This window comes from Vitis riparia, chromosome 1, assembly GCF_004353265.1.
Source record: "Vitis riparia cultivar Riparia Gloire de Montpellier isolate 1030 chromosome 1, EGFV_Vit.rip_1.0, whole genome shotgun sequence".
Taxonomy (NCBI): Eukaryota; Viridiplantae; Streptophyta; class Magnoliopsida; order Vitales; family Vitaceae; genus Vitis; species Vitis riparia.
This window is the reverse complement of record NC_048431.1, coordinates 1,598,835-1,660,561: the sequence shown is the minus strand read 5'-3', so window position 1 is coordinate 1,660,561 and position 61,727 is coordinate 1,598,835. Positions and strand designations below refer to the sequence as shown.

General features: G+C 35.2%; 8 protein-coding genes across 11 annotated transcripts; 3 read left to right on the top strand and 5 right to left on the bottom strand.

The window, feature by feature from the left end:
* Positions 1 to 13,473: 13,473 nt before the first annotated feature.
* LOC117912674 lies at positions 13,474 to 14,820 on the bottom strand. The gene is made up of 2 exons (XM_034827362.1): positions 13,853 to 14,820; positions 13,474 to 13,745 (listed from the first exon to the last, which is right to left on the bottom strand). Exons 1-2 carry the CDS (start codon positions 14,607 to 14,609, stop codon positions 13,717 to 13,719), a joined length of 786 nt encoding a protein of 261 aa, XP_034683253.1. The 5' UTR covers positions 14,610 to 14,820; the 3' UTR covers positions 13,474 to 13,716.
* A 3,746-nt stretch (positions 14,821 to 18,566) lies between these two features.
* LOC117919256 (lecithin-cholesterol acyltransferase-like 4) lies at positions 18,567 to 26,884 on the top strand. Its single transcript, XM_034836393.1, has 11 exons — positions 18,567 to 19,060; positions 20,195 to 20,286; positions 21,797 to 21,915; positions 22,270 to 22,405; positions 22,561 to 22,612; positions 23,139 to 23,239; positions 23,988 to 24,170; positions 24,502 to 24,659; positions 24,825 to 24,879; positions 25,060 to 25,113; positions 26,259 to 26,884. The coding sequence occupies exons 1-11, from the start codon at positions 18,823 to 18,825 to the stop codon at positions 26,670 to 26,672; spliced, it is 1,602 nt and encodes a 533-aa protein (XP_034692284.1). The 5' UTR covers positions 18,567 to 18,822; the 3' UTR covers positions 26,673 to 26,884.
* Positions 26,885 to 27,581: 697 nt separating this feature from the next.
* Positions 27,582 to 28,251, top strand: LOC117924927 (60S ribosomal protein L27-3). The gene has a single exon (XM_034843670.1). The coding sequence runs from the start codon at positions 27,665 to 27,667 to the stop codon at positions 28,070 to 28,072; it is 408 nt and encodes a 135-aa protein (XP_034699561.1). The 5' UTR covers positions 27,582 to 27,664; the 3' UTR covers positions 28,073 to 28,251.
* A 3,571-nt stretch (positions 28,252 to 31,822) lies between these two features.
* On the bottom strand, positions 31,823 to 32,820 carry LOC117922167 (cysteine-rich and transmembrane domain-containing protein WIH2-like). The gene is made up of 3 exons (XM_034840205.1): positions 32,539 to 32,820; positions 32,166 to 32,415; positions 31,823 to 32,026 (listed from the first exon to the last, which is right to left on the bottom strand). Exons 1-3 carry the CDS (start codon positions 32,567 to 32,569, stop codon positions 31,981 to 31,983), a joined length of 327 nt encoding a protein of 108 aa, XP_034696096.1. The 5' UTR covers positions 32,570 to 32,820; the 3' UTR covers positions 31,823 to 31,980.
* A 358-nt stretch (positions 32,821 to 33,178) lies between these two features.
* Positions 33,179 to 52,913, top strand: LOC117915497 (phosphatase IMPL1, chloroplastic). 4 transcript variants are annotated; one of them, XM_034831087.1, is made up of 12 exons: positions 33,180 to 33,571; positions 33,656 to 33,723; positions 34,153 to 34,286; positions 36,414 to 36,502; positions 37,240 to 37,297; positions 37,400 to 37,452; positions 37,645 to 37,743; positions 37,885 to 37,998; positions 39,271 to 39,375; positions 42,587 to 42,744; positions 52,295 to 52,335; positions 52,764 to 52,913. In XM_034831087.1, the coding sequence occupies exons 1-10, from the start codon at positions 33,281 to 33,283 to the stop codon at positions 42,683 to 42,685; spliced, it is 1,110 nt and encodes a 369-aa protein (XP_034686978.1). In that variant the 5' UTR covers positions 33,180 to 33,280; the 3' UTR covers positions 42,686 to 42,744; positions 52,295 to 52,335; positions 52,764 to 52,913. The 4 variants fall into 4 exon arrangements, with proteins under 4 accessions (XP_034686979.1, XP_034686978.1, XP_034686977.1 ...); XM_034831088.1 differs by lacking the exons at positions 52,295 to 52,335; positions 52,764 to 52,913 and adding an exon at positions 42,950 to 43,343 and having other exon boundaries at positions 33,179 to 33,571; XM_034831086.1 differs by lacking the exon at positions 52,764 to 52,913 and having other exon boundaries at positions 52,295 to 52,655.
* On the bottom strand, positions 45,195 to 46,631 carry LOC117915534 (lectin-like). The gene is made up of 3 exons (XM_034831105.1): positions 46,129 to 46,631; positions 45,886 to 46,001; positions 45,195 to 45,721 (listed from the first exon to the last, which is right to left on the bottom strand). Exons 1-3 carry the CDS (start codon positions 46,360 to 46,362, stop codon positions 45,352 to 45,354), a joined length of 720 nt encoding a protein of 239 aa, XP_034686996.1. The 5' UTR covers positions 46,363 to 46,631; the 3' UTR covers positions 45,195 to 45,351.
* LOC117915543 (protein PHLOEM PROTEIN 2-LIKE A5-like) lies at positions 50,730 to 52,016 on the bottom strand. Its single transcript, XM_034831117.1, has 3 exons — positions 51,833 to 52,016; positions 51,485 to 51,609; positions 50,730 to 51,377 (listed from the first exon to the last, which is right to left on the bottom strand). The coding sequence occupies exons 1-3, from the start codon at positions 51,881 to 51,883 to the stop codon at positions 50,996 to 50,998; spliced, it is 558 nt and encodes a 185-aa protein (XP_034687008.1). The 5' UTR covers positions 51,884 to 52,016; the 3' UTR covers positions 50,730 to 50,995.
* Positions 52,914 to 53,850: 937 nt separating the features above from the next.
* On the bottom strand, positions 53,851 to 55,427 carry LOC117913944 (protein PHLOEM PROTEIN 2-LIKE A9-like). Its single transcript, XM_034829081.1, has 3 exons — positions 55,303 to 55,427; positions 55,122 to 55,213; positions 53,851 to 54,634 (listed from the first exon to the last, which is right to left on the bottom strand). The coding sequence occupies exons 1-3, from the start codon at positions 55,351 to 55,353 to the stop codon at positions 54,241 to 54,243; spliced, it is 537 nt and encodes a 178-aa protein (XP_034684972.1). The 5' UTR covers positions 55,354 to 55,427; the 3' UTR covers positions 53,851 to 54,240.
* Between the last annotated feature and the right edge of the window lie 6,300 nt (positions 55,428 to 61,727).

Below are 61,727 nucleotides of genomic sequence, written 5' to 3'. Positions count from 1 at the left end.
AAAGTGTTATACGTATTTATATGCAATGTAAAAATTTGCAACATATTTGATTTTGGTCAACTCAATTAAGGTATTAATATTTATTCTATTAGATCATAAAGATCGCATTTTTATTAAGAGTTGTACCCGTATGAAATTCTTCTGTTTATCAATACGATCTCTATCATCATCTCTATTCTCTTTATCAAATTTTCAATCCTACTTAGGTTTATGAATTTCTCTATCAATTCCATTACCTTATCATTACCCATGAGGTTCCAGCATTTGATCCTTAATTGACCTAGGAACCAAATAATTTTGAAAAGAGAAGCCGGCAAATTCTAGAGGGGTTGAAAACGAATTTTGAATTTTTTTGGAAGGCCATGATTTTTCATAATTTATGCTAGTTCCCCACATGGCTGTCAATTTACACTTTATCCACCTTATATAAATTTTAGGCTATAATGTTCTAACTCCTATTAACCCGAATTTGATTGGTGATAATTAACTAATTTTTATATATTTTTTATAATAATAATAATTTATTATTAAGGTTTAAGAAAGGTATAGCTAGCATTGTGATAATAATTTACATAATTTTATTTTTTTCAGTAATTTCTTTAGTTTTCTTTCGATTTTCCGCATAATGATTAGGATTAAAGAGAGGAAGAGACATGGAAGGAAGCAGTACTAGGGGATTACATATTTATATATACTATTCCTCATTTTCATGATGTTATATCATATACATATATGCATGCATCTTCATTTGGGATATTTTATATCCATTTTTTTTTTCTAATTTTATGGTATAACATTACATAGTATGGACATTATATATATATAATATGCATACACAAAAGTATATGCTACACACGGAGTCTAACTGATTCCTAATATTCAGCATCTATACATGGTAAGCCAATCTTTACAACTACCAATTTGTACAGCTAATATTAATAGAGTCCTAAATTATATAAATTCCTAAAATTGTATACTGTAACATCCCCCCTCAAATTGATGTTGGTAAGTCAACCAACAACAATTTGCCAACAAGAAATTGATGTTATTGTCGAGTCAAAGCTTTGGTGAAGACATTAGCCATTTGGAGATTAGAAGAGATGTGATGAAGATATATCACCCGACTTTCCAAGGTGTCTCGAATAGAATGACAAAAAACCTCAATGTGCTTGGTGCGTTCATGGAAAACGGGATTGGTGCCAATTTGAATAGCACTAGTGTTATCAGCATAAAGAGGGGTAGAAGTAGTATGTGGAAACCCAAGCTCCTCAAGATAACCGCATAGCCATACAATTTTAGAACAAGCAGTAGACATGGCACGATACTCGGCCTCAATAGCGGATTTAGAAACACGATCTTGTTTATTACATCTGCAAGAAATTAAGGCATCACCTAAAAACACACACCAACCTGTAGTAGATCGATGTGTATCTGGACACCACACCCAATCAACATCGCTATAGGCAACAAGTTGAAGAGAGAAGCCGGTAGGAAATAACAACCCACGAGTAGGTGAACCTCGAAGATAACAGATGATGTGTCAAACTGCAACAAGATGGAGATGTCGAGGAGAAGACATTATCCGACTGACCTGATGAACAACATAGGAGATATTAGGTTGAGTAGTGGTCAAGTAGATAAGACTCCCAACCAGGCGCAGATAGAGAGTAGGATAATCCAGAATGTCCCTTTCATTTTTTTTGTATTTGAAATTTACCTCCATAGGAGTATCAATAGAGGAAGTGTCCTCCAAACCAGCCAAAATGATAAGATCTTGAATATACTTATATTGGTTCACGAAAATACCATTGGCCCGATGATGAACTTCCAATCCTAAGAAGTATGTGAGTTGATCAAGATCTTTCATATGGAAAGTTGCATGTAACAGCCGCTAAAGCTTAGTAATCAAACCATAGTCAGTGCCAATAATGATAATACCATCCACATAAACTAAGAGAAGGACTATATAAAATTATGTCAATGTTTCCACAAGGGCTGATACTGAATCGGTTTATTAGTTGAAGGTTACTGTAAAAAAATACTTTACTACAAAGTCTACAACTAACTAGAGATAATTAGTCAAATTTCTTTTTATTTTTTTTATCATTTTTTGTTATTTTTTCTTCATGTTTTAGCAGTATCATCATCTTTCTCCCTTTTACTATTTTTTAGTAGTGCTACCGGTTCCCATTCTTGTTTGCTTTCGTGTTTTATTAATGGTGATGATTAGTAATGAAACAAACCTTGCAGAAAGGCCTACAAGAGGGAAAAATGACTCATTAGTGATAGCTTTAACTCAAGTTAACTCAGATTATGTTGTGTTTGGAAGGGTGGAAAATGGATGGTCAGATCCAGGAAAAGCAGCATGCAACAGCAATGGAGCATCAGCAGTAGCAGCTGGGAATTGAGCTGAAGCCAGTGGAGGAGCAGCAGGTGATGGAGCAGTTCCCATTAAATGGAGAAGAACGACCTAGCAGTCTCCTTCAATTGGCCACTCTCCCCCCTCATTTCTACCCCTACTGCTTCCAACCAACCCACCCCAACCTCTAGGATTTCACTCTCCAATACCTTGGATTTGGCTCCATAGGCACTACTGTCACAATAAGTTCAATCATCCTCACCATATCTAATAATCCAAGAAACATTTTTTTCACTTCAGTTTTCTTGGCCAGCTCATGATCATTGCATAATCATATCATGTCGTCCATAGTAAAAAGTTTCAATATTTTCCTTAGTTCATCATCTTTGAACAATGATGATTAGGGTTTAAAATAGGTCTAGTTAGCATTGTGATAATAATTTACATAATCTTATTTTTTCTAGTAATTTATTTGGTTTTCTTTTGATATTCTACAAAATGATTAGGGTTGAAGAGATGAGAAGACATGGAAGGAAGCAGTACTGGGGGATTACATATTTATATATAGTACTCCTCATTTTCATGATGTTATATCATATACATATATGCATGCATATTCATTTGGGATATTTTATATCCATGTTTTTTTTTTTTTCTAATTTTATGGTATAACACTACATAGTATGGACATTATACATATAATATGCATACACAGAAGTATATGTTATGCACAGAGTCTAATTGATTCATAATATTCAGCATCAATACATGGTAAGCCAATCTGTACAACTAATATTAATAGAGTCCTAAATTATATAAATTCCTAAAATTGTATACAGTAATAAGCCAATATGTACAACTACTATTAATAGAGTCCTAAATTATATAAATTCCTAAAATTGTATATGGTAACATTCCTCCTCAAATTGATGCTGGTAAGTCAACCAACAACAATTTGCCTACAAGAATTTGATGTCGTTGTCGAGTCAAAGCTTTGGTGAAGACATCAGCCATTTGGATATCAAAAGAGATGTGAGAAAGAGATATCACCCGATTTTCCAAAGTGTCTCGAATAGAATGACAAAAAACCTCAATGTGCTTGGTGCGTTCATGGAAAGCGGGATCAGTGCCAATCTGAATAGCACTAGTGTTATCAGCATGAAGAGAGATAAAAGTAGTATGAGGAAATCCAAACTCCTCAAGAAGATCGCATAGCCATACAATTTCAGAACAAGCAGTAGACATGACATGATACTTGGCCTCAATAGAGGATTTAGAAAACGATCTTGTTTCTTATATCTCCAAGAAATTCAGGCATCACCTAAAAACATACACGAAGTCGTAGTAAATCGACATGTATTTGGACACCCAACCCAATCAGCATCACTATAAGCAAGAAGTTGAAGAGAGGAGCGGGTAGAAAATAACAACCCAAGAGTAGGTGAACCTCAAAGATAGCGGATGATACATCAAACTGCAACAAGATGGAGATGCCGAGGAGAAGACATAAACTGACTGACCTGATGAACAACATATGAGATATCAGGTCGAGTAATGGTCAAGTAGATAAGACTCCTAACCAGGCACAGATAGAAAGTAGGATCATCCAGAAGGTCTCCTTCATCTTTCCTATATTTGACATTTATCTCCATAAGAGTATCAACAGAGGAAGTGTCCTCCAAACCAACCAAAGTGATAAGATCTTGAATATACTTATGTTGGTTCACGAAAATACCACTAGCCCGATGATGAACTTCCAATATTAAGAAGTATGTGAGCTGACTAAGATCTTTCATATGGAAAGTTGCATGTAACAGCCGCTGAAGCTTAGTAATCAAACCATAGTCAGTGCTCGTAATGATAATATCATCCACATAAACCAAGAGTATGACTATATAAAATTATGTCAACGTTTACACAAGGGCTGATACTGAATCAGTTTATTAGTTGAAGGTTACTGTCAAAAAATGCTTTACTATAAAGTCTACAACTAACTAGAGACAATTAGTCAAATTTCTATGAGGTCATTTTTAAATTTCTTCATTTTTTTAATCATTTTTTGTTATTTTTTCTTCATGTTTTAGCAGTATCATCATATCTCTCCATTTTACTATTTTTTTAGCAGTGCTACTAGTTCTCATCCTTGTTTCTTTCGTGTTTTATTAATGGTGATGATCAATAATGAAACAAGCCTTGCAGAGAGGTCTGCAAGGGGAAAAAAATAACTTTTTAGTAATAACTTTAACTCAAGTTAACTCACATTATGTTGTGTTTGGATGAGTGGAAAATGGATGGTCAGATCCAGAAAAAGCAGCAGGCAGCAGCAATGGAGCAACAACAACAGTAGCTGGGAATTGAGCTGAAGCCGGTAAAGGAACAATAGGTGATGGAGTAATTCTCATTCAGTGGAGAAGGATAACTTAGCAATGTTTTTCAGCTAGCCACTCTCTCCCCTCATTTCTACCCCTATCGCCTCCAGCCAACTCATCCTAACCTCTAGGACTTCACCATCCAATACCCTGGATTTGGCTCCATATGCACTATTGCCACAACAAGTTCAATCATCCTTACCATATATAATAATCCAATGAACATTTTTTCACTTTATTTTTCTTGGCCAACTCATGATCATTGCAAAATCATATCATGTTGTCCATAGAAAAAAGTTTCAGTATTTTCCTCAGTTCATCATCCTTGAAGAGTGATGATTAGGGTTTAAGAGAGGTCTAGCTAGCATTGTGATAGTAATTTACATAATCTTATTATTTTTAGTAATTTCATTGCTTTTATTTTGCTCTTCTGCATAATCATTAGGGTTTAAGAGAAGAAGAGACATGGATGGAAACAATACTGGGGGATTACATATTTATATATAGTACTCCTTATTTTCATGATGTTATATCATATACATATATGCATGCATCTTCATTTAGGAGATTTTATATCCATGTTTTTTTTTTTTTTTTCTAATTTTATGGTATAACACTACATAGTATGGACATTATATGTATAATATGCATGCACAGAAGTATACGCTTTACACAGAATCTAACTGATTCCTAATATTCAACATCTATACATAGTAAGCCAATCTGTACAACTACCAATCTGTACAAGCAATATTAATAGAGTCCTAAATTATATAAATTCCTAAAATTGTATACGGTAACATTCCCCCTTAAATTGATGCTAGTAAGTCAACCAACAACAATTTGCTAACAAGAAATTGATGTTGTTGTCGAGTCAAAGCTTTGGTGAAGACATCAACCCCTTGGAGATCAGAAAAGATGCGAGGAAGAGATATCACCCAACTTTTCAAGGTGTCTCGAATAGAATGACAATCAACCTCAATGTGCTTGGTGCGTTCATGGAAAACGGGATTGGTGGCAATCTCAATAACACTAGTATTATCAGCATGAAGAGAGGTACAAGCAGTCTGAGGAAACCAAAGCTCCTCAAGAATACCGCGTAGCCATACAATTTCAGAACAAGCAGTAGACATGACACAATACTCGACCTCAGTAGAGGATTTAGAAATACAATCTTGTTTTTTACATCTCCAAGCTAGGAAATCCAAGCAATGAAAATGGCATAATATATATCCATTTTTTTTACGTCTTTCACTAAGAAGAAAATGGACAACACCAGACTGTTGGATAAATGGGACGTGGAAAGATCGCGATAAGTGATTACTACTCAAAAAGAGCATATTTTAGATAATAATTCTCATGAGTTTCATGTCTTTTGAGTAATAATTATGCCTAAAACACTCAGCATGTTGTTGCCCTTGCAAGAGTTGCTAACAAGTTTTATGAAGTTTTGGAGTCATTTCAATGTATAATTTTGATAAATTGGTGACAAAAGAGATTAATCAAATTGAAGAAAACAAATAAAGTTGATGATGATCCAAATGCATAATGAAAGAAGCAATGCAATCAGTTTGGATTGGGATTTGGAGCTTAATTGAAGGTGGTGGAGATGGATTAAACATGAAAAAATGAGAGAAATTGCAAAGAGGAGTTGGAAAAGCATATTTCTCGATTTCGCATGACCATGCGAAATTTTCGCATAATCATGCGAAATGAAACAGCATGGGTATTGGCTGCAGCACATAAGGGAATTGTGAAAAACAATTTCGCACGACCATGCGAAATTTTCGCACAGTCATGCGAAACGCTCCAGAAGAACGAAAATGAAGCTGATGGACTCTCCACTTTGCATTATCATGCGAGATTGCTAGGGGCTCGTGCGAAAATGCATTTTCTCCAGATTCCTTGATGAAGAAGCATCCGGAAGACCTCTAAAATGTTGCCAAGTGTCCTTTTAACCTTGGCCTATAAATAGAAACAAGATTTTACTCATTTAGGGACTTTTGATACATTTTCTAATTGTAGAACTTTTCATACTTCTTCTCTCTATATAATTCTCTACTTTCCTTCATTTTCTCTCATTTTCTCGGTAGCCAAACATGTCTTGTGAGATCAAATCTCCAAGCATGAGTGGCTAAATCTCGTTTTTCTCGGAGTAGGGAGGATCTAGAGGCAAGATCTATGGTGAATTAGAGAATTGAGCTTGAATTGCAAAGGTAATTTGATCCAATTGATTGATTAATTGAAATTTGAGGATTTTTCTCTTCAAATTGTCTTGGATGATTACTACAATGCAAGCTAGGTAGATTCATCAAATCCTTAATGCTAGATTTGATGAGATTGAATAGTTGCATTGTGTGAATCATCGGAAGATAATTTAAGATGAATTGAATATATGATTCAAATTGATCTCTTGGATTAGATTACCTAATTTGGAGGGAATTAGATCTAGACCTAAAGCTAAATCAAAAATCGGTTTAGATGAGAATTTAGGTTTTCAATCTAACTTGATGAAAATTAGATCTTAACATCTATTCACCATGGAAATTGCTTTCTAGAAAATCCTAACTCCGAGAATCTCACATCTTATTAATTTTCTTATCTTTTACACTTCATTTTTCTCTCAATTTGAATACATTGTTATTTTGGAATTTTATCATGCAATTTCAAGTCAATTTCACTTGATCACAATCATTTCTTATCATCTCATTCAAGCCTTAATTACCAAGAATAATCCATCCTTGTGGACGATACCTAAAAAACCACTATACTACAGTAGTTTGTACTAAAACCACTTTTTGATCGGGTACAAATTGCTATAGAATGGTGAATTAGGTTATAAATTTTGTTTTGATCCAATAAACGACAAAATCCGAGCGATCAATAAGGAGGATTGAGAACAACACCAATAGGCAAGTCACCTTCTCAAAGCGTTGATGAGGGTTGTTAAAAAAGGCTCAATAACTTTATGTGCTTTGTGATGCCCAGATTGGGCTCATCATCTTCTCATGCACCGGCAAGTTGTTTGAATACTGCAGTCTACCTTCAAGGTGCAACTACTCATTTCTCTCTTTCAACTTTCATGCTTATTAATTGTCTTTTTTCCCCTTTAATTGTCACTGACTTCATTTTTTCTTGGTCATGACTAGGGTTTATAGAATTGATGAAGGCTTTCAATTGGTAGAGCTCAATCTTCATGTTCTTGATTTCATCTGCTGTGATTGATGCCTTGGGTTTCTTTCATTAATGGCTCCCAACCACTCACTGAGTATTAAACCAAAGCTTTATTATTCCATTAACCCCATTAGAATTTCATTTTTTTTTTTACCTACTTGAGTGTTTGTAGCTCTTCCATGATTCTAACAAACTAGCTAGGGTTTTCGTACCACGTAGCCATGGCTAGTTTTGTGATGATTGTTTATCAGTTTTGATCAATCTATATATAGAAAGCTCTGATGCAACATATTTACTTCTACTCGTTTTTAATTTGTAATCTAGAATGATAATTAAGGTGATGATTTAAGCATAATCTTCATGAAAACCCCAAATTTATGTTCAGATATTTTTCACTGAGATTTCATTAAGATTTTCTCGTGTATTTCACAAAAAATTACATGTGACAAAGGCATATAAAAAGAGAAATCAATTCATCATAATCTCTGACATCTCATCCCAATACTACGATTTTAAATAAACGGATTCATCGAGGAACTTTCAAGTAAACTCAACATTATATGCGAATTAGGAGAAACAATTCAAAAAACTCATCATTTTCTAAGGGGAAAAAAATGTTAAAGACTCAACTAATGTCTATATCCTGACATTTTTAGAAACACAATAGCATGATGATCTTCTTCTAATTTCATGTTCATCGGTAAGTACTCGCTTGATTGGACATATCTCATAGTTTGTTTTTTCCTTGAATTGCTGCAGCATGGAACAAATCATAAGAAGGTACCAAAGAGTCACTGGAACTCATATTTCCAAGCAGGATAACCGGGTAGGAGCCATCATCTCATCTTCTGCATAATTAGTCCAGTTATGGCTAATTAGTACAAGTTCTTAAATTTTGAGACTAATTTTCGTGTCTGCTTACTGAAAAATTGTAGAAACAACTGCACAATGAGCTAGCGAGGATGAGGAATGAGACGCACAATCTTCAACTGAATCTGCAGCGCTACACTGGCGATGACTTAAGCTCCATACAGTTCAAGGACTTTGATGAACTTGAACAACAACATGAACACTCAATTAAGAAGGTTCGAGTTCGAAATGTATTACTAATTAGTTTCCTTTATCTCATTTTTCAGACATATTTATTCATAATTAACCTTACCAATTAATGGTTTTAATCCATGCTGATAACTCTGAGATGTAATAACTTCTTCATTGAATATGAAAATATTTCAAATGCTGAAAAAAATTGAAGATGATACATTTAGTTAACAATATTTAAGCCTTGGAAATACATGGATGCAGTACCAGCTCCTCCAACAACAGATAGACAATCTTCAGAGGAAGGTAAAACCCTAACCCTAACCATCTCAACTTCATCTCACACCATGCACACAATTACCATCATCATCACATTGCTCGCTCGCCATTGAAATTAAACATTTCTTAGGTGTTGTTTGAATTTAGGTGAAAATGTTGGAAGAGGAAAACGAGCAGATATGCCACTGGGTGAGTGAAATTAAATTAATGCCATTCAATTCCAATTTTCCTAGGGTGGAAAATGGCTCATTAGTAATAGATTTAACTGAAGTTAACTCACATTATGTTGTGTTTGGATGGGTGGAAAATGTTATAAATCAACCAAGGTGAATACCCCAATTTCATATATACTGGAATATTTCTTGTTATAACTCAACCAAGGGTGAATACCCCAATTTCATATATACTGGAATATTTCTTGTTATAACTCAACCAAGATGAATACCCTAATTTCATATATACTGGAATATTCTTGTTAAAATCAACCAAGATGAATACCCTAATTTCATCTATACTGGAATCTCCTGATTAAAAAAAATGAGTAGAAAAATAATAGCGGAAACATACCTGAATCCATTGAAAGAGAAACCTTATAGGAAGAAAACCCTTTGAGATGGTCTTCCAATTCTGGCCACTAGATTCTGTTTCAATTTCTCTCTGAGAGGATTTTCGGAAATTGGAATGCGTAGTAGTAGAATGGGGACCATAACCCTATTTATAAACTGCTAGGGCAGTTTTAATTTTATCACAATTATATTTCTGCCCCTCATAGAAATAATAATTATCTAATGGTATCTACACAATAATCTCATGACAATTATACCCTTAAGCCAATTAATCAATTATTAATTAGATCACTATATTTAGGCTTAATTAAATGATAGCACACACATTTTAATTATTTACATGTGTGGCCCAAATTATAGATTAATTACAAAAATTAATCTAACAATCTCCCACTGGGCCACATGCATATGTAATCAAATAAATGTGCTTAACCTTATGAGCTCAAAATTTGCTATCATGTCCTTAGGGTATATCCGAACAATCTCGTCCATTAACTATACTGACATAGGATCAAGGTGGTCTTTGTTACATCAATCGTTACTAGACCAATCAATGGTCACATATATCTATACAGCTAAATGACATAGATCAATCATGAGTGCATAGCATGGAAATTACATGCAATGTGATCTGTTCATGCCTATTTCCAACTGGTCCTACTTAACTTTATTGAGATCAAATCTTTAGCATAATTTAACAGAGTGCAATAAAATGAATACTTTATTTCTGCAGAACACAATCCAAATTTATAGATAAAGTCTAAACATAACATAGAGCAATATACAATGAATAATATAAACTCCCACTAAATTTGGATATCCTCAAATGAGACAACACCCATATGAGCAGTGTGCTCATGAAAGACCTTGGGTGGTAATCCCTTTGTAAGCGGATCCGCTATCATGGAGTTTGTTCCAATATGCTCTATGGATATCTGTCCACTCTGTACTTTTTCTTTTACAACTAGGAACTTGATATCAATGTATTTTGATTTTGTAGAACTCCTGTTGTTATTGGAATATAAAACTGCTGATTTATTGTCACAAAATATCTTCAGTGGTCTTTCAATACCATCCAGAACACGCAGCCCAGTGACAAAATTTCGTAGCCATATTCCTTGATTGGATGCCTCATAACATGCTACAAACTCTGCTTCCATGGTGGATGAAGTTACGAGTGTCTGTTTGGCAGACCTCCATGAAATTGCTCCACCAGCCAACAGATAAATATAGCCTGATGTGGATCTTCTGCTGTCTTGGCATCCAGCAAAGTCAGAGTCGGAATACCCAATGAACTCTAACTGATCCAATCTCCTATATGTAAGCATGTACTCTTTTGTTCTCTGTAAATATCTCATAACCCTCTTGGCTGCTCTCCAATGATCCATTCCAGGGTTACTTAGATATCTGCCTAACATGCCAACAATGTACGCAATATCCGGACGTGTACATACCTGAGCATACATTAGACTCCCCACAGCCGAAGCGTAAGGAATCTTCTGCATTTCTTGACTTTCTAAACTATTTTTAGGGCATTGATTAAGACTGAATTTGTCTCCTTTAGCGACAGGGGTATCACCTGGTTTGCTATTTTGCATGCCATACCTTTGGAGGACTTTATCAATATAGGTCCTTTGTGACAATCCTAAAATACCCCTAGAACGATCTCGGTGTATCTGGATTCCTAAGACAAATGAGGCATCACCAAGATCTTTCATCTCAAAATGTTTTGATAAAAATCTCTTGGTGTCGTGCAATATGCTAATATCATTTGTGGCTAGCAATATGTCATCGACATATAAAACCAGGAAAATATACTTACTCCCACTGAATTTGTGATACACACATTCATCCATAAGATTTGCCTCAAAACCATATGAGACAATAATTTGATGAAACTTGAAGTACCACTGACGAGAAGCTTGCTTGAGCCCATAAATGGATTTAGTTAATTTACAAACCATATTCTTTGAGTCTTCGGACACAAAATTTTCTGGTTGTACCATATAAATTGTTTCATCAATGTCACCATTGAGAAACGCTGTTTTAACATCCATTTGATGTAACTCAAGATCATAATGTGCAACTAGTGCCATGATTATCCTGAAAGAGTCCTTCGTAGAAACTGGAGAGAAGGTCTCTTTGAAGTCAATTCCTTCTTTTTGAGTAAAGCCTTTAGCTACAAGACGTGCTTTATACCTTTCTACATTACCATTTGAATCCCGCTTGGTTTTAAATATCCATTTACAACCAATGGGCTTCGTACCAACTGGTAATGGGACAAGTTCCCAAACTTTATTGTCTTGCATAGATTTGTACTCTTCATTCATGGCTTCAATCCATTTCTGAGAGTTGGAACTTTTCATGGCTTGCTGGAAGTTGATTGGATCATCTTCCATCATTCCACTTTCTACCTCATGTTCCTGGAGATATACGATATAATCGTCCGAAATTGCATTTCTCCTCTCTCTCGTGGATCTCCTTAATGGCATATTTTCTTGAGGTTGTTGAGTTTGTTCTTCAGGAGCAATGTCCTCATTTGCAATTAAGGGTTGAACAATATTGTCTGTTGGTTGAGGATCCAAATTTACTTCTTGATCAATGATAGGTAGTGAAACCTGTACATTATCAAAAGCAATAGTAGATCCCTCTTCCTCCTCAAAGACAATATTCCTAACCTGATTTCTCCCCCTAACTCAACATCCTAAAAAATGTTGCAGTTCCCGTCTCAAAAATTGACCTAATAGCAGGATCATAAAATTTAAAACCCCTTGATCGCTCTGCATAGCCAATAAAGTAGCTGCTAACTGTTTTAGAGTCCAATTTCTTTTCATGAGGCTTATAAGGTCTCGCTTCAGCTGGACATCCCCAAATATGAAAATGCTTTAAACTGGGCTTTCGACCCGTCCAAAGCTCATAAGGCGTTTTAGCAGCCGCTTTAGTTGGCACCCGATTTAGGATATAAGCTGCCGTTTTGAGTGCTTCACCCCAGAGTTTTTCGGGTAAAGTAGAATGACTAATCATACTCCTTACCATGTCCTTAAGGGTTCGGTTTCGTCTTTCTGCTACACCATTCATGCTAGGTGATCCTGGCATGGTGTATTGAGGGACGATCCCACATTCCTCTAGGTATTTAGCAAATGGTCCTGGACATTGTTCACCTGATCCGTCATATCTACCATAGTATTCACCACCACGGTCAGATCTGACGCTCTTTATTCTTTTGTTGAGTTGTAACTCAACTTCTGCTTTAAATGTTTTGAACACGTCCAATGATTGTGATTTCTCATGTATAAGAAATAGGTAGCCATATCTTGAATAGTCATCTATGAATGTTATAAAGTACTGTTGACCATTCCAAGATGCCGTAGGGTATGGTCCACAGATATCTGTATGAATTAATTCTAAGACGTCTGTGGCTCTATTTGCACCTAATTTCTTTGTTTTGGTCTGTTTTCCTTTAATACACTCAACACAAATATCAAAATCTGAAAAGTCAAGTGAATCTAAAATCCCATCGGACACAAGTCGCTCAACTCTAGATTTAGAGATATGACCTAGGCGTTTGTGCCACAATGAGGCCGAATTATCTTTATTCAATTTACGTTTTGTACCTCGTGATTCCACATGCAAGGTTTCATTATAGGACGGAACAGTTTCCAACAAATATAGATTATCATAAACATTAAGTAAACCGGTTCCTACAATATTTGAATTAATAGATAATGCAAATCTATTGTTTCCAAATGAACAAGAATAACCTGATTTGTCCAAAACAGAAACTGAAATTAAATTCCGTCTGAAAGACGGTACAACGAAAGTATCTATTAAATCCAAAAAATAACCAGATTTCAATAATAATCTAAAGTGCCCTATTGCCTCCACTTCTACCGACTGACCGTCTCCGACATAGATGCATCTTTCAGCATCACTTGGTTTTCGGTAACTCAGGCAACCCTGCATAGAAACACAAATGTGAGTAGTAGCACCAGAATCTAACCACCATGTGTTTCTAGATACTGAAGCTAAATTAACTTCAGAACAGACCAAAGTAAGAATTATACCTTTCTTAACACGCCAAGCAGCATACTTGGTACATTCCTTCTTAGTATGTCCAGGCTTATTACAGAAGAAACATGTTACCTCAACTTTCTGTTTCTTTTGTTCTAGGCCATTAGAAGCAGCAACCTTATTATCCTTATTCCTTCGTTTGCCCTTATCCTTGGAAGTGCTAGCTAGATGAGCACTTTCGGTCTTGTCTTGCTTCAATCTCTCTTCCTCTTGCACACAGAATGAAATGAGCTCATTAAGAGTCCATTTATCCTTTTGACAGTTATAACTGACCTTGAATTGATTAAATTGTGCAGGAAGAGAGATGAGAACCAAATGCACGAGTAAATCATCAGATAACTCAAGTTTCAAAGCCTTAAGTTTTGAAGCAAGATGAGACATCTCCATGATGTACTCCCGAACATTACCCTTGCCTTTATACTTCATTGAAATCAAGCTTGCTAAAAGCGTGCTCGTTTCAGCCTTATCGTTTTTGGCAAAACGTTTCTGAATTTCCGCAAGGAAGTCACTGGCATTAGTAACCTCATCGGTTACCGCACCCCTGAAAGCTTCTGGAATTCCGCGCTTCATGATCATAAGACTTAGCCTATTTGAACGTTCCCACTTACCCCAATAAACCTCATCCTCTTGAGTACTTTGCTCATTGAGTTCATCGGGTTTGGGCATTCTCAAGGCTAAGTCTATATCCATGCAGCCTAAGAGAATCATCATATTCTCTTTCCAGTCCTTAAAATTAGTCCCATTTAACATAGGGACATTATTGATGTTGGCAGATATAGAAGTAGTTGATATAAAAGCTGAATCCAGAACAAAATAAAATGAATCAAATAAACCATCATGCTCACATAAAATAAGCAATTAAACACATAATCTTTAAATTTAAAAGCAAATTATGACATTTCAAGATACCTAGCACAACATTAATATCAAGTCTTTGGACAGTAATATTAACTGTAAGTGGTACTCTTGTTGTAGTAATCAAACATTGATGATAAGTTATGTCAAATAATAAATCTATCTTTGGATTGATTTATTATTCACATTAAGTTACCTTTATAATCATCACATATTTATCATCACAGGTATGTATGCAATTTGACCAAATATTAACTTTCCTTTGGGCCAGTCAATACCCGCATGAATCACATACACACAAATATCTAACACCCCGAACAGACTAATCTACACGAAAGATGTCACTTTGGTGATTTTCCGCTTTAATTAGCCTATTTAAAATGTTAGATCAATAACTTAAATATTAATATCATAAAATGCTATTAAATAATAATAATAATAATAATAGTAATAAAAAAAAAAAAAATTTATCAACTCAATATTTCATAAATCTTAATCCATTGACATATATATATATATATATTAAAATAATAACTCAAAAATTAATCAAGGAGTTGGCTCTGATACCACTTGTTATAAATCAACCAAGGTGAATACCCCAATTTCATATATACTGGAATATTTCTTGTTATAACTCAACCAAGGGTGAATACCCCAATTTCATATATACTGGAATATTTCTTGTTATAACTCAACCAAGATGAATACCCTAATTTCATATATACTGGAATATTCTTGTTAAAATCAACCAAGATGAATACCCTAATTTCATCTATACTGGAATCTCCTGATTAAAAAAAATGAGTAGAAAAATAATAGCGGAAACATACCTGAATCCATTGAAAGAGAAACCTTATAGGAAGAAAACCCTTTGAGATGGTCTTCCAATTCTGGCCACTAGATTCTGTTTCAATTTCTCTCTGAGAGGATTTTCGGAAATTGGAATGCGTAGTGGTAGAATGGGGACCATAACCCTATTTATAAACTGCTAGGGCAGTTTTAATTTTATCACAATTATATTTCTGCCCCTCATAGAAATAATAATTATCTAATGGTATCTACACAATAATCTCATGACAATTATACCCTTAAGCCATTAATCAATTATTAATTAGATCACTATATTTAGGCTTAATTAAATGATAGCACACACATTTTAATTATTTACATGTGTGGCCCAAATTATAGATTAATTACAAAAATTAATCTAACAGAAAATGGATGGTCAAATCCAGGAAAAGCAGCAAGCAGCAGCAATAAAGCAGCAGCAGCAACAATTGGGAATTGAGCTGAAGCCAATGATAGAGAAGTTCCCATTCAGTGGAGAAGAACAACACAACAGTGTCTTTCAACTGGCCACGCTCCCCCCTCATTTCTACTCTTACCGCCCCTAGCCAACCTACCCCAACCTCCAGGACTTCACCTTCCAATACCTTGGATTTGGCTCCATAGGCATTACTTCCACAGTAAGTTCAATCATCCTCACCATATATAATAATCCAAGGAACATTTTTTCACTTCATTTTTCTTGGCTAGCTCATGATCATCGCATAATCATATCATGTCATCCATAGAAAAAAAAAAATCAGTATTTTCCTTAGTTTATCATATTTGAAGAGTGATGATTAGGGTTTAAGAGAGGTCTAACTAGCATTGTGATAATAATTTACATAATATTATTTTTTTCAGTAATTTATTTGGTTTTCTTTTGATTTTCTGCAGAATGATTAGGGTTGAAGAAAAGAGAAGACATGGAAAGAAGCAGTCCTGGGGGATTACATATTTATATATAGTACTCCTCATTTTCATGATGTTATATCATATACATATATGCGTGCATCTTCATTTGGGAGATTTATATCTATGTTTTTTTTCCCCTAATTTTATGGTATTGTTCTACATGGTATAGACATTATATACATATATAATATGCAGACCATATGATATAAACTATAGGCCTTATACATCTCATTTTTTTGACTTTTATGTAATTTTTTCTTTTTTTCTCCGCTCTTTATTAGGTATACTCTCCCCCTATGTCACTTTTGTTCCACCTCTTTAATTTATTTTATAAAATTATTTTAATATTTTTCTATTTCCCTTTTCATTAAAAAAAGTTTCATAAAGGAAAGCACAATAAAAATATTAATATAATTTAGTTATATCTTTTTATATTTTTAATTTTTTAAATCTAATTCAATTTTGATATTTTATAATTGAATAAGTTAAAATTTAAGTAATTTTTATAATTTAAATTTATTTTTAGTTTTATTTCTTATTTTTTATTATTAATAGTATAACATTTTAGTAACATTGTTACAAGTAACTAATGAAAGTTTCATTAAAATATAATATTAATAATAACATTTTTAAGATACAATTTTCATATGTTTAATAAGGAGGCCTAACCATTGTTTCTATAATTTTTACATATATTTTAGATTTTGATACAATACATATTGTTATGATATGAAATAAAAAAAATCATGTTGAAATCATTTAAAAATAATTATTTTAATATTTTAATCTTGAATTGTATTTTAAAAATAATTTAAAGTCACATATTGAAATAAGCTTTTCCAATCAAAGTTTTATAGGTTTAATTTATTTATTTTTATCATTTTGTTTAATTTTTTTTAATCACTAATAGTTAAAAAATTAAAGAAAAAAAAAAACAAAAAACAAAAAACAAATAGAATGCATAGTTAATGATACAACATATTCATACTACGTAAATTCATTTTATACAATTTCTATGTTTTTTGGGATATTTTTGGCATTACAATAAAATCAAATCCTTTAGTTCAATTATAAATGTTTTGTTAGCTTTTTGACTAAATTTATATATATATTTTTATCAACTTTATGCCCAATTTCAGTTTTATCTATCCCTAAGCATAATTGTTCTTACATAGATTCACCCAATAACATAATTGTTGAATTAAATTTAGTATTCCTTTTAAGTATACTAAATTTGGAAAAAGGGAAAAAAGGCGACAGAAGGTTTAATAATAAGATATGTTTATCTTATTTGATTAATATGCCATGAAGTAGATTAAACATGTTATATTAAGTAACTTAATATTACAACTTAAAGTTAAAAATAACTTTAAATATTAAATTAAAATAATTAACTTATTTTTGTCTTATTTGCCCACATCTACTAAAAATATATTTAAAAACCATGATTCAACACTATGACTTATTTTTTATAATAAATATTTTAAGATTATCTTATATAAATATAATATATTTAATAAACAAATTTATAATTTAAAGATTAATGAAATAAATTAACTAATGAAGATAAATGTGTCAATTTAACAAATTAAGATAAACTTTAAGTTAATTATACAATTTTCTTTATTTCTTGACACTTAATCAAAATAAAATATTAAAAAAAACATAACTTAATATTTAACATTATTAAATATCATTTTAAGTTTGTTTTATTTCATATCCTAAAATTACAATATTGGTCAGTTTTCAAACTAAAACCAAACTTCATAAATACGGTTTCTTTGGGAAGATTAAAAATTGTCTGGCCCATAAACTTTAATTTGACATTATTTTACAACCCATATTATTTAATTTAATTAATATTTTTGAAAAAAAGAAACATTATTTTTTCCAAAAACTCAAATATTTGCTGACGTGAAATATATTAAAATACTCGAAAATTAAATGATAAGAATTATTTTTGGAGTATGCGGATATTCCTAAGAGTTGAGAATAAAAAAATAAAAATTTTAAAAATAAAGAAATAAGACCAACTTCCAGATAAAGTTGGCTGCTGCTGACGATCGAAAGTCGAAAATTATATATATTTAATATTATTAAAATAATTTTCAGTCGCCTTTCATCTTCTTGAATGGTTGCTCGTTTCCCTTGGCTTTACGTTTCTATTGCTTCTCTCTCCAATTAACAACTCGTCTCCAAACCCTGATTTCATCCGATTTTCATCTCAAATTCATCCCGAGTTTTCGATCGTCGTGTCTGGTGGTCACCAAGTTTGAATCCGCTTGCGGCTAAAGTTTCTCAGAATTTGGAATCGGAGGGATAGGTTTGATGCATTTGTCGGAATTGAGTTGCGATTAGGGTTTCGGAGATGGCGGTGTTGTTGGAGGAGATAGCGCAGTCGGTAGAGATATGGTTGAAACTGATTAAGAAACCTCAGCCGTACGTTGACCCCAATCTTGACCCGGTTCTGTTGGTGCCCGGCATCGCCGGTTCGATCCTGAAAGCCGTCGACGACAATGGTCGCAGCGAGCGGGTTTGGGTCCGGATAATCGGTGCCGATTACAAGTTCCGGACTAAGCTTTGGTCGCGATTTGACCCCTCTACCGGTATATTTTCAAGGATATTCTTTTTCTATTTTTCCTAGGAGAAATGGATATTTGTAATTCATGGGGCTTGAAAGATAATTAGGATATCTTCATGGATTATGACTTGTCGTGTTGTTGTTTGGTTTGAATTGGATTGGATTGTTTTGAAGTACTCTTGCTTGGATTTTAGCACGTAAATGTGAGTTTTAAATTTCATCCGAGATGATAAGTAGGAGGCTTGTGGATGACTGTTTCTGTGAGGTGAAGATGATGTGAACGCAAGTTCAAAACTCGATGTGGTCAAATTTTGTCCCTAACTTCAAATTTATTGACAATCTTACTATTATGTCTTTATGCATTTGGGCAAATGGAAATTATTCAAAATCTTAACCAAACTTGCTAGGAAAGGAAAAGAATAGTAAAATTTGTCTGTTTTTCCAGGCAAAGTTTCTGGTTTTCGTGACATTTAAACAGTTCCTACGTTAACTTTCTGGGTAATTATTGGCACTACTTTTTAAAAAGTGAAGCAGGTTCTTGGTGCACTTTCTCAGTTCTTTCCAGAATGACCATTGTTTATTTTTCTTTTTCAATTTACACATCAGAAAACCTAGCCGTCAGTTTGATAAAATTCTCAGCTGGATGCTAAAAATATATATATATAACAAATTGGCTATGTATGTAGTTGCATTCTTATGCACCTTTTTTTGGGTAATTGTTAAAAAACTTCTCCTTTAGTCTGTGTAATGCCATAAGATGAGTGCTGGTTATGGTAGTGATGAAATTTAACTGATCTATACACTACAGTGCCTGTCCATATTCAGTAATTTCTTGAAGTTTTGGAAGAATGCTTTACACTCTGAAGGAGGGGGGGCGTGTAGTATGGAGCCTTCGCCTCCTTTAGAGAGACAAAATGATATTAAAAAGAAAGCAAAAAGACCTTAGCTTCCCTCCCCCCCCCCCCCCCCCCCCCCCCCAATAAATCCATTATTCTTTGCTCCCGCTAGATTGGATTTCTGTCTCTGCACAGCTGTCAAGAGTGTTTATTTATAATGTTTATTAGTGATTTCTGCGAGGTGTGCATTTCCTTTTGTGGATCATTCAATTTTGAATTATGAGTTTTTAGATAACGATAAAAGGCTTCTTTGCGTGGATCAGGTCAAACAGTATCTTTAGATCCAAAAACCCATATTGTGGTCCCTGAAGAGAGATATGGATTGCATGCAATTGATGTCTTGGATCCTGAAATGGTAAGCATGTCTTCACATTTTTTTAATCATTATTAATTAGTATTGCATTTTAGCAAGGGTCCCAACTTTAAAGGCCTAAGGTGCTTTTACCATTATCCTTTCAACATCTGTGCCTTCCCTTTTTTCCTATGAATTTTTATGGGATACTTGATGATAAACTACAGTAGGTGGCTGTTGATAAATATGATGCAGCAGATCACTTACGGACTGGAATTAAATATGTCAAATGGCATCAGATTGTGTCTTCATTTATGCTGGTGGTGATCACTAATGGGAATTGTTCCATCCTTAGAAATTTTATTAGTTCAATCCCGTAGCTTGGTCCATTATGGTAGTTTTAGTCAGCATCCAGAGTGTAATAGAAAGGGCTCTCGGACTGACTCCAAAAATTCTATTGATCAAACTGTATGAAGCAGTCCAAGTTGGGGAAGTGTTAACCTTTTATGTTTACCACAATTTTACTGCCAATTGCCCATAAGACTAACAATGTCCATCAACAGTGTTGTACTTCTTGATAAATTTCCAATGACATGAGAATCGCATCAATTCAATATCATGACCATTCTCATGAAACTGTGGTAGGAACAAGTATATCTTCTATGATTGCTCCGGTCTTCACAGTGACACACCTGGGCATGAAATTTATGAATTCAGTTTGATTTATATGCATTTTAGTTAGCTTTTTCTTGTTCTTTATCTTTGTATTACTATTATTTTTATTATTAGAAAAGTTTTTGTTATCTTATTTTATTCTATTTTTGCTTTTAGTAGATTCACTATATTATTATTACTATTATATTATTATTATTATACTATCACTATTATTTTATTGTTACATTTGCACCATTCCTTCACATCTTTATTACTGTGTATTATTGTTATTATTGTTTTTATTATCAAAAGGGTTTTAGTTATCTTATTGCATTCTATTTTGTCTTTTAATGGGCACATTGTATTATTATTACTATCATTATTGTTTTTGTTGCTATTGTTGTTATCATTATCAGAAGAGTTTTAATTATCTTATTCTATTTTGTCTATTTATAGTCACACTTTATTTTTATTCACTTTATTTTTATTCTTACATGTGCTGCCTTCCTGCACATCTTTATTCTTTGTACTGTGTTCCTTCACACCTTTAAGGTTGAAACCAGTAATGTTGATATAGCAGCATCTAGTTATTAACCATATAGTTAGGATTATAAAATTCCATTTTGAGTCAGCAGACACATGGTCAAAAATGCCGAGGACCAAGGATAACATGAGAAGAAGAAGCGTTTTATAATATTGGAATGCCTTCACCAAACATTTTTTTAAAAATGAAAATGGAATGCCCCTTGTATATGTCCTCTGTACTTTGGTGTACTTTTTGTTATATTAATTTATGCACACCTATCTTTATCTATATTATATATATATATATATATATATATATATTATAAAAAAAATAGTCTTCTGGATCGGAAAAAATTACAACTCATGATGAATTTTAACCATTTCTTTCGTGCAGATCATTGGGCGTGATTGTGTTTATTATTTCCATGACATGATAGTTGAAATGATGAAATGGGGTTTTCAAGAGGGAAAAACACTATTTGGTTTTGGTTATGATTTCCGCCAAAGTAACAGGTATTTGCCTAGCTTTATGTTAAGTTGAATACTCTCGTTTGAATAAATATTTCCTTTCCAATAGATCCATGTTTGCCATTGGTTAGGCTAGTTTAGCAGATTGGTTTGATCAGCTAAATCAACATCCTCGTTGAATTTTTTTGAATATTTTTGCTGGATCATAGTCTGTTATTGTAAAGTGGTTTGTCACTTTTGACCCTAAAGAGTAATGTTGCTGAATGATATAGTAAATAGCTAATGTGAAAAAGCATTTATAAATTAAAATTTGTTCTACTTTGAAATGGTTTCATTTCTTCTGCTTGAAGTTCACTCTCATGTCTGATGAATTGGTGCGACTACCTGCTTGTTTTCTAGGTTTCAGGAAGCACTAGAGCGCTTTGCTGCAAAACTGGAGGCTGTGTACACCGCCTCAGGAGGAAAAAAAATAAACATAATAAGTCATTCTATGGGGGGTCTACTTGTGAAATGTTTCATGAGTTTACACACTGATGTAAGGAATCCATATTCTTTACTTCTTTCTTTTATTTGTTATTTTCTTTCCATTTCAGGAGTTTGGTTTGAGCAGTTCATGTCTTTGTAAATTGTTGCTTCGTCTAGATGCTGTATGAAGTCAATAGTTTTATGTTAATGTTATTTGCTTTGCAGATCTTTGAGAAGTATGTGCAGAACTGGATAGCAATTGCTGCACCATTCCAGGGTAAGGAGCCAATATAACTTGAAAAGGGATGTAAGAAGATTGTAGATGTTGGACAGTGTAAATTTGAGTATCCTGATATGGAAATAAGAATTTTATGTGGCTCAGATTCTACAACTCAACGATTAATTAGTCCCTAAAATTATAAGGTTCTTATAATGGTTGAAAATATATTTTAAACATTTATTTTTTCTAAGGGCAACTATTTTCTATACACAAGTTGCATATAGAAGAAATATTATGAGTTAAAGAGGTGCATTACATTGTAGGAATGTTATCTCTCTTACTGACATTTCTTATACTTTTTAATTGGTGTGGACTAAACAGCCATAACCTTCTAAGAATTCATCTCCATATCTGGAGTCAAAAGTCTGATGGACATTGAATTTTTAAAACTTGTCTGATTAAATTGATGTTTTGCTTTTAAAGTTCCATTTCTACAAATTCATTTGATATGAGAATTGAAAACCTTATTTAATAAAAGTTCTGTCTATGGATCTGTGATTTTGAGAAGTTTGTGTATGAACAGGTGCACCTGGATATATCTCATCGACATTTCTGAATGGAATGTCATTTGTGGAAGGTTGGGAACAGAATTTTTTTATATCAAAATGGAGCATGCACCAGCTGGTATGAGTCTATGACTTCTCTTCAGCACTTGAGTTGTCTATTTCTGAAGTTTTCTGTTTAGCATGTGTATGACAGTATTGAATATCTTTTGTAATTACAACATCTTTATGTTGCTGCTTTTTGTTTGTTACAGATACTGTCTTTCCTTTGCCAAACTTATTTATTTGTGACACCTTTAAAATTAATCACAATGTCAATCACCTATGTGCTTATTCCTTTTATCTGGATCAGCATAGAGAAAAGAAAAACTGTCTAGTGCATATCAAGCAGATTCTGCTGTATGAATGATGTGAATCTGAATGGAGAATAGATTTAATTGTTGTTGTTATTTATCAAAACATGAATTATTCATATGTTTGCATGCTAATCCAACATGATCAATTCTGGTCCCTTGCTTTTGCATCTAGTCTGGAAACCCTGTTGGTTTCAGTTACTGAGCAGAGAAAGAATGAGCATCGCACCTGTAGGAGTACATCTTGTTGACTTGTTGGATATTGCTGCTTGGTTCTGCTAGCATTTTATTCTGCTATTATGCCATGTACAAGAATGTTTTAGCATTTAAGTGACTGTAGAGTTTCTTTTAATTTTCTGATTATTGAATGCGTTGGTTGTTCCATCATAGAGAGTATTTCACTATTGTAGTGGCTCTAATTGTTGGACCCTTTTTTTATTCTGTTTAGTAGTTAATAAAGAGAAGAAAAAGTTGTTTGCTTCATTTATATATTTATTTCTCTTTGCAATTTTTCAGCTTATTGAATGTCCATCAATATATGAATTGATGGCTTGTCCGGATTTTCAATGGGAACACAATCCACTTTTGGAAATTTGGAGAGAGAAGCATGATAAGGATGGTAACTCTAACATTGTTCTGGAGTCTTATTCCCCAGAAGAAAGTGTTCCAATTTTTAAGGAAGCTCTTTCCAGTAATACGGTGAGTTGTGATCTCCTCTTGTGTCAAATGCAGATTAATGGAACTAGAAATAATCTTCAAGCAAGAGAGGATGATACTTTTCTCAAGTTTCTCTCAAGTTTAAGATAGTAAAGTTTGGTGGTGATAATTTCAAACTTGAGCTTTATTTTTGGGATTTGAAAGACTAAAATTTTAAAATTGAAATCCACCATGGAGAAAAAAAAACTTGACTATTCTTAATGGAAATATTTTTCTATTATTGGTAGTGACAATATCTTGGAAAAGAGATCAGGATATCTGCTTTTTTGGTCTGTTTGGAGTATTATCTTACATTTCACATTTTTCATTCTAGGTTAATTACGATGGATTGGACATTCCTCTACCTTTCAATTTAGAGATCTTGCAATGGGCTTGTGAAACACGCAAGATCTTATCTTGTGCTAAGGTTCCTTCTCAAGTTAAATTTTACAATATATATGGGATGAACCTCGAGACGCCTCATAGTGTTTGGTAATGCTTCTTGTATATAATACTTCCCATCTTTATTTGAACCACTTACCATTGTGATTATTTTTTAGATTTGCCTTGGATACACATTCTAAAATAGAAGGTATTGTACGATTCTGGTTGCTTCTACACCTATTTCATCTCTAACATCCACTCATTGCCCTGCAGTTATGGAAGTGTGGAAGAACCTGTTACAGATCTAGAGCAATTAAAATTTGTCCAGGTCATTACCAGTTTCTGAATGCCTATCTCATCGTCATTCCAAATGTTAAGATGGTTTCACTTTTTCTTTTGTTTTTTTATTTTTCCATGTTTCATCTGGAACGGGCGTATGTGCTGGGATATAAGATCTTTTGCTCTTAATAATAAGTTAGAGAACCTAACTTGTGTTTTCATTTTTCAGGCTCAATATGTATGCGTTGATGGTGATGGGACTGTTCCAGTGGAATCAGCAATGGTATGTTAACTTTTCCATCTGGTGTCCTTGTTCATCTAAAAATTTACTTACTGGATTATTTTTATAACCTTTGAACATAATCCATTAAAATATTCCATTTGAAGTGGATATCTTTTTCATGATTTTTGTTTAATTAGATAGAATCTCTCTTGGAACTCCTTTTGTTGGTTACCATGAAAGTTATATTTTGTCAAATGCCATTGCTTTAAAGAGATCTGAAAGGTGCCTAGTCAAATTAACCAAAATTCATATATCATTCTTGCAAACCAAAATTAAAGGAATATTTTATAACTCTTAGTTTATGTTTGGTTTCTGGAAAATTTAAGGGAAAATGCAAGGGAAAGAAACTAGAAAAGAAAAATAAAAGGAAAATAAAAAATAGATTTAAGTTCAATAAATTATTTTTATATGCTACTTCAAACTCATTTAACTTATTCTAACTCTTTTATAATAAGATTAAATAATTCTAAAATGTATAATTTTTTAGCTAATTTTAATTATATTTGATTTTTTTACTATTTCCTATAGTAAAACTAAATATAAGAAAATCATCTTCTTTAATCTTTTTTTCTTTTCTTAGTACTTTTCTAGAACTAAACATGACATTGAAGATAAAAAGGGGAAACGTGATATAATATTGTTTTATAAACAATATATGTGTATGTGTATTAAAGAGGCATATAAGATCATGTCTGGATTATAGGGTTCTTGATCTTGGGTACCAAACTTCATAATTAAAGGAGAGTTTTTGAGTTGATTGGGATATCGAGCTGAATGAGTTATGGAAGTAAACGGTAAACCTATTGTTATATTGATAGCATTTGATGTAAAAGCAACATGAGTGCTGAATATGAGAAAAATGGACAAAAACAAATAAATAACGAACAACATCTGTGGTGATTGTGAATGGGAAAAGTTAAGCCCTTAGCCTATTATTAATGTTCATAATAGATAAAATAATTAATGGAAGGGAAAAGACAAGCTGCCTTGCTGTCCATCTATTATTATATAGTTGTCTTTTTCCAAGCAAGAATGATCTACTTTTTGCTTTCTTGTAACCTAGTTCATATCGGGGCATTATTAACATTTTCAAACATGAACTGGAAATGTCTTTCTAAGCTGCTATTCCATCTTCTTGTTTCCAGGCGGATGGGCTTACTGCAGAAGCAAGGATTGGAGTCCCTGGTGAGCACCGGGGAATCCTTGCTGAACCGCATGTATTTCGGATTCTAAAACACTGGCTGAAGGCAGGGGACCCAGATCCTTACTACAATCCTCTAAACGATTACGTGATCCTACCCACTGCATTTGAAATGGAGAGGCACAAAGAGAAAGGCCTGCAGGTGACTTCCCTCAAAGAGGAATGGGAAATCATCTCTAGAGACTCAAACGATGAGGACAATATCATCATCAACAACGGGAAGCCTCTGGTAAGCTCAATAGCCGTTTCTGATCAGTCATCTCTGACAGAGGCTCGAGCCACCGTCACTCTTCACCCCCAGAGTGAGGGCAAGCGACACATTGAACTAAATGCCATAAGCGTTTCTGCAACTGTTTAAAACCCAGTTGGTGGTGAAAATTTGTCATTAGGTCTGGGATTCAATGGTCTCTACTGTATAGTTGCTATTCCTTCAGTTTGAACTTTGAAGCCGGTATCCCTTGTGTCTCGTGTGTATATAGTGTTTCTGGAAGAAGGGTTTCATGTAAGATCTATTCTGGACAAATTCATTCATGGGATATATGAATATATGCATATATATATATATATATATATAATATTTGTGAAGACTCACTTTTAAGGGAAGCTTTAGTGGGAGCTTCACTTCTTTCTTTTAAAACCTCACTTACTTCAAAGTGCTTTAACAATAATCAACTATCTTTTAAAACCAAGTGGAAAAGTGCTTCTTAATATGTAGAAAGCTGCAATGAGCAGGACATAAAATTAATGATAATTGTGGATTATTTAGTAAGGGTTTTTAAAAATAGTTATTAAAAAAAAAAAAAAGTTTCTTAATCGTTTTCAAGAATAAAATCATGTTTAAAAATTTAAATAAGTAAAATAGTTTTTTTTTTTAAAAATAATTTTGGAAAGTAGTAAAAAATTTTAAATAATTTTTGAAATCATTACTTTTTAAATGTAAATTTTGATGAAAGATATTATTGTTTTTTTATTTTAAAAACAGAAAATATGAACACTTAAATTATTTAAACTTGTTTTTAAAAAATTAGGACATTGTTTACAGTTAGGCGCTTAGTTTTTCAAAATCAGCCATGCCAGTGAAGTTTAGCCTAAACTTGGCCCAATTTGGTGTCATGAATTTGGCCCAGATTGTTCTACTATGGAACAGAACAGGCTGGGCTCACAAGGCCCAAAGTTGGCCCATTCTATGTCAGTGGCAATTACGTAATTTCAGACTCATTAGGGTTTTTGTTATAAAATGAAGAAGTGTATAAAAGCCTCTTACAGCCACAAAACCTAGGGTTTCCATCTAGGAGAGAAAGCGAGCAGGTAGGCTAGGGTTTTGGGTTGTCTCTCTCTCTCAGAGCAGAAATGGTAAAGTTCCTCAAGCAAAACAAGGCCGTCGTCGTCCTCCAGGGGCGTTTCGCCGGTCGGAAGGCGGTGATTGTCCGCTCTTTCGACGACGGAACCCGCGATCGGCCGTATGGGCACTGCCTTGTCGCCGGAATTGCCAAGTACCCGAAGAAGGTGATCCGGAAGGACTCTGCGAAGAAGACGGCGAAGAAGTCGAGAGTGAAGGCCTTCATCAAGCTCGTCAACTACAACCACCTGATGCCCACTCGCTACACCCTGGACGTGGATCTCAAGGACGTAGTCACCGTCGACGCACTTCAGAGCAGGGACAAGAAGGTGACGGCGGCCAAGGAGACCAAGGCCAGGTTCGAGGAGCGGTTCAAGACTGGGAAGAACAGGTGGTTCTTTACCAAGCTCAGGTTCTGAGGTCTTAAGGCTTTCTTTGCTATGAACTCAAATCGGACTTGTTATGTTTTAGGGATTCTGTCTTTTTGATGTGTTATTTTTAAGATGATGGAGATGGAGTTTAGTTTCTGTTTTGAATTTGGTTCAATATTGGTTAAATCTAATATGGTTGCGATTTCGAGTTTATTTGGTTTTGTTAACTATTGGATTCTGTGGTTTGTTTTATAGTTCACGTGCTTGTTCGAAATTAATGGAACCCTTTTTCAGATGCTTTTGGAAAACAAGTGGGATGGACTCCTTTATACCTTTTTTTCGTGAACTTAACACGAATCCCTTTGTTTTAAATAGGGTTATAAGTATGGATGCATTAAAATGAATTGAATGCTTCCATGGTGATGGAATAGCATTTTCATTGTAAACGGGAAATGTGAAGAAAATAGCAGTCCGTTCTCAAATGGTGGTGTAAAGTCATGACTTGGGAATTATTTGTGCTCAGTCGCCCTTGTTCTTTATTGGCTTCTTATAGTAATCGTTTTTCAGATGTTATATGGAGCTGAAGAGACGCCCACCTTTAAACTATTTACCTCCTTAACAGTGCCACCTCTTGTGCTTTGCTAGTCCATGTTTTCTTATTAGGATTTCTGCTTGCAGTAGAGATGGGTACATGTAAGGTTGTGATTTACGATCCCCCTCTCATCTTCTAATTATTGCTTGAGCTGTAAAATAAAGTGCTTGATATGTCATAAGTTCGGACCCCTTCTAGATTGGTGAGTTGATTATATATTCTATCCTATTTCATTTTTTATTTTGTTTCTCTCCTTCTGTCCCTTTTTATCTTTTATTAGCTAGATAGTGTGGATGTTATGGACCTTGGCTAATCCTATTGTTTCAGAGGAAGTAACTATGCTATATTTGATTTATCATGAACCCTACTTTATGGAGCAAGTGAATTGATGTCTCCATGTGATGAGACCACTCAAATCTGTTGGGCCGTTACATGCCTGCTTCTATTAGTTAGGACTAAATGCCTGTTGTAATTTACCATTGTGATTAGCAATTTTACACTTTGAAAGGATTACTCATCCTTCTTTGTTTTTTACCATTCAATGCAATGATTTTCCTTTTTTTTTTTTATGCTTTTAATGAAAAGTACAATGGTATTGAATTAAGATCTGTGTTCTTTCCACTACATGGCAACAAAACCATTTCATTATTTTTTGATGTCAAAAACCAGATGCCACTCCCAAAATCATGGTTATATTAGAAACGGTGGGAAATGTGAATTGTCCTTGGAATATTTAACATTTTCCTGAAGACTGGTTTTGTGCTGACTTGGTTCTTTGCCACAACTTGTACACATTTTTTTTTTTGTTTTTAAAATTTTTAATTCTTCCGTTTTGCTTTTATTCCTCACTACACACACGTGCATGTGCACACACAACCACAGCCTACATGAAACACCGCTCAATTTCTTTGTTTTGTTTGGTTAGGAGGTAGAATTCGCCTTTTGTTGGGTTTTATCTACTTCAATTGGATTGAGTAAACCCTTTTAAATATGTAATATTGGTAGGGATGGGTGGGTGGGTATAGAGTAGGGGTGACAATTCATATTAGTGGGTCGTGTTCGTGTTGTGTTAAAACTTAGGCATCCTACCATATAGGCATTGACATGAATAATAATCAAGTTAAAAACATAAACTCAAATACCACCTAATTATCAAATAGGTAGCATGCCGTGTAACCCATTTAATAATTTGGTCCTATTTAATAATTATATTGAATTAGGTCTTGTATTAATATATATAATTGATGTCTCAATCAAACATGTTTATAACTCAATTGACCTATTTATTTAAAATGAATTTATGAGTCAAATCCTACTAATGATGATACCTTGAATTTATCCAATGTTGGTTGTTGCTGGGTGGTTAGCATCTCGAGGTTTGGGTTTACATGGAGAGTCCTAAGGGCTTGGCCATGAAAGGTTCCTTGGTTATATAAAAAAAAAGTTATAATTAGCTTAATCGACATTATTATTAAATGGATCAATTAGGGTCAAATTTGTGTTATGCAAGTTGATTTAAAAATTACTTATTTGTTAAATGGGTTAAGCGGGCGGGTTGACACGAATTTGATCCGAAGTTGATTACACTCGATTCAAACCTGTGAAAAGCGTGTTGGGTTCAGGTCGGGTATCACACTTTGTCACCCCTAGTATGGAGTTCTTTAAGTTAGTAAGCTCGATAGGAACTAAATAAATCCCTAATCAGAATTTAAGAACTGTGTTGAAATTGTGGGGTAGTTGGTATTGCTTGGAGTGGGTTTAATCTCACCCCTAACTGTGTGAGATTGTTTAATACTACCCAAATTAAACAAGCCTCTTACCCAAACTTCAGAGCTTGTGTCATAGCAAGGGCTCTATTTTAAAGAATTGCCTGATCTTATGATCAAATAGTATTAAACACTGTACTATGCATGATAACTTGAACATAAGTTGTTTCTGAGGTCATGCATCCATTGATTGTGATAGTCACATGCAGCAAGAAATAATAATATAGGACATTGATGGAGTCTCAGCTGGATTCTTTGGGTTGATGTTCAAAAGATATTTAGTTTGATTGTTCTCAGCCTGGCCCGGGATTGTATAGGGCATATTAGTGTGGTCGTCTTTCATCCTTCCTTGCCCATGTCCCAGGAAAAGTGGGTAATACTGCTAGTTTTCTGTGATCTAATTGAGGTTTCTTTCATTTTTTTCATCTATCCTTTTCCCCTGATGGATAATCATGAACTTGACGTTCTGGCTGTTGGCCTGTATTTTTATCTTTGTAGCCATTTGGATTCTCGTCTGGTATACTTCACATAGAGAATCTCGCTAATGCATTGCTATATATGAGGCAGCCACTATAAGCTTTGCTATATACTTCATTGGGCTGTTGAAATGATCTGCATAAAAGGCAGAAATAGGTGTATGCGTTAATCATTGGCTTGGGCCTCTCCATTCAAATAGACAAACTGACTTTTATATGCCATTGCTTTCTATTGAGATTTAGGTCTGGTGTTAGAATAATGGACTATTCTTTCACAAGCATTTGAAACCCTATCATGGGGGTTGTGAGAATCAATCCCCTAGGAATAAGAGAATGAACTGAGAGGGGTGGTGATGGAGTTAGAAGTGTTAACAAATTAATAATTGCTCTCTCAAGCTCAATCCCATGCCTTTACCTATTAGCTCAATTCTGCACTTCCCCTGCCTCCATTTCTTTGATTTGGTAAGGGGGTGGATGATGCAATTCCTCACTTTCCCCCAATAGGGAAGATGATTCGGTAATGTTAAAGAACAATATATTAATTGGATTCAAACCCCTTTCTTTGCTAGAGTGAGATGGTGTGTTGGCAACAAAGCAAAGCCTCATATCCAACCTGATTCTCTCTTTTGGCCGGCGCTCATTGCTTCTTGGCCTAAGTAGCTGTTATTTTATTAGTACTGACCTACATCATTCCCTTGCATTCTCCTACCAAAATTTGCTCCTACCGGTTGGTATACTTTTTCTCAAGGGTCATGATTTGGTTACCCATAAACTCCGCAATGAGGTTATTTTTTTGAAAGAATGGGCTTGATTGAGAATTCTGTCTCATGGCTAATATAATACTAATTTAAGGTTGCCGTCGAAGAACTGCGGTCTCTGGTTAGACCAGATCAGATTAATGATCAACACCTTTAGCCTATTGGTTAAGGCATTTTTTTTCCCTTATCTTTATGTAAAATTCGAGTAGGAAAACCAATCTGAAACAGTGTATTATAAAAGAATGCATACAACATGTAAATCGTCTATACTGTGAAAGAATTCATAAATGACCTTATACTAAAAGGTCCATATCTCACATACACCCGAGAAAAAGAATTGGGAAAGAAATGTGATTCAGAGTCCTCAAAAGCACATATCCAAGAGGCAGCAGCAACACAAAGCAGCACAACTGCAGTTCAGAAAAAAGGGAGATCATTCAAATTGTTATGAATATATATATATTTGATAAATAAGAAGGGAGATCTTTCAAATTGTTGTTTTTGATTCATATGCATATGGAGAGAGGGAGAGGGCGTGGAGATGCTTACCATCCCCTGCAGAAACCACTTCCTCTGTGATTACTTCTTGCTGGAGGTGGAGGAGGTTGATGGCCATTTTTCATGGGATAAGCAACTGGGGGTGGAGCCACATATTGGGCTTGAGGGTACCCTTGTACCGGCGGCGGATAGGATCGGGGTGGCCGCGGGGGTGGATAAACCACACTGTGTGGTGGGGGATAAGCTGCAGGTGGTGGCTGGCCCGGCGGCGGGTACGGTGCTGATGGAGGAGGATACACCACTGCAAAACAAAATTTAAAGGAAGAAAAAAGAACCCATTAATGAAATCTGATTATTGAAGACTAGCCGAGAATTAAGAAGTAATACAAATAGAGTCCATATACCATGGGACAACAGAACTCACCTGGACCTTGGTGATGGCCGTGTTGGGTCATGGCTGTGAAATCTTCCTGAGAAGAGAAGAGTAGGGAAAGAAGAAGAGCTGTCTGGTTCTGAAATAGGGGTGGTTTGTGTCTGCTATTTAAGATGATAACGGAGGGCAGATTCACAGAGTGGAACCATTCTCATATGGCAGCTTCAAACACGGAAACCATGGTCATTGGGCAGGTTACCATCCATCTCAATGCTTGGAAATCAGGAAAGTCGAGGGCAGCTTCATGGGGAGTCCGTCTCCTTCTAGATGACTGCGTAAGAAAGTCAGGAAAAAAAAACCATTAACCAATTGTTTGATGCTCCTCAAAGTCCTTCCATCTCTGCCATTGGAGCTCATGAATATTCTTAATGATATCATGTGAAATCAGGTGTACTTCATTTGGGTATTTAGAAAAAAATACATCTCACACACGTCAAATACCTTCTAGAAATAAGCTTTCAAAGTTTGAAGGAAGCTTGGTCAAACTCGTAAAATAAATAATTTAAAAATAAAAAGAAAAGATATATTTAATTAAGAGAGCAGAAGAATTGAATTTTAGAAGAAAATTTTATTTTATTAAAATAGAAAGTTTCCTAGCTCTCCGTTAACAAAAACGACGTCGTTTGCCTATCACGAAACAGATCATCATTCGCAGAATCTCCGACACAGCACAAAGTGCCTGTGACTGTGAGAGAGGCTGAAGGCGAAGCAGAAAATCCTGAAATTCTCCGACATGGGCAGGTCTCTTCTCTCCTCTACGGTCATTCCCGTGAGATTTCCACAGATACCCAAATCAATCCCGCCATTCAATCGATCAATCCACCCAATTCCGCCCACTTTCGCTCCAAATTATCAACGCATTCGCGGGTTTTCTATTCCCACAAAAACCTTTTGCACAAAGGCTGTATTATCTGAATCTCCCAATCCCAAACGCTACCCAAAAATGGGTTCAGATTCTGTTGGCCCAATTCCGCCTTCTGAGCTCATCCAAGTGGTCGAACATGCTGCCAACACCGGTGCTCAGGTTTGGCACATTCCCAGGTCTCCTTGTTTGGTAGCTGAGAAAACCAAGGAAAAGAAGTATTTCATAATTTTGGTTTCGTTTCAGGTTGTGATGGAAGCTGTTAATAAGCCTCGGAATGTTACCTATAAAGGGCTCACCGACTTGGTGACTGAGTGAGGAAACTTTCAATGCTCTCTTACTTGCATGATTTCTAATTCGAAAAATGACTCATTGATAATTGATTTGGCACGGCATGTTTTTCAATAACAGCATTTTCTCTCTATATTTGTTGTATCATAAACCATGATAGAGTAGCGCACACATGTTTGAATTATACTCTTTTTTTTTTTTTTTTTTTTTTTAAAGTGTAGTTATTTTTATGCATTCTGATTTTCAAACAACATGCTTTTCTGTTGCTTAGTACTAATGTTTATTTCATATATGTGGATGAACTTATCTTATCATCTCTTCAATTTTGTTTACAGGATTGAGGTTGATTTTTGAATAGTATATTGTTGTGGTAGATTCATTCAATAAAAATAATGTTTGTAGCAATGAAACTCAGATGGGATTTTCACATTATCTATTTGGATTTACTGCAGCACAGATAAAATGAGTGAGGCTGCTATCCTAGAAGTTGTAAGAAAAAACTTTGGAGATCACCTCATTCTTGGGGAGGAGGGAGGGCTCATCGGAGATACTTCTTCTGATTATCTCTGGTGTATTGATCCTTTAGGTTTGGCACCATGAAAGCTTGACTATTTTCTTATTCTTATTTTATTTTGTTTTAAATTTTTAAATTTTTTTAGCTTTTTAATTTTAATTTTAGTTTTTTAATGGGATGGAGAGTAATGAAGGTCAGATGTTATTCATGAAGTGTTGTGGTCCTTTGGGATATATTGTTGTTTTTTAACTTACACATTTTGAAAAACCACTGAAAGTCTAATAGGAACACCCAGGGGTGAATGGGTTATTAAAAAATGTTAAATAAATATTTATATATGATAGCAAATTATTTTAACCCAATAGATATCATGGTAACCCAAATAACTAAATGGGTTATACCTAAAATCTTTAGATATATATAAATAAAGAAAACAATAATTGGTTATAGGTATAACTACCATAACTTTCAAGATAACCATCCCAACAACCTCAATAACAAACTAACCAGTCAATCAAAATGTTATCAATATCATTCTAAATATAAGTAGGAATAAAAGATATACAATGAGATACAAGATTTTTACTTGAAAAACCCTCACAAACTATGGAGAAAAAAAATCATGAGGTCTAAAACTTACTAATCTAAATCCACTATTCGAAATCAAGTTACACAGATTTACCTGATAACTTTACCTTAAAGACTTACTCTTCAGTACATACAATTTGATTCACATCTGCAACGGAGCAACTTCTTGTTGTTCTCAAGAAGTCCCTCTTTTAAGAATGAGAGGTCTCTCAAATGATCTCAATTCAATCTCTCACCAATCTCCAAAATCTCTAACCCTTTTGAGAATTTATAGGCAAAAATCCAAAGAGTTTCGGTATCTTAAGTTTCCAAAATAAAGTTTGAGTGAAATTAATCCAAAATCCATTTTTAAACTTGGCAGAATAGTCATGACTGCTTGAGAGGACTTATGCCACTTGAGTGGTCCGCTTGAGCAGGTTGATTGCTTGAGCGAGATTAATAGCTTGAGTGACCCCTACTTCTTTTGAAAAATCATTTTAAAATATTTTAAATAAAAAAATGATACCAAATCTTTTTATATCTCAAAAGGCCTAATATGCCACAAGTCAAGCCTCTTTAGACGTATTTGTGACTTGCCGGTTGGACGAACTATCTAAAAAGGCTTCTATGGCCAAACATAAAAAGGGATAAAATTGCCAACATATAAACAAGATTCAATGTCCTAACTGCTCTCAATCTGGTTAAAAAATAAAAAATTATATTTTTTGGTCTATAATATTGTTAACATGAAAATTGGTGCAAACTTATTGTGATTCAGTCTTATGTTTAAACAGTGGAATATTTATTTATTTTATTAAGTGAATATGTGATTAATTGAGAGAGATTTTTTTATTTAAAATATTGGGAAAGGGAGTTGGGGTTCTTCTAAAAGAAAAATGTGTTTGGGCACTGAAGTTGAGGCTGGAGAAGTTATTCATTGAGAATGTTTTTTCTTTATGGTTATGCTTTGTGAAAATGTTTGACACAAATTGACATTTAAACCAGAAGACCTCATCTTCCAGCTGATATGCAGATCTTCTTATCTTTCCTTATTGTTTAGTATACTGTCAAAATTGATTTCTTGTGCATCCTAACATAAATGCAGCCTAATGTATCTATATAAAGACTTAGGGTAAGCAAGTTGGGGTTCTTAAATGGAAAAGTGTTTCAGTAATTTGCTTGTCTTAATAAAGATGAAGTAATTGCTACTAGAGAATGTTTTCTTTTCATGATTGTGCCTTGTTGTAATATGCTCTTTTGCTAAGGTATTTAATTGCAACAACCTGAAAGAATATCTGCACTCATAATTTTGTTCTTATAATTTTTTATTAAATTATAATATCGAACTATTCAAGTTTTCAATAACCACTAAGTTATTTGTAAAGAAATTAGCACACTATCATTATTTGAAGTGTACATGATGCGCTTTTTGCTTATCTTTGTGCTGTACATGATGTACTGTTTGCTACCAGTATTTGAAGTGAACTCACAGGCACTCTTTCTAGAAAGTTTCTTCAGATTGCAATGTGTATGTGCAGACATGTGCTTCATTGTTACCTTGCACTTCTTTGTGTTTACTTTTAATAATATTAGCTTTTTTGAGGCTAAAGCTATCTGAATATGCCTGCATAGATGGAACAACAAATTTTGCACACTGCTATCCTAGCTTTGCAGTTTCTGTGGGAGTTCTGTTTCGAGGCAAACCAGCTGCTGCTGCTGTGGTATTTGATCACAACTTAAATTTTATTTTGCCAGTGTTCGCATTCTGTATCAGTCTGTCAGATGGTGAAGTTAATACGTTCACAATTGCTATGGAAGAGTTAATATGTTCATAATCTTGTGAGGCTTTGAACCATCTTTTGATGTTTTCCAAGGTAGTGAACAATTTCTAAGCACACAGTGGGGCCATTATAAGCATGCCCAGATTACTGAAAATCTATATTACCAAGTAACATTTAGTTTCATTTGTAAGCTGATTGACTTCCTCCTTTTCATTTTTAGATAAGAAACCATACTTGTGATTGTATTAAAGATAGAAGGATACACACAAGGACAAAAGTTCCTTCAGACATTTTCTCTAATTATTATTATCAAAGGTAGGACTACCATTGCCACTGATTGAACTGAGCCCAGGTGACCATTATACCCTTTTCCTAAGTAATAAATAACCTTCTTTTTTTTAAAAAATTTTCTAAAATAATAATTAGAAGTATTTTATAATTAATATCATTACCTACTGTGTTAACCTGTTTGCTTCTCTCTCTTTCTCTCATTCTATAAAGGGCGTTTAGCACCTATCTTGTATATCTATCCTCTTTCACTAGTCCCCTCAAGGCTGACCTTACTTCAATGACTCCCCCTTAGAACAAGATGATCATATGGTTTGTTTAAGGTAAAATGTGAATGATAGCTTAGCATAAGATAGAAGTGAAGATGATAATATAGTTTGTGGTTATAGGTGGAGTTTGTTGGGGGCCCCATGTGTTGGAATACCCGTATATTTTCTGCAACCACTGGTAATGAGGTTCTATCTGATGAATTATATCTTATGCATATTTTGTATTCAAATTATGAAATTAAAGTTGGAAATGTAATCCTCACTGTTTATTTATTTTTAGGTGGGGGAGCATTTTGTAACGGGCAAAAGATTCATGCAAGCCAAACAGATCTGGTGAGTCATCATTATATTTAATTGAAGCACATATCAACTAAATGCTTTCATTTTCATGGCTGGCTATTGTTACACATTCTCTGATTTTGCTTGCAACTGGAATAAAGATTGTCTGGATGATGATTTTTTATGTTTTATTGTGATTAACATGGTAAGAGTGACTGATTGAAATGTCCCTTGTCTTTGTTTTAGGTAGAGCAATCTCTTCTAGTGACTGGGTTTGGTTATGAGCATGATGACGCATGGGCTACCAACATAGATTTGTTTAAAGAGTTTACTGATGTCAGCAGGGTACTAACCCTTTCTTTCTTTATTATTATTTCTTTCATTTCTCTTTTTAAAATAAGAAGCTATTCTTCTCCTAGTATCATAACTCAAGTCTGCTCTCTTTCTCTCATTTTCATTTTTTTTTTTTGTCATTGTAATGTGTAGGGTGTGCGCAGGCTTGGTGCCGCTGCAGTGGACATGTGCCATGTTGCTCTTGGGATTGTAGAAGCGTATTGGGAATACCGTCTAAAACCATGGGATATGGCTGCTGGCGTTTTGGTACTTTTTTTTTTTTTTTCCAAAGACCTCTATTCTGATTTTATACTTAACAATGGTCAATAAGGATGGTAAGAGGGTAGGTTCAGGATGGAGTGACCCTACTCAAGAAAGGTAAACCCCTTCCTGGACCTGACATTCCTCCAAGTTTGGTCGGACATAGGCAGGGCACGGCCTGTAGAGCACTCGAAGTTAAGCTTTATATAGAGATTTCATTTTACTGTTGTCCAATGCCATCTCAGATTCAATGACATGGCTTCAGTTTTGTCTTGGGGACCAAACTACATCCATACATTGTTTTGTTTGTTTATTTGCCTAAACCAGAAGATTCCTTTCTCCACAGTTTGCAGTATGGGGGAAGTTGGGCAGTCAAATGTTAGGAACTTCAACTCTCATTTTTTATGCTTGAACAACAGTCCTCAGGTGCTATAATATTATAATATAAACCCAAAATTTAGATTCTGTCATAGCGGATCACAAATAATTCTATGTATTTTTGGAAGGATTTCTCATCCTTCACTTGTACTTAAAAATTTAATTCAATAATTTGTTTACCCTTTATCACCAAAACCAAAAAAAAAATAACGGCATCAGGCGGATCTTCAAAATATATAGGAGTAGGAGGGAATCAGGCATATCAGACCCTACTCTTCCTAGAAATCAATGCAATTATGCAACATGAGGTTTTAACCTCATTAATGATATACCATGCACATCCATATAGGGCAGGCAGGAGTAGGTTGCTGGATCCATCTCACTTCATCTCATATTACTGGTGCTCCAAATAATGCAATTTCCAAATTGCAAATGGTGCTGTTGCAATTTTGAACTATAGGCAAGGCCCAAAAAAATTGTCAGCCCTCTTGTTGTTTGTGGAATTGCTTGATTATGCTTTTTTTTTTTTTGTCCAAAATCTCAGCTTTATTTGGTTCAGAAGGTCAACAATCCTTACTGGAATGATTTTGCAGAAAGATGAGCTTGATTATACTGGCTAATGTTTCTGTCCAGTTTGATAAAAATCTATCTTTTAACTGCCTTAATGAAGGAATTTGAAGTAAAACTCAATCTTCTTTGCCATTACTTGGGAAAGGCTATAAAAACATTTCCTAAACAGATCTTTGTTCAAGAGTGGTTTTTTTTTTTTTTTTTGGTTATTTCACACCTTGACTTCTAACTCATGATACTTTTGAGGCATGAGAACTATTGAATATGACTTATAGTATTGCAAATTTATATTTCAGTTTGAATTAAAATCTGTTTTGTTCCCTTTTTAAGCAGATAGTTGAAGAGGCTGGTGGGACAGTTACCTGCATGGATGGTGGCAAATTTTGTGTATTTGACAGATCTGTTTTGGTATCCAATGGTGTGTTGCACTCAAAGGTTAGTATTGTTCCATGTTTTTTCTTTTCCACAAACTTGATTTAGATCCTTGTTTTTGAACCTTGTTAGATGTTGGTCAAGTCATTCATATTTGATGGTGCTAGTAGTGGTGGTATGAGGCAGATTAATGCCCACAGTGATAATCTATATCTCAAATCACGACTAGCAAGCTTGATGATGGCAACTATCTTGCTTGCCTCCATTCAGCACATTTTTTTTTAATTGAGCATAGAGGATGGCTTCCCTTGAGAGAAACTTGAATGCAATGTTTTTTGTTCTAGTTCCCAATAAGTGCAAACGTGGAGGACATCAAGGATTTTTAGCCAATTAAATTGGTTGGAACACACTTTTGGCAAAATTATTGCCTAATAGACTGAGAAAAGTCATTAAGGTGGTATTTGACACCTAGAATGCTTTTGTTCAAGGGAGGTAGATCCTTGATGCAGTTCTTATTCTACTAAGGCTATTCCTCTATATTGAAGAGCTTGAAACCAGGTGTTGTTTGTAAGTTGGATATTGAGAAAGCCTACTGCCATGTTAATTAGGATTTCTTGTTGTCAGTCACGAAAATCATGTGGTTCAGGCAGAAATGGATGGTGAGGATCAAGTTCTGCAGTTCTGCAGCTCTGCTGTAGTCAAGTTCTTTGTGCTGGTTAACAGGGCACCGATTGGTTTTTTTTCCTGAGCTTCAGTGATCTGAGGTAGCCCTTTATTTCTCTATTTTTTGTGCTAGTTGTGGAGACTTTGAGCTGTATTTTCTTTCAGACTATGAAGCTGACTTCTTTAGAGGTTTCAAGATTGGAGGAAGAGATGGAGAAGGGGAATGGATTTTGTTTTTTTGATGACTCCCTCCTTTTTTATGATGTTGATGGTGAAAGCTGTTGAATATGAGGTGGATTCTCTTCTACTTTGATTGACCTTGGGTCTTAAAACTGATCTAGAGGAAAGTGGGCTTATTTTGATGGGGAATGTGGCAAATTTGGAGCTACCAGCTGCAATTCTTGGTGTGGGGTGGGGAAGTTGCCTTCTTCTCACTTAGGTTTACTGTCCAGTGCCTTGGAAAGCAAATAGAAAAGGATGGAAAGCCTTCGAGTGATGCATTTTCTGGGAGATGATGCTTAGTTTGAGTCTTGGTCTGATATGTGGTAGGGGAGCACTTGTTAAAGGATTCCTTTCCAGTTCTAGCTGGTATTATTTCTTTTATAAAGCTTGGGTTGCTGACTTCTGAGATGGGGTGGGTGGTCAAGGTCATTTGTCCTTTCATTTTCAGAAAGGGTTCTAGAAGTAAGGAGTTGGGGATGGTGCATTTCCAATCAGTTGCTCTGAAGGAAGGAGCCAATAAGTTGGGGGTGGAGATTAAGAAAGAATTGTAACTGCTTGGCCAAATCATTCGACCACTCTTTAAGCCAAGGGCCCTAGGTTCTTTTCTTGGCCAACGAGGTTTGGGTTTCTATGGCACCATCTAAGTCTTCTTGGGTGATATGTTCTCTTCATCTTCAGAAAGGCTTCTTGAGACAAGGAGTTGGGGTTGGCATGCATCCAATGTGTTGCTGTGAACAGATGATGTTCTGATAAGTTGGGGATGGAGAGTAGGAAAGAATTGTAATTTCTCAGTTAAACCATTTTACCACTCCTTGAACCCGAGGGTGCTATGTTCTTTTCTTGCCAAGCAGATTTAGGTTTCCATGGCCCTATCTAAGTCTTTCTTTTTTTTTTTTTTTATGTCGACTTAACTTGTTAGAAGGGTTGGTCTTTAGTTAGTTGGTGCTACCTCGGTAAGCAGCAGGAGTTTGCTAATCATGTTCTCATTTGTTATGGAATGACGCATATTTGTGGATTTTCTGTTTTCTTTGTTTTGGATTTCTTAGGTGCTTCTCCGATTACTCAAGGAGGTATTGTAAGGTTTGCATGGGAGGTCCTTGTGAAGGAGTTGAAAAAGGCTTGAAGCTTGCACTTCTTTGCTTGTTATGCTAAATTTGGAGAGAGTGAAATACAAGATTTTTTTGTGGGGTGGAGATTTCAAAAGTGATGGTAAAGGACTTCATCATGGATACTCTTGGTCTGGTCTCTTTTTTTTCTTTTCTTTTTTGATCTGTCTTTGGTTCCTTATTTAGTTTCAACTGGTATGAAGGATTAAGGCATTGTTTATCCTTTCATTTGGCCTTTTTTTCCCTGTTCATGTTCTATTTACCGCCTTTGGTGCTCCATGTATACATCTTCTGACTTTGGTTGCACCCCCTTTTTTGTTAAGCACCATTTAATGAAATTGCGTATCAAAAAAAAAAAAGGGTTATTATATGGTGAGATTGAGGAACCTGTCCCCCTCTGATCCTGGTTATGCTAAGTGGAAGTTTTGAGAATTTCATGTGGATTTCAGGCTCCTCCATTCTACAACCTGAAATAAGCAAAAGATAAGAATTATTAATGCTGTAAAGAAGTTTTGGGATGCTGGTGCCAAATTATCTGAAGAGAATATGCTGAGATTTTTGAGGTGAAGAAATAGATATGGAAGGCAACATGGAAAGATAAGAATTTAGCTACCTTTGCTACCTTGTGGAGTCTCTAGGAGGAGCAACTCCATTATCAGCCATTCTAAGATGATTGTTCAGCGGATGCCTAGGAGTTTAAGAAAAAGAACTAGAAATCTTTGAGTCCCTGTCTTTACAGTCTGAATATGAACTCCATGGTTATATTGAATAATTTCCTTCCCTCTGAACAATGTTAGAATGGCAACGATGTGTTTCTCTATTTCCTATCTGGTCTGACATGTATTTTCCATATTCATCTTCATTCCTTATTTTCAGTATTTCCAGTATAGGAATGAGCTTGGAAATGTTGGGATTCTTATTCATTATCAATCAGTGCCAAAACTGATATTGAAACTGATTAGTAGAACCTAAACTGGAGGCTCATAATCTAGATTAAAACCATAATCCTTGCTCATGAATGATTCTAAAGACTACTATTTTATTTTTTTTGAAATTCTTTAAATGGTTAAAAGTAGTTCCAGGCAACCTAATTTTTTCCAGTCCAAGAGGTTGAGGCTTGTGGATTTTGGGACCATCTATTAAGTAAATATATAAAAGAACATGCTATGACTGAATTGTAGTTAGAATTGCCCATCAAGAAAATATGAGAAAAGAGAAGAGTCAAATATTTTTCCCTCGATGTTATCCAAATTGCATAATGTTTTAATGCTTGTGATGTTCAGCTTTTGGAGAGAATTGGTCCTGCGACAGAAAAACTGAAGAAGAAAGGGATTGATTTCTCATTGTGGTACAAGCCAGAAAATTACAACACAGACTTTTGAATTCCTAGGAAGTCTGCTTTCTTTGCTGGTTGTATGAGAAAGATCTCCTTGGCAATCAGGTAACTCTTTTTTTCATCCTGTGATGCCCTTAATTGTTGGTCTTTTCATCCTTACTAGACAATTATGGTTTTTTTTTTTTTCACCAACAGAGTTGACAATGATTTTATTGAAAATACAGTCATTTCAATTTTTAGAGCAAGAGAAAAAATGCAACCTTGGTATCCTTTTTTAAATCAAGTATATCATTTTCTTGTTGAAAATTAGAGATGAAGCATGCTAAGGAAGGGCTTGCTTGTCCTGCTAAAGAGGCCAAGGGCAAGGCTAAGTACAATTATGATAAAGGGGAGGTGTTGATGCTATTTGGCTGTTATGATGCTGATAAATGTGGAGAAGAAGATGATATCTGTACTTAGCATTGTTTCCTGACACTAGGGGTTATGTAATGGTATTCAGATCTGTCCATTATGATGGATGTCTTATGTCTAGCACTTTTACTAACCCCATGGTACTTTGAAGTGGACAAAGAACATATGAAACATTAGGGGGAACTCCTTCCTTCCAAACATGGAATCCCTTATCTCTTAGAGAACCAAGAGACCTTGTTTGAACTTTCCCATTAAAATATAAAAAATCCTCGGTGGACTGAGTTTATTATTCACCACATGTTTTCTGAGTACTTCTATGGCAAAATCAATAGAAAAGTCAAAACACAACCTAATAGATTGGACATTAGATAGATATTGTTGAACATTTTTAAGCTTAATTCTTTGGTTGAATGATAATACCTTTGACGACAAGTCCTCTCTTCCGGGGTTTCGTAAAGAAGAAATGATGACCAACAACTTGAATGTGGGATCATGTAAAACAAGTGATCATGGGTTGGGGTTGATAAAGTGGGTTGGCAGCATTGTTACAAACTTCTACGTGAGAATCACAATACTAGTTGGATAACTAGAGTGGGGCAAAAAGTAAATATCCTTAACTAAAAACGCAAAGATAGGTTAAGCCAGTGCCAGAAATGATGATCTTCTGGCTAAGTCATTGAAAGATTCCTTGCGAACAACATGAAGCAGTTGTTGAACTGCTTTTCCATCCAAAATTTCTGCACTAACAAAAAAAAAAAAATTATTACAATGTTAATAACCTTGTTGTAAATCTTTTTTATTAGACTGGTTTTGCAGCATATAATATGCATTGTTAATGAAAATCTTTAGTCTATGGAGCTGGGTTGGGGGACTCGCCATCCACTTTTCATTTAAAAGCACTCCAGCATAGAGCTGATTATACAGCTTTTCCAAGGAGGATACGTCGACTGTTTGAGTCTGCATCTTTCATAATTGCTGCATAGTTATGTGGAAGCTTTTTTGCTTGCATACTTGTTTTGTGTAAAGTCTTTCTTTTCAGCTCTTTCAAAGCCCTTGATTTCGAGCCTGCCCTTCCTCATCCATTTCATTTGGAACTCTGAAGCCTCATCTAAGGTTAAAACCTTTGCATGGCAAGTGGTGAATAAGAACATCAACACCAATGGTTTGCTGCAGTTGAGGAGGTCTTTTGAGATCATTATTGTGCATAAAGAGTTGGGAATCAATTGATCACCTATTTTTACATTGCCTAGTGGAACTGTGACTATGAGCCTACTTGCATTGCTAAGATAAATTGGGCTCCCTTCAAGAGTGACAGATATATTGTTTATATCTTTTAAAAGGTTAGGGGATACTCCTAGAGGAAGGGTAGTTTGAGGATCAATGGAGGACCCTAGAATCTATTTGAGATCTGATACATTTCTATTCATCCTTTTGGGCTTCTCCCTTTTCAACTTTCGAGGGCACTCCATTGGATATTCTACAGCATGATTGGAATATGGTTTGTAGGTCAAAGAGGGTAAGTTTTTAGATGCTCTCAGTATATACTCCACCTCCATTTGTTTGATTAAATTAAACTTCGATGGGTGTGCTCTAGGCCACCTAGGTTAGTTGGGAATTGGAGGTGTAATTAGGGATCACCTTGGTATAGCATTGAGAGCTTTCTTCAAATTGGCAAGGATGAGTTGGCCATTGAGGCAAATATCTTAGACCTTTTGGTGGGTTTATTACAAGCCAAGGTTTTGGATCTTTCTACTTGTTTGGTGGAGGGATGTTCTGCCATAGTGATCTCATGGTTGTGTTTGTTAGAGAGAGATCCTTGGAAATACAGTATGTGGGTCCATCAATTCCTAGATCTGGCTAGCAGCTTAGGTTTTTCCTTCTCTTGGTCTCCTCATTCAACTATCACGATTGCTGATTGTTTAGCTAAATGTGCAGCCAAACAAATGGTTTCTTTTGTAAGGGATTTTTTACTCCTTGAGTTGTACACTGTTGCATATTTTGTGCATGTCTTTGTCTCATACTAGTTCAATATAACAAACTTAGGTTTTCTCTTTTGATCATCCTTTATATTTTGGAAGAATTTCTTGTATCTAAAATTAATGTGAATGAATAGTTAGTTTCTGATTAAAAAAAAGTACTATGTATTTCCTATTAAAATATGAAACATTCTCAGTGGACTGAGTTTGTTATTCACCACATTTTTTCTGAGCACTTCTATGGCAAAATCAATAGAAAACTGAAAAAAAAAGGAAGAAAAAGAAATGTTTGGAAATTAGATAAAAATTTCTGGACAGTTTAAACTTAATTTTTTGGTTGAATGATAACACCTTTTACAACGAGTCCACTTTTCCAATCCCCACCTTCGTATTCAAACAGAGAGAACTCAATCTCTCCAATGTTTTCTGCTGATGTCTGGAATTGCCCTACTGGGATTTCTATCCATTGTCCCTTTGGCTTTTCCCTTAAATTTTCTTTATGTTCTTGTGTGTTTCCATCTGGGAGAGCAAGTTTGAGGTTCACTGGGACTCCCCATCCATAGGCAGGATCCTTCATCATCACCACAAATGCAACCTTGTACATAATTCCAGGTGAGAGCTTTGCTGTCTCAAATTTTCCATGCACTTCGAGCCAGCAAACATTTATAAGTTCAGCTACATCAACAAACACATCACTGCAAAGCAAGAATCATGAATTGCATCAAACAGACTACTCAAAAAATATGGGGGTTCTAGCTGCCCAACCAGTGAAATAGCCAGGCTGTTTTGTAGGCCTCAGCTTGTCGAAATGGAACCTTCTAGCTTAGGTGGTTACAGTTGTGAACTTTCTTTAGGTTACCTTGTTTCCTTTATCTTAAGCCAGTGCCAGTAACGAGAATCTTCAGCCCAAGTGATTGAGAGATTCCTTGCAAAAATCATGAAGCAGTTGTTGAACTTCTTTTCCATCCAAAATTTCTGCACTAATAGGAAAAAGTTGTTATAATGACTTTGTGAGAACTTTTTTGGTTTAACTGATTTTGGAGATATTATAGGTCATAGTTCATGACAATTTTTAGCCTATCAAGCTGGGTTGGGGACTTACCTTCCTATTCCCATTTAAAAGCACTCCAGCATAGAGCTGATCATTCAGCTTTTCGATGGAGGACTCATTGATTGGCGAGTCTGCATCTTTCATAATGGCTGCATAGTTGTGTGGGAGCTGTTTTGCTTGAATTGTCTCCTTTGCCTTTGTATTGATGTCAAGGGTCTGTGACAGAGTCTCGCCAGGTTTTTCACTTAGCTGTGAACTCTCATCTTGTGACCAACTTGATCCCATCTCCTAATGATATTCATGTCTTCCATGAAACACTCTTCTTATAGCACACAACCTTTAAATGTGATTTATTAATCTAAACCTTTATGTATAGAATATAGTTTTAGCATACAGTCAAATAATATAATTCATGATGTTGGGTACTGCATGTGGATGTGGAATGTAATTGTCCCTAATAAGTGATTGTCCATCATCCTAAAATTCCTTTTTCCTACATGTCAGAAAGTTATATTCTGTGATAATGGGCATCAATTCATCTGGATTTTATTCCATTCATCACTCAGAAGAGATTTTTTTTTTTTTTTTTGATAAAGCATCTATTATCTCTTTTATCATAATCGACAAAATGCATGAATGTCTTGGGTTCTTTTGTGTAGGGGAAAGATAGATGCTTAGGACCACTATAGTGAATGCTAGATATTGTGCTTTCGGTTTTGGATGGTACTTGTGATTATTTTATTTTTATATTCAATTCTCATGATATATATCATTGACAAAGCTGATGGATTATTCGAATTGGTCCTTCCATTGAATGGTTTGGACTATGATTCTTCATAAATAAGAAAAATTGACACATCTTTTGAATTACTTTTCTAATATATTAATGCCCTGTAATTTGATTCTTTAGAAATAAGAGATATTTATATATTTTGGCTCCATTCAAAGAGGAAAGGGAGGATAAGGGGAGATCAGCATTTTGATTGGTATAAAGAGAAAGGAAAGGAGATTGCACTCTGGTTTTTTTCATTTGATTTATATAGGTATTCAGATTTTAGGACAAGGACAACAACTAATTTTCCTTTACCATAAATTTATAATGATATTTGTCAAACTCAACAATGCTTCATGCTAACTATTTGGAATATTAGTTAACTGCATTACTTTTTCCACTATTCTGCATGACTTTTTCTTGTATTTTGCTCTTGTTTCCATTTGATTTGTTTTGTTGGTATTCCAAAATCAAAGAATATTAGATCTTCATGTAGGAACCCTTGAGAGTCCTAGTGGTGCTAGCTTTCTCGCTCTATCAGCTAAGTATTCTCCTTTTCTTGCTTTTAGTGTCTCGAATATGTCTTTGCTAGACTCTTGGGTTATCAACTCGAGACTTACAGATCATATGACTCATTCTTCACAAAAGTTTAGTACCTATAGCCTATCCTAGTAATAAAAAAAATAGCCATTGTTGATGACTTTTTAGCCACCAAGATTAATCAAAGAGAAGTTCACTTGAATTAATACATAGCTTTGAAAAATGTGCTACATGTACCTAAGCTTTCCACCAATCTTGTTTCCATTCGTCAACTTACCAAAGAATTGAATTATCATATGATTTTTATCCCTCTCATTGTGTATTTTAGAAATAAGGTACGAGAAAGATGATTGGATATGTTAGGGAAAAGTATGGACTTTATTATTTTGAGTTGTCGTTTGGTTAAGATAGGACCAAGAAACAGGTACCCTTATCATTCCTTTTTGAAATCCCATCCACAATAAAAGATAAGATTTGACTTCATCATCATTATCTTGGACGTCCGTCGTTTGACATTCTTAAAATTATGTTTCCTTTGTTGTTCAAAGGAATTGATGTAGAAAAATTATATCGTGATGTTTGTGAACTTGCAAAGCATCGTCATGTTTCTTTTCCAATAAGTAATAAAAGAGTTTCAATTCCTTTTGTGTTAGTTCATAGTGATATTTAAGGTCCTTCCACAATTCTTGATATTTCAGGCTTTAGATGGTTTGTCTCATTTATAGATGATTGCACTCGAGTATCTTGGATTTTTTTTCTCAAACAAAAATTGAATGTGAGTACTAAATTTTCCAATTTTCACAAAATAGTCAAAACTCAATTTGGAGTGGGAATTAAGAAGTTTAGGTCTGATAATGCAAATGATTACTTCTATCAAGTCTTATCTCCTAATTTTTTTAAAAAAAGTAATATCTATGAATCCTCTTATTTTAGTACTCCCCAACAAAATGGGGTAGTCAAAAGGAAAAAGAGTTACTTTCTTGTTGTTACAAGAGTTTTTTTTTGTTCCAGAAAAATGTTCTTAAATCTTATTAGGAGGAAGTAGTACGTACTGTTGCTCATCTTATAAACCGATTGTCATCTAGAATTTTAGGGTTCAAAAGTCCAATGGAATTTTTGTCAAATACTTCCTAATTACAACATCTATCAAACTTGTTCCACACTCATAACAAAGAGAAACTAGATCTAAGAGCAATTAAGTGTATTTTTGTGGGGTATTCATCCACTCAAAAGGGTTACAAATGTTATCATCCACTCACTTGACAATTTTATGTCTCTTCCGATGTGTCCTTTGTTGAACATGAATACTACTTCAATCATCCTTAGCTTCAGGGGAAGACATCATTCATGGAAGATACAAATACAAGAGATTTGTTCTTACTTGACTTGTTCCCATCTGTGTCTTAAACCCTCATAATTGTTATCATCCGTGTCTAAGTTTGTGTTTGGGCAATCACAAATTCTGGAACCTACAAGTCCTAATCCTAGAAGTCCACCTTCAGGGAAACATAGTTCCCAGTTCTACAAGGGCAACTTTGGTTTACTCAAGGAAGAAAGCAACCATCACTGAACCTATGCAAGTCGAAGAGTTAGAACCAACCCACTTCCTATGAGGTAAATGATCTATCTTCTCCTGAGATTTCTCCTGATTCCATTGATATTAGTGATCTAAATCCACCCATTTCAGTTAGAAAAGGTACAAGAACATGTATTCAACACCCTTTATATCCACTTTCCCATTTTGTGTCCTGTGACAGATTATTATCATCTTGTAGAAATTTTCTTACCAGCCTAAACACCATAGCCATACCTAAGACTTTATCTAAGGCACTAAATAGTAAAGAACGGAAACAAGCCATGAGGGCCAAGATGGAAGCACTTGAAAAGAATGGGACTTGGGATGTGGTTGAGTTACCAAGAGAGAAGAGTCTAGAAGGGTGCAAGTAGGTGTTCATAGTAAAGTACAAGATGGATGGTTCTCTTGATAGATACAAAGCCATACTTGTTGCTAAAGGTTATATTCAAATATATGGAGTAGAATTACCAAGAGACTTTCGCACCAGTAGCCAAGATGAACATTGTGAGAGTTTTACTCTCTTTGGCTACTCAATTTGATTGAGACTTACAACAGTTTGATGTGAAAAATGCATTCCTATATGGAGAGCTCAAAGAGGAAATTTATATGGATCTTCGATTTAGTTTTAATATGCACTTGAAAGAAAAAAAAGGTATGTAAATTGAAAAAAGCTTTGTATGGGCTAAAACAATCTCCACAAGCTCGGTTTGAAAGATTTGCCAAAGTCATGATAATTGTTAGCTACAAACAAAGCCACGACGACCACACCTTATTTGTTAAATAATCGACCTCAAGGGGAGTAACTACCCTATTAGTTTATGTGAATGATATGAATAGAGACTGAAAATCATCTTGAAGAAAGAAAAGCGTTGAAGTGATGCTTAGCAAAAGAGTTTGAAATAAAGAAGCTTGGAAGACTAAAGTATTTCTTAGGAACTGAAGTGATTCACTCAAATAAGGGAATTTTTGTCTCCCAACAGAAGTATGTTCTTGACTTATTGCAGAAGAAAGGAAAAATAGGATGTCAACACACCTATTGATCTAAATCACAAGCTTGGAGAAGCAAGTGAGGATGCAACCATAGAAAAAGTTGTTGATCGAAGGTCTACTACAGGATATTACACTTTTCTTAGAGGGAACTTGGTAACTTGGAGGAGTAAGAAACAAAATATTGTTGCAAGATCTAGTGAAAAAGCAGAGTTTCATGCGATGGCCCAAATCTATGAGTTGCTTTGGCTCAAGATTATCTTGGAGGACTTGAAGATTAAGTGGGAAACACCAATGAGACTTTATTGCGACAATAAGTCTGTCATCAACATTGCACATAACTTGATACAACATGATAGAACCAAGCATGTGGAAGTAGACAAACATTTTATTAAGGAGAAGTTGGATAGTGGCTTAATCTACACACCATATGTCTCCACTAGAGGTCAATTAGTTGATATCTTAACGAAAAGATCAGCCAGTGCTCAGTTTCAAGAAATCATTATCAAGTTGGGAATGAACGATATTTATTCACCAGCTTGAGGGGGAGTGTTGAAAATTATTACAGTTGTAATATATTGTTGTGTGTGTGTACAGCTATGTGAATATCCAACTGTGTATATTTGTGTATATAATCCTTTATTTGTAGGGATCTTTAATAAGGTAGTTTCCAATTCTTTCCTTATTCTTTCTTTTCTGCTGATGTATATATTTCTAGGGTTGTATACTTTTAAAATATGAATGAGAAATACAAGTTTTCTCCACACAAAAAACTCCTAATACAAACAGCCAAAGCATATATAGGGCTTTGGTTTTTTATACTGCAACAATAAAACCATACACACAACTTTATATCTATATTTTAATCATGAAAACTCATAATAATAACACAAACAGCCGAAGCATGTATAGGGCTTTGGTTCTTTATACTGCAACAATGAAACCATACAACTTTATATATATTTTAATCATGAAAACTCATAATAAGCCTAGCATGTAGATTTTAGAAGCAACTTCCAAATCTTCAACGAAAAGCCATCTCATCAACCTGATTTTGCCTTAATCTTAACTCCTCCAAGAACCATACCACCCTTCCACCAGTCACTATCAACTTCAAAGATACCAAATTCAACATTCACAGGGTCCTTTGATGCAAATGAGAATTCACCACCTGGAATTTCATGCCACACATCATGTTTCTCTCTGTAGGACTCCAATATCATAATGTTACTGTGTGTCTCTTCTCCTTTGTGTCTCACCTTGAACTTGATAGGAGCTGAATGCCAACCAAATGCATCAACCCTGAACTTGACCATATAATATATTTCATATTTTGTGTCCTCAGTGGGAGTGATATTCAGATTTCCTTTGACTTCAATCCAATTCACCTGAAGGAGTAGCATACCTTCCTTGAATCCGATCTCCCTGATAACCAAAAAATGATATCATCATGTTCAAGTAAAGATGCCTGTCATCAGAAATATATAGGAGAAATTTCTCAAAGAATGATACGATGTAATGAAAATCCTCACTGGGTATCATGATCCGTAAGATCTATCTGTTGCCAAAACCGAGTATCATTACCCCATGTGATGTCTAGAGCCTTAACAGGGACTTTAATCAATCCTGAGCAACTTTGGTCAACTGTAGAACCATCCTGTAGAATCAAATTTACTTTGTATAAATTCTTTAAGGCTCTCTGGAAATATACACACAAACTCTTGCCATAAACATGGAAATGAAACATTTCATTTTAATTTTCATGGCATTTGAACAAATCCTTCTAAAAAAACAAAATCATCAAAGAAAATGAACATGAAATCTAAAGAAAAGACTTGGACATGATGGTAAAGAAATGAAGGACAAACAGTTCAACTTACGCCTTTCCAATGTGGGCTGGAGTAACCTCCTTCTCTTTGTTCATGAGTCATCTCTTTTTTGCTCTGATCAAAATGTTACACTTGTGGTTTCAGATTTTGTTGCTACAAATCGAAGAAGCATTCCAACAGTAATTTATAGGAGTATGTCATGATCTGCACCCTGAAATTGCTTGAACATGTGTAAAGTGAAAAGAAATATCAGAATTACATGGATTGGTAACAACAAACATGCAATATAATCACCAAAGATTCCACATCTTACTTCTTCCTTACTTTTCTTTTATTCTTTTTTGTCTTTTACTTTTCTCTTTATCACTTTCTCTTTCTCCAAAGCTTGATACAGATTATGTAGTATGTGCTACAAAATCGTTCCTTTATTATTATTATCATTCCTTTTCTTTTCCAAAGTTAGAAATTCCCTACATGCAATGTTCACACTTCTGCTATTCTCACTTTTGTCAGGAAAGAAAATGGTGGCAGCATCAAATTTTTATTCTTCTAAGGTACTGTGGTAAATCTTTTTCTTTTCTATTTTGTCAGAGATAATGAAAACCTGCCGTGATACCAATTTATGCTAATGTTCTTTTTTTCTTTCCTATACGAATATGCATATTTATCTTAAACCATTGAAATCTGGGAATATTAGTTTGTATCTGTTTGGGAAGTTTTTTTCAAACAACATTAGACACAATCTGAAAAAAAAATGATATGCTTTTTGCTGTGAATAATTTGATTCAGTACTAGAAATGAAAAGTATCGGTATTGTATTGACATTATGACATTACGTATTTGCATAGCAATATCATATTCTAAAGAGACGGTATCTTCTCTTGTTGCTTTCATCTATTGTGAATGAAAATGATGTCTCTTCAAATAGACCCTCGTTAAGATGATTGCATGGGTCGATAACATTTACTATGCGACTCTGCAGTGATCTATCCCAGCTTTATTTGTGAGTGATAGAGAGATGGATAACCATACTTAACTGCAATAGCCAATAATGCGGGATGCTAGAAGGAACTGATGAGCACCATAGGCAAGTAAGAACGGTACACAATTCATCATGCCTGTATCAATCTGAAACTTTATTAAAGAAAATTCTTTGATAAAGATGAAACAAGTTGCAACCTATGACTAGGATTGTCCATCCGCTTTCCTACAGTGGTTTCACATGGAACACGTGGGCCTCAGACAAAGCCATGACTGAGGCGTTCTTTGGAGTAATCTTAGAGTGCGTTTGACAGCATTTTCATTCAGAGTGTTTTCTCTTGAAGTGTTTTTAAGAGAATCACCTGTCATATACAAGTGATTTTTCAGATTTTTAAAAATATTTCCTAAATTTTACTAAAAACCTAATTTATTTTTTTCAAATACACTTTTTAGGTTAAAAACATTTCATAAAATCACTTTCAAAGTGAGTTTTAATATAGTTACATCCCGTTTGTACTTATTACATCTTTGAATTGTATAATCTCAACAAAAACCAATTGTGAACTCTCCCTGATCCAAATAAAAAATGGTGCTTTAAATGAATAAGTTTTTCGAATTATTGTCTATTAGGTGTAACAGTATGTATGCTTTACAGGAAAGAGGACATCTATATGTTATATGTTGTGAAAACCTTGTTTATGAAAAAGAGTACATACTTCCATTTCCATGTGTAAATGGATAAGAACCTGAATAGCTCCTGCTTGTTGCAGGGAAATGATTTTTCGTGTTCTCAGGGGTCAGGAGGGTTAACGGTCTCTTTTCTTTTCTTTTCTTTTCCTCGTCCTCATCTTCTTTTAATCCCTCTTTCATTTTCCCTCTTCTTAGATCCCTTTTTATTTCTTCTTCAAGTAGGCCTTTTCTTTTCTTTTCTTTTCCTCGTTCTCATCTTCTTTCAATCCCTCTTTCATTTTCACTCTTCTTAGATCCCCTTTTATTTCTTCTTCAAGTAGGCATTTTTTGGAATTCGGATCTGTACTGAGCAGTTAATAAATTTTGAAGGAAAGAAGAGGCAAAAGCAAAGTGAAGTATGGTGGTATAGAAACCCAAGAAAGTGAACTTCATTAGCTTAATGATTTAATACATAATACATAATACAACAATATTCCAGAGGAAGAGAGTAACCAGCAACTTGTTTTATACTTTTATTTATGAAAAGTGCTCTGCAATCCAAACACCCAAAAGATGAAATCATTCCTAGAAGAAGCCACATATAGGAAAAACTGGTTGTGGTGGCAATGATTTCAGCAAATGAGAATTCGGATGAGTAGCAGCATTTTTACCCTTTTATTCAGCATCCTTAATACCTATGATATAAGCCATACTCTTGAATGTGCAAGACTGCACGCTGCACGCTGCACACTGCACACAGACACACGCACAAACACATATTAATGTTTTCTGGGTACTGCCGCGCATCACTATTTATTATTGATTTGTTCAACCGTGGCATTATGAAGTTCTAATCCTCCCTTCCACTTCCCACTCCATACTTCATATAGGCCAAAGTAAATGGTATCATTTGCATTTGAAGCATCTTTGGTAATCTCCAGGCCCTCAGGTGAGGGGAGGATATTGGTTGGCCGTGAATAGTCAGTACGCAGCGTTATTTTCGTCCACGTGTACTTTCCTTTCTTCCCAAACTTAGCCATCACACAAACGGGACAGTTATTCCATCCAAATGCATCGGATTTGAAGGATACTTGGAAGGTAATTCTGAACTTGGTTCCACTTGGTGCGCTGCTGCGTATGGGGAGACTGCCACTCACTTCAAGCAAGCATACCTGCAATAGTTCTGCAGGACCGCCGCTGGTCCTGCAAATGGTCGGTAGATGTTTAGGTTATGTGACTTGCCATATCTCTTGCAAATTCTACGATTAACTGATATCTGTTGGGAAAATTAGGAAAACCCACAAAGTCCCTTTTATAAATTAAAAAAAAAAAATCCAGTTTTGGACTTTTGAATTCACAAGTCAACGTTGGATCAGGGCTTCGACTCCAAAACTGATATTATTCAAGCAGAGAAACCCTTTTGAGGAGCTAAAAGGAAAGAAAAGTGGGTAAGCCCTAGGGGGTAAGATATAATCATATAACCCTCCTCTCTCTTACCTACCCCACCAATCAATTTCAAAAGATGAGCATCAACCAGACACAAGCAGCGATGTCTAAAACCCTAACCCACAGAGTCTTATTGCTTCTTTCTGAGTCTCAGCCTATAGTGGCCCTTAAATTCGTGACACTAACATACTTTCTTTTCAAAACCATAGTTGGACCCTAATCAGAAATAAAAAACGACCCTCACTTTTCTGGCATCTTCCAGTAGCGGGGATCTCTGCCCCAGATAACGTTCAGCTGTCTGGGATTAAACGTAGCCATCAACTTGCCATCCTTCAACTGTACAAGTGAGAGAACAGGATGGTAAAGCATAAGAGAGAGAGAGAGAGAGATGAACTTTGAGAAACCTGGGAAAACAAATATACTACCTGCAACTGGGGGGGGTCTTCTGCATCGTGATGAGGAGTTGTCGAAGACATCGAGGAAGCAAAAAATGGAGTTTGTTGACTTGAAGCCAATGGAATGATTTGGGTCTTCTATACATATGTGTGTGTAAATATATATATATATATATATATATATATATATATATATATATATATATATAGCATTATCCAAAGGCTAAAAGGGAAGACAATTTTTTTGGGTTCATGACTGCCCATCTCGAGGAATAAAAATCCAGTTGCATTTCACAAGAAAAGAAAAGAAAAAGAGGAGAAACCAGAACCCATGAATAAAAAACTAAATTGGAATTAAACTCTATCTAAAAAAATTATTTAAATTGATAAATTAAACTCAACAAATGTATTTAAACTAAAACCAAACTAATTAGAATTAAAAACAAAAACTTTATTTGACATAATTATTTAAACTAATGAATTAAGATCAATAAATGTATTTAAACTAAAAATAAATGAAAATTAAACTAGTTAGAATTAAAAATATAAATTTTATTTAATATGATTATTTAAACTAAAGAATTAAAATAAAATAAATGTATTTAAACTAAAAACAAATTGAAATTAAACTAACTAGTGTTTTTAAACTTTATTTAACTATCATATAGAGTAGAATAATCTAGCATGGAACTAATGAACTACAATCATCAAAAGAAGACATCTAATCTAAGAAAAATAAAAAATTATAGGAATTGAGATTTAAAAAAATGTATCACAAAAAAAATAATTAAACTAATGAACTAAAATCTAAATTAAAAAAAAAAAAGTTTTATCGAAAACGAAAACTAACCTCCTGTTGTGTCGAAAAAAACTCTTTTGATGTGTCAAAGTGACAGCCCGATCCCGTCCGAAATCCTCTATTCTCCTCCCTGAAAAGAAATCCTTCTCGCCCAAAAAATTTCCTCCTCTTCCTCCTCTAAAAACCCCTATGCGTGTCCTCCCCGGAAAAAAATTATTCTCTTGTGTGGATCCCTCTGCCCAAAAAAAAATTCCTGTGTGTTCTCTCTGCCAAAAAATCCTCTCAGCGTGTTTTCTCTGCCAAATATTCCTCCGCGTGTTGTCAAGCCAAAATTGGTTTTCTTCCTATTTATATGGCAGCCCACTCCTATGGAATATTTTATTTCCTTTTTGGAGATGTGCGTGGATATGTCCACACACCAAATTCTTAGTACGTTGACTTTTCTTTCAGAAAAAAAAAAAAAAAAGAATCTCCCGCCCACTATGCGTGCTGTGGTGCGTGTTCAAGATGCAGCCATGCCTTCCAAAAAATTGAGTGGTGCGTGGGGGAGATCCCCTCGGGATGGTGCGGCCTGTGGAAATCAAAATCTGGATGTCTTGTGGGCACTTAATTGTGGCCGATTTCCTTAAGAATCATGGTTGGTGTGGACTGATCATGGTTCCATATCTCCTATATAGGCTTCCTCCCTTGGATGCGTGCTGTTGGAGATCTTTCATTGCGGGCTGTGCGCGGAATCTTCCATTGTGGGCTGTGCGTGGGATCTTTCATTACAGCGTCCTTGATGGCCCTTCTTCTTATGGGTAGCGTGGTAGACTGCTTATTCAGAATGGGTGAATGGTGCGTGAATTCATTCAGATCGCTGCCCTTATATGGTGCGGTTGGATTAAGAATGCAGGCCGCATGTCCGGGATTCCTCAAGGGTGCGTGTTGAATGCTCCCAAAGTGCTGTGTCTTCTCCACTCAAAGAACAATATGATCAGCCCTCATTCCTCTCTAGGACCGATTGGTAGCTAGCCTTCCCATTCTTTGGCAGCGTGCTGAGTGTGTGAGAGAAACCTCTTGTGGGTGGTTTCTTTGTTGAATGGCATCCATAGCAGAGTCTGATCCCACCCCAGCATGTCGGCTTTCCTTGAAGAAAACTGATGGTGCATGTCTGTTCCTCCAAAATTCTGATGGAGGCGTATTCCTGGAGAATTCTGAGATGCCACCCCCATTTTTCTCCCGTGGTCGAGATCTTCCTTTTTCTGTGATTGGTGCATCAATCTTCCCCACCAGTGTGCCGTTCCTTCACTTTCTGGGCAATGCTTGGAAGTGGTAATAAGATCAGAACCTTAGGACGAGTAAACCCATGGTCAAGGGAACTATCACCAGTTAGAATTTCCTCTTTAACTGTCTCTTGGTGCTTGGTCACAAGATCTCTCGTTCTGAATATGTGATTAAGCGCATGCATAATATAAGCATCCATGATACAAGAGTCTTCTTCCTGGCCTTTGAGATAAAAGGGCTTCTTGTCACAGTACAGTATATCTCGAGAGCTGTTACATGGAGAGAAGAACAATCTTTGCTTGGATGAATGAAAATCATTGCCACCAGATGTCTTATAGTTTTCCAACCAATGCTTGTACAATTTTAGCTTGAGATCATAGCCAGAACTGGTGTTAACATCCTTTAGAAAAGACTCCCCTGTACCCATCCACTTGCAACTTGACATGTCAAAAGCAGGCATCTCCCAATTATATTTCCATTTCCTTCGTGTTAGATTGTCAACTTCTTCTTTGGATAATTTGTGCCCCACGTGACTGGTAAAGGAACTTGTGTTCTCTGATGCACCAACAGCAGATTGATCATCAACATCTAGGTCATGCATTTGATCTGTGTCAGAAGCCTCATCGTCATCTTCAGTTTCAGCATCTTCACTCTGCTCCATAATACTTTCACTAGCATGACCCCTAGCAGACTCATTATCAGTATCTTCCTCATTGTCCTCTTCTTTTCTCCTCCATCTCCCTGCGTACTGGATATGGGTCCCCCAGCCCCCACCTTGCAATCTGCTCCTCTTCAGCTGTGATCCCCTCTCCTTGATCACTCCGAGTCTCATGCAAAATTAAAAAATAAAATTGAAACATGTAATTGGAAATAGAATGAAATAAAATAGAAAATGAAATAACATGCCACAAAAATCTAAGATGTTAATTCATGGAATTAAAGAATGAATGAATAAGTGAGTAAATAAATTGATAAGGGTATAAAAATAAATATTAGACGTATGCAATTAAAAAAAACAAGAAATTAAATTAATGCAACAGATTATAACAATTTAAATGTCAAACTCAAACCCTCAAAAATCAAAAATATTCATTTCATGCGATATATAATCAAGCCAATACTCATCTTATTTTGGAAAAATAAAATCAAGAACATGCCTTAGTGAACTATGTCAAAAGAAGTGTTCAAGTGACCTATTCCGAAAAAGTGCTTAGGTGACCTCGAGTGAATGTGTGCAAGGTAGAAGATGTATAAGTGAATCTAAACGGGCCAAGGGGAACCTAAGTGGGCTTATGGTGGTGTCTAATGGGCCAAATGTATCTAAATGGGTTTAGGCTGCCTAAGTGAGCCTGACTAAGTCTAACCTAAAGTGCACCTAAGTGAAACCTAATCTAAACTTGAAGGGCAGCCAAGGTCGTAATGTGGAACTAGATAAACCCCTCAACCAAAGCCTCCAAAGTGACTCAGAAAAGGTAAGCTACACGAGTAGTAATAAGTCATCAAAGAACCACAGTAAAACACTAGAAGTGAACTTAAAAACAAGTGTTAAAGGAACAAAATGAAGGGTCTACAAGTTAAATGATAAAGTCACAGTTTATGAACTTATGATTCAAATAGAGACTGCCCCTGGTACATGTAGACAAGGAACATTTTAGCCGAGTTTAGGAACTCAAGTTTCCTAGGTGCCAACCTATGGATCCTTAGAGGCAGATTGGACTCTGGCAAATTAGAAGTTCCAGCTAGCCAAACATAAATTGGGCCCGGATTTTGCTGAACTCGTGTTTGGTTAACAAGACCTATCAGAAAGCTAGTATAAAAAGTCTCCCATAACACCTTCCTTCTATGGAAATAATTGAAACCACATGAACACGGTTTCTACCAAGCATAAGTGCCCAGATAGGATTCTGAACTTCCACCTGATTATGCAGTCTCCATAAAAACAGGCCTTCAATGCTTAACCAATAAGAACTAGAAAAATTGAAATATCAAATAATCCCAAACTTCCTCCTTGTTGCAGCGTCCACTCTTGTTCAAGCCCTCAACCTAAGTGGGTCCCGTCCTATCTCTTTTCTTATAGGGTTAAGGGCTTCCTCTCCTTGTCTCTTGCTGTTGGGTGATTCTGTTGCTATGGCAGAACCAGTCGTCGAAATGAAGCGGTAGGTTTAAGAGTGGGTCAATGGATGGAGAAAAGCCTTTGAGAATGATTATGAAAGATGGAAGGTTAAAAGAGTTCTTGGAAAATGTGATAAGAAACGATTCTTCATCCTTGATTGCAATCTCTTTAATATCTCACAATTCTAGCAGTTCAGTAGAAGGGGCTTTAGATTCGCAGAAGGAAGCCCACTCAGGTTGGTCTTCTGAAAAATTTGCAGTCTTCAGTAAGTTTTCAAGGAAGCCAATCAATGTTTCTGAGAAGGAGATTTCAGCTTTGCTAAGAAAAGTGGAAACTAGGCAAAAAATGAAAGCTTCAATCTGTATAAAAGGCCACAAGGCTATAATTTATCACGTAGAGAAAGGGAGTTGAAAAAATTGGAATTCTCTGTGAACTATGAGTCTTCAGAGAGGAGGTTAAAAAGGGTAGACGTACAAGAGGGGTTGGGATTTATAAATGGTTTCTCTATGAAGCTAAGGATCATATCTTGCAATGTCAGAAGGTTAATAGTAAGGAGAAGAGGAAGTTTATTAAATCTATTATTCATTCTCGTTATGTAGACTCGGTGTGTGTACAGGAAACAAAGGCTATGTCATTAGCTTTGGTCAGAAGCTTAAGGATGTGGACAGATTCCCTGAGTGGGGTGCCCTAGAGGCAATGGGAGCAACTGAAGGGGCGGTGGTTTTCTCAGACAATTGAGTCTTAGAGATGCTTAAGATGGAGATAGGCTCTTATTTAGTCTCTTGTCGATGCAGATGTTGTGAGGACAATTTCACTTAAGTAATTTTTTAGATTTATGGCCCTAGGGCTGGAGAGATCTTGAAGATTTCTGGGAGGAGCTGGGGGCCATTAAAGAGCTATAGAAAGATCCTTGGTGCATTAGGGTTGATTTTGATGCGATCAGATTCCTAAAGGAAAGAAAGAATTGTGATAGAATTTCCCAATCCATGAGACAATTCTCTAACATCATGGAGGAGTTATCCCTAGTTGATCTTCCCTTGAGAAAGGGCTTTTTCACATGGTATGAAGGTCTGAATAAGTAATGGAAGTCAATGATTAACCACTTCCTAATAAGACTAAAAGGATGGCTTCACAAATGCATCACAATTCCTATTACCACAACCCGTGTCTAATCATTCTATTATCTTATTGGAGGGAAGAAGAGTAAGAAGAGGAAGGACCCCTTTTAAATTTGAAAACATGTGGCTTAAGGTTGAGGGATTCAAAGATATTATTATGGGTAATAGGAAGAGTATCAATTAAGTGGATCTTGTAGCTTCAAAGGCGAAAGCATTAAAAGAGAACCTTAAAGCTTGGAATGAAGGGGTCTTTTAGGAATGTAGCAACCTACGAGGCTTGTGTCATGGATTAGATTAGCTATAAGACAAAAAGGAGGGGGAAGAATTGTTTCCCTTGGAAGATAAGGAAGTTTGAATTGTTGCATTAAAAGAGTTCAATCATTGAGCCATTCTAGAGGAAATTTCTTTGAGACAAAAATCAAGGGATGTGAGGCTAAAGGATTGATTATATTCAATTTTGCATTTCAATGGCGAGATTCTCATTCTTAGTTAATGAAGTTCCATTGATCTTGGAGCACAAAAGGCATGGGATCCCCTATCCTCTCACTTATTGGTGTTGGTGATAGAGGTTGTCAGTATTCTCTTGCGAAAGGGTATAGAAGGTGGCTTCATTTCAAGTTTTAAGATAGCAGGGAGGAGGTGGTGAATGAGTGGATATTGTGCACCTTTTATTTGTTGATGAAAGAGCTTTTCCAAAAGACTAACAATGTAAAAGAGGCAATAACTCTCAAAAGATGGGAGACTCATTTTACTAGAAAGCACTTTGGCAGCCTACCAATTTATTTCATGTTCCTTTTTATTATTCCTAAATTGATGGCTTTGAGACTGGTGAAAATTTAGAGGAATTCCTATAAGGAGAAGGGGCTCTTAAGAAGAAACCTCATCTAGTAAGATGATTGTTGATCTATAAAGATAAAAAGAAAGAGGCTTTGGCATCAAGGATCTGCCCACTCTTAATGAAGCCTCGTTAGGAAAATGGTGTTGGAGATTCACTCTAAAGAGGGAAACACTTTTGAGAAAGGTCATAGTACACAAGTATAGAGAGAAGCCAAGTGGGTGGTTCTCTCTAGTAGGAAGGAAAGGTCATGGCGTTGGCTTATGGAAGTCAATAAGAAAATGATGCAAAGTTTATAAGGCTAGGGCAAATTTGAGGTGGGCA

Coding starts and splice junctions, on each gene's coding strand:
- LOC117912674 (XM_034827362.1), bottom strand. CDS start 14,609: ATGTTAAATGGGACTAATTTTAAGGACTGGAAAGAGAATATGATGATT. Junction 13,746..13,852: donor TGCTTGGCGTGTTAAGAAAG/GTATAATTCTTA, acceptor GTTTCTATGCAG/GGTTGCCTGAGTTACCGAAA.
- LOC117919256 (XM_034836393.1), top strand. CDS start 18,823: ATGGCGGTGTTGTTGGAGGAGATAGCGCAGTCGGTAGAGATATGGTTG. Junction 23,240..23,987: donor AATGGAGCATGCACCAGCTG/GTATGAGTCTAT, acceptor GCAATTTTTCAG/CTTATTGAATGTCCATCAAT. Junction 24,660..24,824: donor GAGACGCCTCATAGTGTTTG/GTAATGCTTCTT, acceptor ATTGCCCTGCAG/TTATGGAAGTGTGGAAGAAC.
- LOC117924927 (XM_034843670.1), top strand. CDS start 27,665: ATGGTAAAGTTCCTCAAGCAAAACAAGGCCGTCGTCGTCCTCCAGGGG.
- LOC117922167 (XM_034840205.1), bottom strand. CDS start 32,569: ATGACCCAACACGGCCATCACCAAGGTCCAG. Junction 32,416..32,538: donor CGGCCATCACCAAGGTCCAG/GTGAGTTCTGTT, acceptor TTTGTTTTGCAG/TGGTGTATCCTCCTCCATCA. Junction 32,027..32,165: donor AGTGGTTTCTGCAGGGGATG/GTAAGCATCTCC, acceptor TCTGAACTGCAG/TTGTGCTGCTTTGTGTTGCT.
- LOC117915497 (XM_034831087.1), top strand. CDS start 33,281: ATGGGCAGGTCTCTTCTCTCCTCTACGGTCATTCCCGTGAGATTTCCA. Junction 36,503..37,239: donor AACCAGCTGCTGCTGCTGTG/GTATTTGATCAC, acceptor TTGTGGTTATAG/GTGGAGTTTGTTGGGGGCCC. Junction 37,999..39,270: donor ATATGGCTGCTGGCGTTTTG/GTACTTTTTTTT, acceptor TCCCTTTTTAAG/CAGATAGTTGAAGAGGCTGG.
- LOC117915534 (XM_034831105.1), bottom strand. CDS start 46,362: ATGGGATCAAGTTGGTCACAAGATGAGAGTTCACAGCTAAGTGAAAAA. Junction 46,002..46,128: donor TTTTAAATGGGAATAGGAAG/GTAAGTCCCCAA, acceptor CTATTAGTGCAG/AAATTTTGGATGGAAAAGAA. Junction 45,722..45,885: donor CTTAAGATAAAGGAAACAAG/GTAACCTAAAGA, acceptor CTTGCTTTGCAG/TGATGTGTTTGTTGATGTAG.
- LOC117915543 (XM_034831117.1), bottom strand. CDS start 51,883: ATGACTCATGAACAAAGAGAAGGAGGTTACTCCAGCCCACATTGGAAA. Junction 51,610..51,832: donor CCAGCCCACATTGGAAAGGC/GTAAGTTGAACT, acceptor TTGATTCTACAG/GATGGTTCTACAGTTGACCA. Junction 51,378..51,484: donor CTTACGGATCATGATACCCA/GTGAGGATTTTC, acceptor TTTGGTTATCAG/GGAGATCGGATTCAAGGAAG.
- LOC117913944 (XM_034829081.1), bottom strand. CDS start 55,353: ATGTCTTCGACAACTCCTCATCACGATGCAGAAGACCCCCCCCAGTTG. Junction 55,214..55,302: donor AAGACCCCCCCCAGTTGCAG/GTAGTATATTTG, acceptor TCACTTGTACAG/TTGAAGGATGGCAAGTTGAT. Junction 54,635..55,121: donor TACTGGAAGATGCCAGAAAA/GTGAGGGTCGTT, acceptor GACCATTTGCAG/GACCAGCGGCGGTCCTGCAG.